The following is a 72,089-nucleotide window of genomic DNA, read 5'->3' as shown; positions in this document are numbered from 1 at the left end:
TGCAGCCACTCCAAATTCTCAAATTGGAGCTGACACTAGCAATGATCTACCCCAACATCCTACATCCTGGAAGAAAGACTCTTGCTGCATTGTCACTGATCGAAGACAATCCCATCATGGGTTTAGAGAATCTGTCCCCTCCCTGAACTGCCTTTGTCATCACTGGAGAGAGAACGGGTTGTTGTTTAATTTTCACAAAAATCCTGGGAAATAAGGATTTTTATGTCCACTGGTTATTTAATGTGCTCAAAAGCAATACAGCTGGGCTTCCTTGGTGGTCTAGTGGTTAAGAATACATACCTGCCAACGCAGGGAACACGGATTTGATCCCTGGTCCAGAGAGATCCCGCATAACAGGACAGCTAAGCCCATGTGTCATCACTGAGTCAGAGCCCTAGAGCGCATGCTCCACAACGAGAGAGGCCACTGTAACGCAAAGCCTGTGCACCACAATGAAGAGGAGCCCCTGCTCACAGCATCTTAAGAAAGCCCATGCGCAGCAACAAAGAGCCAGTGCAGCCTTAAAATAAATAAATCTTAAAAAAGGAAAAAAGCATAATACAGCTAGTAAGTGTCAGGGCTAGGGTTTGAGCCTCAGTTTTTATTGGCTTAAAGAAACTGCAATCAGCCCTTTCATCCTCCTCACCTCCCACCTCTCAAAACACTCCAGTACCCTAGGAAAACGACAATTTCCAAGACTGAGACAAAAAAGAATATGAGAGAGTGGGGCAGGGGTGGGGGGAGTAACAGTTCCACAGCTAGAGTTAGGTACTAAAAAAGCTAATAACCGATGTACAGCAAGCAAATGCAGAGAAAGGTTTTTGGCACCACAAAACAGAGATTAATTAATACTAGATTACAATGGAATTCCTATAGAAGTATACTTGATCTGGACCCCAGAATAACAAAGGAATTCAACATGATTAATGCTTTGAATAGCAAGGGATGTCAGAATGATTTACCTCTTACTACTAAAAGGGCTGCCAGATTGCTTTAAAAAGCTTTGCCTGACCCAGGATATTGGTATCTCCAGTACAATCAGCAATCTGGGTTTACTCATTTGACAGGAGCACTGATTCTTTCCCAATATAGCTTTGTTTTACATATCTTCTTTGCCCCCTTTATCCTCCTTGCCCCAATCTCTCTCCCAGTTTGCAATAATTCTTAAATCCTCAACAAGCCCAGCTAGGTAACCTGAATGTTCAGAAGAACTAGCTTCAGGCAAAGGGCACTACAGGGAAAACTAGCCCAGACATGAGTTCCAGCAAAAGCAGCTGCTGCACCAACTCTGAAGGGGCTCCTTTACTTTATCTTCTCATTTCTCGTCTTTGGAAAAATCTCTGCTTGTGAGTCATTTGTGGCTTATAGGTGTTTAAAGCATTTATATGAGGAGAAAGACAGATTGATGCCTTTAGCACAGCCTGCCTGCTCTGGTCTAAGGAGAGGTCAGGAGGATGACAAGAACACTAAAGCTTAAGACGACAGAGTTGGCGCCAACATGCATTTAAGCAGAGACTGAGAGTCCAGAATTCCTGGACATCATAAAGAATCTATTATCATTGTGGTCACTTTCAGCAAGACTGATTTCATTACCATCTGTCTTCATCCACTGCTGCTTGGTGAATAAATATTAAATATGGAACTTTTCCTGGATTCAAGTCACTGAGGCCGAGAGGGAAGCAGTTATGTAACCATGTGATCTCTACACACCTCATAGCCATAGATGAGGCAAGGGGGTCAGTGTGGGGAGCGAGGCAGGGGCGCATTGGGGGATGGAGACACTACAGAGTGAGATAAGATCATTAGCTCTACTGAGTTGAAAATAAGTGTTCAGTTCTCGGTTGAGCAATAATTCTCTTTTCAAGGTGGGCAATATTTAAGCAATCATCTCTTGAAAATTGGTCATTACCACCAGCTAATAACTGATTTGTTAGTTAATAGCCCAAGGTGAAGCCAAGGGCAGCAAATGCTCTGACATACCATTCTCTGATGGCAGAATTAACAGGTTTCAAGGGCATTACTGCTATTATGAACTATGTTCACTGATTTATAACAACAGTAATATGTTTTATTTAAAAAAAAAAAAAAGTGGATGCAATGTCCTGGAAAAAATCATCATTGACTGGTGCTTTGAAGTTGAATAACCATTATGCCACATCCAAGAAAGATCCCCTCTGGTTCAGCAATAGGCATCCCCAGTGTCTACAGGCTGGTCCTGGATGACTTGCACAGTGTGGGATTAGAGAACCCAGGGAAACATCACTCAGAAGGGCCCAGGCTGTAGCTTTAATTGCAAAGACATTGTTCACTTCTTCCTTTAAACATGTTACAGCTGTATATTATTTTAATTTGCCAGTGTAAGGTTCTTGAAGAACAAACAATGGCACTTCTTAGAACTGATATTAACCTAGGCAAAAGACAGGACTCTTTCATTTCCAGCTTCTGAAATTCTTTTCTTTTTGAATATTTAATAAAGTTTGCTCAAAAAATATCTTATAATTGCCCACTGGGAAATCCTGAGGCTCTGAGTGAGAGTTAATATACTGGTGAGACAAGTCATCCTCCAAACCACAGCACAATATCTCTGAGTCCAAGGCAGAGAAGCTACTATGGAGGGATAAGGATTGGGGAGCTGCCCAGAGAGGCTTCCAGCTGAATAATCACCACTTCCATTCTTGAAGTCAAAGCTTTCCTAGAGAGACTGGAATCATCTCCCCTTTACTACTTCTAAGAGCCCTTTTCTCTCTTCTCCCTTAAGGGCATAACTCTAATTTTATACTTCAAAGAAGACAGGGCTCCTCTCTAACTAATCTAAGCTAGCGGTGGCAACTCCAATTCTCTTCCAATGATTAGTTTAAGAATGGGCATGTGACCCAGTTCAAGCCGATAAGACTAAGGGGAGATCTGTAGAGGGATTTTGGAGAAAGGATTTTTTTTTGGCTCTTGAAATCAAATGTACAAGATGACAGAAGTCCATTCTCCCCCTTCAGCATGGCTGGTGAGAAGGTGATGTCGGGAACTATTGCAACCTTGTTGGGATCACAAAAAAGATGTCAACCCAACAAACAAATATGCCAAGGATGGCAAAGCAGAAAGATGGAAGTGACTGAGGATTTCACTTGGTTGAGCCTCCAAATGAACCAACTGTAACTTTCCTGTCTTCAAACTTTTTATTATTTGACATCATAAAAAATACCCAATTGTTTACAGCACATTTCATTGGTTTTCTTTTTCCTTGCAGCTGACAACATTCAGTCTGACACACTATTCAAGTCCATCTCAAGAAACATGGATAAGGAAAGGTTCACAGAGAAGGAAGTAAGGACAAAGTCATCACAGAAGCTTAAATGCAAGGTTTAGGAAACCCAGGGAACATTTAAGTGAGTTCCATCTGAATGAATAATTCCTTGTACCATAAAGATTAGGTAGGGTCTTTCCCATGGAAAATGCCAAAGGACTGTGTACAGTAGCCAGAAAAATAACACTTATCTATGCCAAATCCCTCAAAAAATGAAAAAAATAATCAGAGTGCAGCTAGTGAAAATCACCTCACATCCTCTATGAAAATTGAGTTAGGAATAATGTTTTATGATCAATCTTGACTCTCAGATTCACTAAATTTGGCTTTCAGGGAAATCTATTTGAGGGGGGAAGGCATTTCGTGAAGGTGGTTGCTTGGCTCTCTCAGGGTGAAGAAAAAAATAAAAGATGAGGCTTCATAACTGATTGTTTTACCAAATAAATATTTACTCACTGCCTGTCATGTTTAAGTACTGTTGTCAGGACAACAGAAAGCTGAAGATACCTCTATCTTCAAGGAGCTCACAGTCTGTAGATTCCTAATGAAAGGTGATTGTGGGTTTCTTGAAGAGGTTAATGTAAAAATAAAAGCCTCAATCATTAGGTAATTGAGAAAGATTCGTGCATGTAGTTGCCAAACTCAAAACTGCAAAACATACCACTGACTGGCTCCCAACCATTATGTGTGTGTGTGCTTAGCCACTCAGTCATTGTCCGACTCTTTGTGACCCCATGGACTGTAGCCCACTAGGCTCCTCTGTCCATGGGGATTCTCCAGGCAAGAATACTGGAGTGGGTTGCCATGTCCTCCTCCAGGGGATCTTCCCGACCCAGGGATCAAACCCAGGTCTCCCACATGGCAGGCAGATTCTTTACCATCTGAGCCACCAGAGAGGCCATGAATACTGGAGTGGGTAGCCTATCCCTTCCCCAGGGCATCTCCCCAGCCCAGGAATCAAACTAGGGTCTACTGCCTTGCAGGCAGATTCTTTACCAGCTGAGCTACCAGGGAAGCAAGCCCCTCAACCAATATACGTGCCTGAAATCAGCAACTCTATGTTAAGGGAATAGGTTGTTGCTTTTACTTTAGCTGAGACAGAGGCTTTTCACTAGCTAAAGCTTGATTTTTGAACTTCTAAAGCTGCCAAAGTTGGAGACACCAGAGGATGAGGAGAAAGATGAGGAAGAATATTTGGCTATGGCATAAAGACTATTTTGGAAAAGCTTCTTACATGGTAATTTTTTCTGATTCACCATTTTTTGATTGAGTTATTAGTCAACCAGTGCCATCAGTTAGTCTTAGGCCTGACCCAAAACAGAAATGTAAATATCTTTGAATTTCTTCAGTAAAGCATATGATCAATTTAAGAATAGAGAAAATATATACCTTACTTATCCCATCTAAAAGAAAAAGAACTCTTTCTTGCTATTAGTAATAGAAAAGTTAGTAGTTCACCTCTACACTGTAAAAAAAAAACCAAAAGATTTATGAATAGTGTTCTGAACTTTTTTTTTATGGGGACAAAGTTTGTCTGCCTACTTCCTTCCTATTCTCAATCTCCACCATCCTGTTTACAGACCCCTCAGTCCCTGCATTGTAGTCTCCTAACCATACCTTCCTTGCCCTCATAAGCACCCTTCATTCTCCCCACTCTCCCCACACTCTGCCCTCATCAAAAATTCATTTAACCAGTGTGTCATCCCTTTAATATAAGAATCTGGGAAGCAGGATGCGCTTAGTATGGATTGGTTAATCTGGTACCTCTCCTAGATAAACTAGATGCATTTTTTACATAAACCTTCCAAGATCACATTCTAGCCCTCTAGTTAAGGATTCTAATAATGAGGATTTTTAAGTACCCTGGGAAACTTGAGAAGGGAGTTGGGGTCTACTCCTAAAAGCATACCGGCAAGTCACTGGAGTTTACTCAGGACTGGTCATCTCTTGAACTGGTAAAGAATCTGCCTACCAGTCTAGGAGATGCAAGAGATGCAGATTTAATCCCTGTGTTGGGAAGATCCCCTGGAGAAGGAAATGGCAACCCCTTCCAGTATCCTTGCCTGGGAAACCCCATGGACAGAGGAGCCTGGTGGGTTACAGTTCGTGGGGCACAGAGTGGGATGCAACTGTGCGACTGAGCATATTCCCATGCACATTTCCTGAGTTCATCCGAACAGTTACCTGAGACGCTTCTGCGAAACAACTCACCTGTTAACAGTCCTGTTCCAGAAGATTCCAGTACCCGCCTGATGTTGGCTACAAGCTGAGGACTGTGACACTTCTAGAAAGCACTCTTCAGTTGAGTCTAGACATTCATTTCCGTTAAGGAAGCAAGAAGATACTCTGCTTAACAATTACAACCTTCCCCTGTATATTCAACAGGTGGACTAACCATAGTAACAAAAACATCAAAATCCCAAAGTCTTAAAATAGTAAAGTATTGTTACACATAAAATGTGAGCAGCATGCCTACAACAGACAATTCAGAAACCCAGGATCCTTCTATCTGGGGTTCTATCATCTGTAATCCATAGCTGACAAAGCTCCTTGGGCTTCACCTCTGAGCCAGGGGCACACAGAAGAAGGAACACGGAATCAAGAGATATCTTGGGACCAGGCTTGGAAATGACAACATTACTTTAACCCACATGCCATTGCCCAGAACTCAGTCACATGCCCATCAAACCGCAGAGGAGGCTGGATAATGTAGTTTAGCTGTATGCATGATAACAAAGTAACAGTATAGTGAACTCTGTCTGCCACACCCCACAACTTAAAGGACTGATAACTACACTCACTCCATACAGGCCTATTACTGACCCACAGCTGCAGATGACTGCATCTGACCAGACTCGAGTTGTCTCTAACAGCTTCTCCTATGGCTTTCTGTTTCTGAGACTTCACAAAGGTTCTTTGCTTGACCCAACTTTACTCAGGTTCCTGAACCTTCTCCAAGGCCCATGGGTGCACTTCCTTGAAAAATCTAGTTTTAGCAAGAGCACTAAGTTAGTTTAATCAGAACCCTCACCTGTGATATCTGATCACCTTCAATATTGGATCAGGTTCCTCATACTCCACAGTCCCTCAGGTGATGTCTGATCACCCTGGCCTGTCTTCAGCAAGAATCATATTAGATAAGTTTAGCCAAAACCCCTCGTATTCCTGATGTTTCCTCTTAGCATTTCCCACCCACTGACCCCTACCCTGTTCCTTTGCTATCAATTCCCATTTGCCCAATTTGTATTCAAAGTTGAGTCCAATGTCTCTTCCCAGCTATAAAATACTGTTTCAGTGGTCCCTATACTGTCAGAATGGTCCTGAATAAAATCTGTCTTACTATCTTTCAGTTCAGTTCAGTTTAGTCACTCAGTCGTGTCTGACTCTTTGCGACCCCATGAATTGCAGCACACCAGGCCTCCCTGTCCATCACCAACTCCCGGAGTTCACTCAGACTCATGTCCATCGAGTCACTGATGCCATCCAGCCATCTCATCCTTGGTCGTCCCCTTCTCCTCCTGCCCCCAATCCCTCCCAGCATCAGAGTCTTTTCCAATGAGTCAACTCTTCTCATGAGGTGGCCAAAGTACTGGAGTTTCAGCTTTAGCATCATTCCTTCCAAAGAAATCCCAGGGCTGATCTCCTTCAGAATGGACTGGTTGGATCTCCTTGCAGTCCAAGGGACTCTCAAGAGTCTTCTCCAACACCACAGTTCAAAAGCATCAATTCTTCAGCGCTCAGCCTTCTTCACAGTCCAACTCTCACAGCCATACATGACCACAGGAAAAACCATAGCCTTGACTAGACGGACCTTAGTCGGTAAAGTAATGTCTCTGCTTTTGAATATGCTATCTAGGTTGGTCACAACTTTTCTTTCAAGGAGTAAGCATCTTTTAATTTCATGGCTGCAGTCACCATCTGCAGTGATTTTGGAGCCCAAAAAAGTAAAGTCTGACACTGTTTCCACTGTTTCCCCATCTATTTCCCATGAAGTGATAGGACTGGATGCCATGATCTTCGTTTTCTGAATGTTGAGCTTTAAGCCAACTTTTTCACTCTCCTCTTTCACTTTCATCAAGAGGCTTTTTAGCTCCTCTTCACTTTCTGCCGTAAGGGTGGTGTCATCTGCATATCTGAGGTTATTGATATTTCTCCCGGCAATCTTGATTCCAGCTTGTGTTCCTTTCAGTCCAGCGTTTCTCATGATGTACTCTGCATAGAAGTTAAATAAGCAGGGTGACAATATACAGCCTTGATGCACTCCTTTTCCTATTTGGAACCAGCCTGTTGTTCCATGTCCAGTTCTAACTGTTGCTTCCTGACCTGCATACAGATTTCTCAAGAGGCAGGTCAGATGGTCTGGTATTCCCATCTAAATAGATATTTCTGCAAAGAAGACATCCAAATGGACAAAAAGCATGTGAAAAGATGTTCAACATTGTTAATTATTAGAGAAATGCAAATCAAAACTACAGCGAAGTATCACTTCACACTAGTCAGAATGGCCATCATTAAAAAATCTACAAACAATAAATGCTGGAGAGGGTGCATAGAAAGGGAACCCTCCTACACTGTTGGTGGGAATATACAATGGTACAACCACTACAGAGAACAGTATGGAGTTTCCCTAAAAAAACTAAAAATAGAACTACCATGTTATTTAACAATCCCACTCCTGGGCATATATGCAGAGAAAACCATAATTTAAAAAGTAAGACATTAATACATGCACCCCAATGTTCTTTGCAGCACTACTCACTTATATCCAAGACATGAAAGCAATCTAAATGTCCAGACAGAGGAATGCATAAAGAAGATGTGATACATGGAAAATTATTCAACCATAAAAAAAGAATGAAACAATGCCATTTACAACAACATGGATGGACCTAGAGATTATTATACTAAGTGAAGTAAGTCAGACAGAGAAAGAGAAATATCATACGATATCACTTATATGTGGACTCTAAAAAGATGATACAGATTAACCTGTTTACAGAATGGAAACAGACTCATAGACTTCAAAAACAAATATACAGCTACCAAAGGAGAAAGGTACGGGAAGGATAAATTAGGAGTTTAGGATTAACGTATACACACTACTATATATAAAGCAGATAATAAACAAGGACCAGTATATAGTACAGGGAATTCTGCTTAATACTCTGTAATAATCTATATGGGAAAATAACCTGAAAAAGGATATATGCATATGTATAACTGAATCACTTTGCTGTATGCCTGAAACTAATGAAACATTGTAAATCAATTGTAGACCAATATAAAATAAAAATTAAATTAAAACAAAATAAAGTCTGCCTTACCACCTTTAACAAGTATCAACAAATATTTTTTCCTTTAGCAGATTAGAAGTATGATCTTTATGAGATAAAGTTAGTACCCTCAATTTGATAGATTCTTCTGGAAAAATTATCTTCCATTTGAAAAAATTTATACACCTTCCAGGAAAAAAAAAAATCCCCTTAGGAGTTTTCTGCTCTGGTCCCAAAAATATATATCCATGGATACTTAAAGTCGGAGAACAACAAACAAGCAAATACATAGGCCTCTGAAAACCCCACCCCTTGAGTCTGAATAGCTTTCTCTGCTGTGGACCCACAGCATTTCTGTTTCATTGGTCACTTCACAGAAAGCCACAGTCAAGGAAGACTGATTCAAGGATTATAAAGACTCTTTGATCCAGGGATCACTTTTTCGAGGCATTTACCACTTATGGTCCAAATCCACCCACTTCATCCTCAGAAAACCTTTTAATTGCCTGGAGGGATACTCACTGCTTTCAATGAGAAACCAGAGAGGTGACATCTAGTTTGTATTCAATAAGATAATTATTAATTCAATATCAAATTATTAATTTATGCCAGAAACAAAGTATGTATGCTGTCATCTTACAGCATAAATAATAGAAGAGATAAGACCTTGGACCACACTTTGAGAATCTCTAATATAATTGATTCCCACTCCCAGCTGGCCCCATCCAGGCAGAACCACATGGCTAGTTTGCCTCCTCCATCTGAGCAACACTGATAAAAAGAGGAAATGATTATTCTATGAATGATTGACCTCATGCAAATATAACATTTTTAACACTGAAGGTAAAAGCAAATGTTGACTAATGAATATGTTACAAGCAAAAATCCTTTTTTGGCTTTAAGATGAGTTTTTAATTTCTTAAGTATATTTATCCTGCAATCTCTAGATTTATTGAGTATGTATTATTTCCCACAAACTATTCTAAAAGGCTTTACACGTATTATTCCATTTACTCCTGAAAATAATCCAGTGAGACAGACACAAGTCCTGCCTCCATTTAACAGATGGGCAAATTAATGCCTTTGTTAAGGTTGTATTAATAATATCTCATATTTGTACCAGGTACTACAGATTATTAAAAAAATATATTTTACTTGCATTATCTCATTTGATTCTTACAACATAGGAGGTAGATAGAGCATGTCATATTTTTCCCTTTTAGGAGAGAGAAAACTGATGCTAAAAGAAGTTAGGTTACTTGATCAACATCTCTCAGGATTTTGAAAGTGAAAGTGAAAGTTGCTCAGTTGTGTCTGACTCTTTGTGACCCCATGGACTACACAGTTCATGAAATCTTCCAGGCCAAAATACTGGAGTGGGTAGCCCTTCCCTTCTCCAGGGGATCTTCAAAAACCGGGGGTCAAATCCAGGTCTCCCACACTGCAGGCAGATTCTTTACCAGCTGAGCCACCAGGGAAGCCTACCAGGGCTCAAATCCAGGTTTCCTAATTCCCAATCTCATTGCTCCATGATATCACACTACTCTGCTTCACAAAGTACTCAGAGAAGGCCACTTTATTTCAAGAAAATGGACTAAATCAAAAGTTAAATTTGGAGCATATCTTCATACTTTTTAGTAGTCAACCCAAAAGTAACATGAAAAGAAAAGATAGATGATACAAAATACTGTCTGAACTGTATTTCCTTTGGTAGGGAGAATAGAATATTCCACTGGAATCAGCTCTATCATGTTCACTTTTGAGAACATATAACTTGGACTAGAAGATCCACAAATGTTGAACAAAGTGGAAACTCAGCAACAAATTTCAAGGCTCAGAGGCATAAACACTGGACAGTGTCACTTCCCTCCTCCAGCAAGTCCTTTTCAACTCCTCAACCCATAATGGTTCTTCCTTCTTGTAAAGGTATATTTCTCTCACAGTCTCTTATAATCTAGTGTCTGATGATAGCTGGGATTTACTGTCTTCTATGTATCACAAACACATGTCTAGTCATAGAGACCATGTCTTCCTTTTATTTTTGTATCCACCATAAAATGAACACCATTCAGGGTCCAGATGAGATTACTGAAACTTGAAGGATATTTCTTCGGATGTTAATAGTCATTCCACTTAAAATATTGGGTTGGCCCAAGAGTTCATATGGGTTTTTCCATAAGATCTTTTGGAAAAATCTGAACAAACTTTTTGGCCAACTCAATATCAGTATTATAGGATAAACTGATGAGCTTATCACCTTGTACTGAGATTTTATTCTACAGAGTTGTATTTTAGCATATACATTTTAAACCATGTCAAATGTTGTATAGCCAGAGCTACATAAGAAAGATGCATGTTTAAAAGACAGTTTCACTATATTTGTGTAGATAGTATCTACTACTAAATGAAATCTCAGAAAGGAGAGATAAAGATGGCTTGTTAAATATTTGGTATTTATACACAGTGCATGTTAACCAATAATAATAAATATATATTGCAGACATTTCCACCTAGCAATTTTAATGAAAATAAGCCTCAAGATATATTACTGTTTGAAGAAAAATAGAATTATTTCACAACTCTGTTACCTAATGAACTGTACATATCTTTTCCTTTATCTTGGAGGATGAGTAGAAATGGATAGAAGAGGCCATGCTTGACAATGATATTACTGATTATTGGAAGATCTTTTACTTCCAGAGACCTCCAGTGATTTACACCTCAAATATGTGAGCACCAATATATAAGAATATAAAAATAATTGACAGCATCAAAAGGTTGATGATCAGAAACAGCCAGCATGAAACTCTGCTCATTGCCATTTAACACCCCAGAAATAGAGGATAAAAACAAATAATAACTTCCTGTTCTTTGTATTCGGCAAAAATACCTCCCCATTATCTCTCTCAGTTTGAGAAGAAGGCCATGTTCCTGGATGCAAAAATCCACTTACTCTGGCAAAACATCCTGGGCAGTCAGAAGTCAGTGTGCTAAGCCTTTCGGTAGGTATCTACCTATTGTGTGCACATTTGCCAAGACCTTGAGAATGCTATTATTACATAAGAGATAAAGCTACACCTTATAACCACCGTTTCCCATCATGCTTAATAATAGCACAAGCTGGTCATGAGTGCAGTTCCTGACCTAACTAGTCTCTCTGATTCATTGGTGTCCATGAGCTTGGGTGCGTTTATGACTAAAATCTAGAAATGCAAGTGTGTGCTAAGTCACTTCAGTCATGTCCAGCTCTTTGCGACCCTATGGACCATAGCCCACCAGGCTCCTATGTCCATGGGGCTCTCCAGGCAAGAATACTGGAGTAGGTTGCTATGCTTTCCTCCAGGGTATCTTCCCAACCCAGGGATTAAATTCATGTCTCCTACATTGGCAGGTGGGTTGCTTACCATTAGTGCCACCTAGAAATGCAAGTAGAAGAATATAAAGTCTTCTTCACAAAGTGAGAACAAATCCCAGGTCTAGAGACAATGAAGTCTGCCTCGCCAAGCAGCACCCCGGAAGATGGTACACAGTGCCCAAGATCTTTATTTGCAAAACTGTCCTGAAAAACAATCCCAGATTCTGCTACCTGTTAAAGCAAATACTTACAAAGAAAAATGGTTAAAGAAGATTAGCAGCCTATTTGGATGGTGAGAGAATGTGGTTCCAACATAGTCTTACCTTAAAATGCTTGATCCACAGAGAGGAAAAGCCTAAATTTTGACTCCAGTCCTGACTCTGCACAAACTAGTTAACAACCTTAAGCAAGTGACTAAAACTCTCTTGGCCTTTGTTGCCTCACCATACAAAAGATGGTCAAACTGTAGACCCATCTACAGTAGTCATTTGCTAGCTTAAAAAATGTAACAATTAACACTCGTTGGAGATCTTAGTTTGGGCTGCTATGACAAAAATACCATAGATCCATAGACAAAGTGGCTTATAAACAACATAAATTTATTTCCCATAGTTCTGGAGGCTGAGAATTCCAAGATCAAGGTGCTAACAGATCCAAAGTCTGGTGAGAGCCCACTTCCTGACTTGTAGGTGGCTGTCTTTCCACTGTGTCCTCACATGGCAGAGAGCAAAGAATGAAAGAGGCAAACTCTCTCATGTCTCTTCACATAAGGATGTGGATTCCATTCATGTACATTCCACTGTCATGATTTAATCACCATCCAAAAGCCCCACCTCCTAATAGGGAGTTAAGATTTCAACATATGAATTTTGAGGGGACATAAACATCCAATCCATAACATTGACCAAAAGTTTAACAATTTTACCCATTGAGTCCTTCAAATTTTTAGATGGATTCTATTGAACCATGCAAGTTTTTATAGTTAGGTTACACCTGAAATCTAAGATATTCTGAAACAGTACTACCCAAAACATGTGCTATAAACCGTAATTTTGAAAGACAATCCACACAGAAAAGATTCTATGGTAAGTTTTGAGGGACTCCCCTGTCAGTCCAGTGGTTAAGACTCCAAGCTTCCAATACAAACGGCATGGGTTAGGTCCCTGGTGGGGGGGAATAAGATCCCACATCCATGAAAAAACACCTAAAAACAAGAGAAAGTTCCGTGTTAGTCTAAAAGGTATGCAGAGAGAGAATAGAAAATGGGAGACAGCATTTAAAGAGATAGAAGGTTCAGATTTCCTCAAAACCCATAAGAGTTGTAAAACTTCAGATTCAAGAAGCCCAAAAATTCTCAAGCATAATAAACAAGTAAAAAAATTAAAATTAAAAAAATAAAGTTTGAAAACACACCATACCATAAGCTGATTTTTGGATATTCAGTATCTATATTAGTATTTTAAAAACTCTAGGAAATCCTAAAGTAAAGAAACTTTTGTTATATTTAGCCTATATCTCTAGAATTCAGCTGACTTTCAATTGTCAGTATCTACATCTCTTTGTCTGGGCTGATTTCTCTCTCTCTCTCTTCTCAGCAGGCTGTTCTGCCTGCTTGCAGAGCAGGACTGAAATATCAAGAAATCTATACACACCCCAGAGAAGGCAATGGCACCCCACTCCAGTACTCTTGCCTAGAAAATCCCATGGCTGGAGGAGCCTGGCGGGCTGCAGTCCATGGGGTCGCCAAGAGTCAGACACGACTAAGAGACTTCACTTTCACTTTTCACTTTCATATATTGGAGAAGGAAATGGCAACCCACTCCAGTGTTCTTGCCTGGAGAATCCCAGGGACAGGGGATCCTTGTGGGCTGCTGTCTACAGGGTCGCACAGAGTCAGACACGACTGAAGAGACTTAGCAGCAGCAGCAGCACACACCCCCAAAAAACTGCCCTTAAACAATAACTGATGGGATTTGGGATATAACTTCCCAGTGCCCTTGCTGCCTGTTGGAATAACTATGAGGCAGGGGCTTTCCACTGATTCCCATAGCTTTCACATGGGATTAAGTTCTAGCCATCCACAGTGTTTGCTGGCTTGATAAATTACCATTTATTAGATGCCTTCCTTCACTGTCTTACTTCCTTACTATCCACTTACCAAGTAAACTATTAATGCTGCTGCTGCTAAGTCGCTTCAGTCGTGTCCAACTCTGTGCAACCCCACAGATGGCAGCCCACCAGGCTCCCCAGTCCCTGGGATTCTCTAGGCAAGAACACTGGAGTGGAATGCCATTTCCTTCTCCAATGCATGAAAGTGAAAAGTGAAAGTGAAGTGGCTCAGTCGTGTCCGACCCTCAGTGACCCCATGGACTGCAGCCTTCCAGGCTCCTCCATCCATGGGATTTTCCAGGCAAGAGTACTGGAGTGGGGTGGCATTGCCTTCTCCACTTGGACACAAATCCTATCACAGAGTCTACTTCTGAGAGAACCAAACTAATGTGCCTAAGATTTCTCATATCTATTTGATGAAAGATCAGTCTTCACATAACACTTTTTTCAAATATCCAAAGCTTTTTTGGTGGCAGGTAAGAAATGCCCAGCACAAACTGGCTAAAACAACAGCAACAATATATGACTGTATTTAAGTCTAAGGATAGGCTGGCTTCAGGCCTGGCAAGAGTCAGGATCTTGGACAGTGTCATGGCTCTCTCTCCATTTCTGGGTTCTACATTCTTTTTGTTGGCTTCATTCAAGCAGCCTCTTCCCATAAGGCAGAAGATGACCATAGCACTGAGCTCAAAGCCTCTCTTCCCAGCAACCCCAAAAAGAGGCTTCTCCTTCTCAATAGTTCTAAAAAAGATTCAGAATGAACCTCACTGGACTATCTTTGGTCACATGGTCATCTTTGCACTGATTCTCAAGACAGGTGAGATAGAATGTGCTGACTGAACAGTCATAGGCTATAGGCCCACATCTACTCAGCCACACCCAAATCACATAGGCCAACGTGGGAAGGGGTAGTTCCTCAAAAGCAAGTCAGGGTGTTGTCACCGGAAATAGCTTCAGAGCAGGCACACATCAGTTCAGTTTAGTTCAGTAGCTCAATCGTGTCCGACTCTTTGCGACCCCATGAACCGCAGCATGCCAGGCCTCCCTGTCCATCACCAACTCCCGGAGTTTACCCAGACTCATACCCACTGAGTCATTGATGGCATCCAGCCATCTCATCCTCTGTCATCCCCTTCTCCTCCTGCCCTCAATCTTTCCCAGCATCAGGGTCTTTTCAAAGTAGTCAGCCCTTCACATCAGGTGGCCAAAGTATTGGAGTTTCAGCTTCAACATCAGTTCTTCCAGTGAACACCCAGGACTGATCTCTTTTAGGATGGACTGGTTGGATCTCCTTGCAGTCCAAGGGACTCTCAAGAGTCTTCTCCAACACCACACTTCAAAAGCATCAATTCTTTGGCACTCAGCTTTCTTTATAGTCCAACTTTCACATCCATACATGACTACTGGAAAAACCATAGCCTTGACTAGATGGACCTTTGTTGGCAAAGTAATGTCTCTGCTCTTTAACATGCTGTGTAGGTTGGTCATAACTTTCCTTCCAAGGAGTAAGCATCTTTTAATATCATGGCTGCAATCACCATCTGCAGTGAGTTTGGAGCCCAGAAAAATAAAGTCAGCCACTGTTTCCACTGTTTATCCATCTATTTCCCATGAAGTGATGGGACCAGATGCCATGATCTTCATTTTCTGAATGTTGAGCTTTAAGCTAATTTTTTCACTCTCCTCTTTCACTTTCAACAAGAGGCTTTTTAGTTCCTCTTCACTTTCTGCCATAAGAGTGGTGTCATCTGCATATCTGAGGTGATTGATATTTCTCCCAGCAATCTTGATTCCAGCTTGTGCTTCTTCCAGCCCACCGTTTCTCATGATGTACTCTGCATAGAAGTTAAATAAGCAGGGTGACAATATACAGCCTTGACATACTCCTTTTCCTATTTGGAACCAGTCTGTTGTTCCATGTCCGGTTCTAACTCTTGTTTCCTGACCGGCATCTAGGTTTCTCAAGAGGCAGGTCAGGTGGTCTGGTATTCCCATCTCTTCCAGAATTTTCCACAGTTTATTGTGATCCACACAGTCAAAGGCTTGGCATAGTCAATAAAGCAGAAATAGATGTTTTTCTGGAACTCTCGATGTTTTGATGATCCAGCAGATGTTGGCAATTTGATCTCTGGTTCCTCTGCCTTTTCTAAAACCAGCTTGAACATCTGGAAGTTCATGGTTCACGTATTGCTGAAGCCTGGCTTGGAGAATTTTGAGCATTACTTTACTAGTGTGTGAGATGAGTGCAATTGTGTGGTAGTTTGAGCATTCTTTGGCATTGCCTTTCTTTGGGATTGGAATGAAAACTGACCTTTTCCAGTCCTGTGGCCCCTGCTGAGTTTTCCAAACTTGCTGACGTGCTGAGCGCACACAGCTCCACTCTTTGACATTCTGTAGCACTCACCTGGAGAGATGTTATTCTACAGCATTCACCACGACTTCCCCAAAAATTCTTGAGAAAGTCTTTCTCAGAAAAGGCTCAAAGTGCACTTTAAAAACAATCGAGTCTGTCTGACATTTTATATCATCTCCATACACCATTTATTTATCACTCTTTTACTGATGTCACCAGTTCTCTACTTGACTTCCTGGTTTGGCTATATTTAAAGGAGTACTGATTATCAGCTTTGATACTTCTTGTCAAAAGAAAAAGATACTTTATCAATTTCTTTCCATCAGCCTAGATCCTCACAATTAATTTCTTTACTACTCCTATCAAGGAAGATAATCAAATAGCCTTAAGCAAATGAGAAAACAAGTTTATAGCAATGGAAAGACTAAAGAATAAAAGAGATTAGAAATGTTGTCTATAAGCTACCCATCCACTTATGGAAACTTTGTTTTTAACTTTCATGACTTTTCCACAGGAAAAAAAAAATAAACAAAAATAAATAAATGAAGTACTTTTTCTAAAGTACAGAAGGATTTAACTGCACACTTGTGGTTTTATTGGTTTTCCTAGAATTTATTACAATGCCAGAAATTAATTTATAAGTAATGGCAAGCATGGGATTACAACCAACATCACGTGAAGAAAAGAAAAACACCTCAAGAATGTTCTAATTGGCAAGAAAATACTCATCTGTGGCTGGAATAGCCAAAAGAGAACGGCAAATTTCACATACCAGACTTGGAAAGCATTATCAGTTTTCAGAATCTAAAATAATGCAATATTGTCTTTCCACTTTTTTCTTTTTCTTTTCTCTGTTCCTAAGCTCATTCTCCTGACAGAATCTCACTGAAGCAGGAATATTCATCTTATCAGAGGACACATGATGCCACTTTCTTCCATCTTGCTTTGGTCATCCTCTACTTTTTCAAAGAAGGGTCCTGTGTGATGTCTATTTTACAGCTCTCCTGACAAATATGACTACTGATAATTATCATAAAAAAGATTGACTATATTAAAATTATATTTCCAAGTTCCTTGGTCTAGTACTAATGGTAAGCAGCTTTTCAAATATATGACAAGCACCTCTTTGACTTTCTAGGTGTGTTATCTGCTATGCTCATGCATGTGCAAGCTGAGGAGGAGCACAGATTACATGCTGTCACATATGTCTCAGGGGGTTGCACCCCTCTCATCCAAGTCCACCCCATGTGGGCACAGCTCCATTTTTATGAAACACTACTCTACCCCGGGTATCTTAGAACAATCTCAACTCTGGGCCTGTGAAGCTCAAGCAAGAAAGAATCTAGTTATTAAAATAGAAAAAGACTCAACATTAGGGGGCCAGTATATAAATGGTGAAACATCAATTCCATTCAGCTATTTAAAAACATTCTTCCAAAGAATATTAATGATGTGGGGAAATGCCAACAATAAAACTTTTTTTAAAGAATAAGAAAAAATACACTCAAACTTTAATAGAAACATTCCATCTCTAGATGATAAGATTATGAGTAGTTTTTTTTTCTTCTTTATGTTTTTTCTACTTTTCCCATGTTTTCTACAATGAATATCTATTACTTCATAATCAGAAAAAACAAAAAAGGCTAAATATTGAATAGCACAAAAAAAAAAACCTTGAGAAAAAAATCTATAAAATGCTAGAGCAGAGCTAGTGGGACCAAGTAGGTCATTATTACAAAAATCAGAGCCCCGATTTCCCTCCGCACTCATAAATGTTTGTCATCATCACCTCATTATATATATTTACATCCCCCACAACACTGAAACCTCCTAATTATCAAAGCCACATCTCAAGTTCTTTATCATCCCCAAAATGCTTAGTATAGTACTTTGTATAAAACAGGTGTTCGTGAAATGTAGTGTGAATTGCTTTATGAGAGCATGATGGTTACAGGATCAGTGTGTTTAGGCAAAGGCCATCAGATGACAGGAAGAACTGAGGACCCAGACCCTTGTAAGTATCTGAAGTAAGAAAAACTGATGAAAGAGTCAAATGTCTAGGAAGCTTACTTGGTGGGAAGGGCGGATTAAAACAGGCATCTAGGAAGTCAGCTGAGTCAACAGCCCTGAAGATAGCAAAGCATTGCTGAGACTGTTTCAGCTTTCTTCTAAGCAGGGTAGCCCTAGGATCAAGTATGCTGGTGGCTACCCAGAGCTGTCCCCTGTATACACCAGGTCCAGATGGTTTGACTGAAAAACAACTGGGCCACAGAAACTTACTTAGCTGAACAATCTACAGCAGCAATAGAGAATTCATTGAAACAACCTAGTCCCACAGTAGAATATCTTTTAAAATGTCGTTTATTGTTGTTTTCCACATTTCAAAAACAATGCATTCTCATTAGAGAAACATCTTGGATGACTAATCTAATCTAATCATGTTAATCAAATCTAACATGTTCAAAACCAAGCTCCTGATGGTGCTTCCCAAACCCCATCAGCCTGCTGGTCTCCCCATTCCAATTAATGCACTTCCATCCTCACAGTTGCCGTCGCCAAAACCCTGGATTGACTCATGATTACTTTCTTTATCTCATAGCCCATACACACATAGCATGCTCCCCAGCAGGCCTTTGCACTTGCTGTTCCTTTGGCTAGCATACATTTTCCCCAGACATCCACCTGGCTCACACTCTCATCTTCTTTAGGTTTTTACTCAAAATTTACCTCCACAGTCAGACCTTCCCTGATGGCCTTCTTTAAAACTGAGACCCCTCCCCAACACTCTCTCCCTCTTCCTTGATTCATTTTTCTCCATAGTACTTTTTTCACCATTGAACCTATTACTTGCTTTACTTAATTTATTTGACTACTCTTTCTCCCAACTGATATGTACCTTCAGGAGTGCAAGTTCTTGTCTTTTTTCTTTACTGCTTTCTCCCCAGTGGAGAGAATATGGCTGACATTTAGTAGGGCCTTAATAAAATTTGTTGAATGGATTAAAAAAATCACAGATAAGCAAAATAATTTCACCCAAGCAAACAGTATTCAAACCTTGATGTATGGTTGTTCAAATACTTTTCTATAAATTTCTGTTATTGTATAAATATAGGATCATACCATATATTATATATATATATATATATATATATATATATATATATATAATGTTTGAATGTGTGTGTTTATTTTATCACCACATAACTGTTGGATATTCTGAATATTTCAACTAAATCCTATCATCTCAATTTTCCACTTCAGTAAATATCAAAGAATAAGAATAATGGACTTGAAATGAATTTGAAGTAATAGTAAATATATGGGGAGAAATTAAAAAGTTAAATTTTAAATAAGCAAAAATATTTAAAGGAGAATAAGGAGTTCAGAGTAGCCACAATCATGGACCAAAATTATCAAAGAATAATATCTGAAGAATATTTGTTTTATGTTTTTTCATTTACCAAATAGTTATGTGTATCAACTTATGTTTTACTAAATTATTTTCAGTCTAATAACCTGGAGCTTGTGTTGGCAGAAGTTAATAGACACATAGGAAGAACCAAAGCTCTCAGGAGCATTCTGATTCTGGCAAAAGCAGGAGCAGAGGGTTTAGAACTATGAGAAGATCATCATAAATGTTCTCCTTGGAAGACTTCAGGTCCTCAGACCACAGAAATTGCCCAACACTTCAGTTTCACCATCCATCACATTAAGATAGAAATGTCCCTCACCTCTCTACTACTCAAGGATGGATAATTAAAGATGAATCAGACGTCTCTGAGATTTTCAAAGAATAGTCTTGGCAGTGCTCAGTGGGTTTTTCCAGAGTCAAAAGCCAATGGGATAGATTTTTGGAGTCCAGTGACCCTCATCTCTTTTTCCTGGTACTACATGGAGGTTCACAGGGGGCCCTAAGAGGATCATAGCTTTTGTTCCACATCCGCCACCCTTTTCGGCCACTTTGGTTCCTTGGACTCTGTATTCATCTGAGAACCATTTAGTTGGTAGAAATTTTGAGAGTTTAGACTGACTTCTCAATATCTAAATAAAGTGGATGATGCAACTTTTCTTAAAAGACAGAAACCAGACCCCCTGTTTTTTATTATCAATTCAACTATGGAACTGAGGTGTCCCCAGCAACAGTTTAGGGCCTTAAACACTTCCAAAAGGGGATTTCCAGTAGGGAACACTGAGTAGGCCCCTACAGAGGATTCAGTCTTCACATAAAGGGAGGAGAGAGATCAGTCATCCTTCAGCAGTTCAACTTGAGGCCCATCTTGAAGAGAGATGAAAAGATTAAGAAAATCACATCCTGACCCTACCATGTGACATGCCTTATGTTGGTGCTTTCACATATGTTATCTTAGTTATTCTTCATGACCACTACATTAATAATAACTACCTGTGATGTGGGTGTCATTATACCAGTTTTACACATGAAGAAAATGTGGCTCAAAGAAACTGTTTAATTTCTAAGAAGCAATGTCAAAATTTGGAATCTTCTTAAAACTTCTAATTCCTAAATTATTACTCTGATCCAGCCCTTCCATCATGCTGTATTTTTGTTCTTCAAATGTAAATGGAGGACTTCTCTGGTGGTTCAGTGGTTAAGAACCTGCCTGACAGTGCTTGGGACATAGGTTCTACACCAGGTCTGGGAAGATTCTACATACTGTGGGGCAACTAAGACCATGTGCCACAACTACTGAAGCCTGCACACCCTACAGCCCATGCTCCATAACAGGAGAAGCCACCACAATGAGAAGTCCATGCATCACAACTAGAGTAGTCCCCAGTCACCACAGCTAGAGAAAGCCTGCACATAGCAACAAAGATGCAGCGCACTCAAAAATAAAGACAGCTTTTTTTTTTTTAATGTAAATGGAATAGCGGTGTCTAGAGTTGAGGAAGATGGGAGGGATGAGATATGACTCCTAAAGAGTATGGAACTTTTGCAGGGTGATGAAAATATTCCAAAATTGACTGTGATGATGTTTACCCAACTATAGGGATATACTAAAATCCACTGAATTTTATACTTTCAGTGACTGAATTGCATATGGTTTCTGAATTATTTTATAATAAAGATGCTACCAAAAATAACATTTAATTTTTGGGTGGGGAAGACTTTTCCCACCAGTGAAGCCACAGAAACCTCTCAGTTTCCTGTAATCAACATATCCTGAGGTTCAAAGGCTGTGCTGTATATCTCTTTGTAATGTTATATAGTAGACAGTAAATAAATGGCTTTTAATAGTATTGATAGAGAAGGTCCAACTTTTCCCACTCCAGTCAATGGGGGAAATGCCCAGTTAAAAGCAGCTGAATGGAGGTCAAAACCATAATCCCAAGTAAAAATAAGACAGCAAAGTTTCTCTAGCATAGTCTTTCTCCCAGTTCAAGAACCTGTCCCTCTTCACATTTCTTTCTCTTCCATCATCCCCACCATGAGCTTGCAGTTACACAAATTCAGATTCAAAACTAGAAATTAACTGAAAAGTTTACAGTATTCTCCTCATTCTATGATGTCATGCTTTGCCATGAATCATCAATTTAATAACAACTTTTCAATAAAAGTGGAACACCACATAAAGCACATACATTGTACACTAATTCAGCACTTCAGAAATGTTCAAATGTGGGAGAAAATGTATCTTAGAATCAAAGAAATGAAGTAATTTCCATGAAGGCAATAATCTAGTTAAAGCAAGATTTTTCCACATTTGAAGAAAACCAAAATGCTTTGTTTAAAATCAGAGAGGCAATGATTTTTTAATAACAAAAATATAGGCCTGAGATGACAGAAATCAAAAGTGGTATTTATTGTTAGGATGGAGGGTGACTTCTTAGAACTTATCAGATGCTCAAGGCCATGCTCTACCAATTCATTTTGATTAGGATGAACTTTCATTCTATTTTGCAAGGGTAACACAGGAAGTGGAAAAGTGTGTGGCTTTGGGCATCCTTGCTGAAATCTACATGTTGTCAAAGGCCTGGAGAAGTATGCATGATTGCTGGGACAATTTCGCTATTACCAGCATGCTGCAGAACTTTCAACAAAGGACTGGAGATTGATTGGAGCACCCAAACCCTGAAGCCTACCTGTCCTTGCATAGTTCAGTTTTAGGGTTTCCCAGGTGGCTCAGCAGTAAAGAATCTGCCTGCAATGCAGGAGACCCAGGTTTGATTCCCGAGTCAGGAAGATCCTCAAGAGAAGAAAATGGCAACCCACTCCAGTATTCTTAACTGGAGAATCCCATGGACCGAGGAGCCTGGCAGGCTACAATCCATGGGGTTGCAAAAAGTCAGACACAACTGAGCAACTAACAAGTTCATGCTCAAAAAATAAGACAGTTTAAGAAAATGAACCAAATCCTACCTACAAATCAATGCTTTGGCTCTGTAGTGTTGGTCAGTCCATACCAAGGTGACTTAGGTTGGAAGCAGTAAGGAAATTCTAAAATCTCTGCCCCTGGCTTAATCATGGGAAGAATTTGCCTAGCCTAGCATCCCTTGATTCCTTTCTGCCAAAAGAAATAAGACCTAGGAGCCTCAATATCATCTAAGCAAAGGGATTAAACAGGGTAGAGTATGAGGCTCTGTTCTGCTACTCTTGCTAACAACTTGATTTCTTGAATTTTGGACAACTTATGCTCCCAGACTACTCCATCTCCTACTAGATTCACACCTGCCCAAACATCAGGTATTTGCTTGGTGGGAAACCCAAGACAACTCAAAAACCATCCATATATACACATAATAAATGTTTCTTCTTGACAAAGAAAACACAAAATTCCAAACAAATGGTGATAATATAAGAAGAGATTTTCAATAGTCAGTTCTGTGCAGGCAGAAACTACCATATTTGTTGGCACAGGAGTTGCAGAGATATTCTGAATATTTTGTATAGAGATTTTCCAAGTGAAAATCTTTAATCATATTATTAACATCACATAGGAGTTAAAAGTAACTCTAAATTGTAATTACAGAGGATAATATTGCTTTGTTTAATAAATATAGCATATTATATACTAGAATCCAGTAGGAAAGTACATATTCTGGGTTTGAAGCAATATGCTGTTAACTTTGAAAAATTCTAATTCAAGTGGTTAGAAAATTTACATTGGTATCACTGAATATGGGCATATAGCAGGGTTATGTTAAAGACAAAAGTTCTCATTTTCATACACTTGAGACTGGTAGTTGACCAAACAATTTTTTAAAGTCATTTAATGATAAATAACTGCAAATAATAGTATTTAGATAACAATTTTTTTAACTTTACACATATAAATGTACATTATTCATTCATTCATATATTCTCATTCATGAGAATAGGCCTATTGGTTGAAACTGGTCATTTTCTTATTTTGCATAAACTAAACTCATAACTGTGAAAACAAGAGAAGTGAAAAGCACAGGAGAAAAGGAAATATATAAGCATCTGAATGCAGAGTTCCAAAGAATAGCAAGAAGAGATAAGAAAGCCTTCCTCAGCGATCAATGCAAAGAAATAGAGGAAAACAATAGAATAGGAAAGACTAGAGATCTCTTCAAGAAAATTAGAGATACCAAGGGAACATTTCATGCAAAGATGGGCTCGATAAAGGACAGAAATGGTATGGACCTAACAGAAGCAGAAGATATTAAGAAGAGGTGGCAAGAATACACAGAAGAACTGTACAAAAAAGATCTTCACGACCCAGATAATCATGATGGTGTGATCACTCACCTAGAGCCAGACATCCTGGAATGTGAAGTCAAGTGGACCTTAGAAAGCATCACTACGAACAAAGCTAGTGGAGGTGATGGAATCCCAGCTGAGCTACTTCAAATCCTAAGAGATGATGCTGTGAAAGTGCTATACTCAATATGCCAGCAAATTTGGAAAACTCAGCAGTGGCCACAGGACTGGAAAAGGTCAGTTTTCATTCCAATCCCAAAGAAAGGCAATGCCAAAGAAAGCTCAAACTACCACACAATTGCACTCATCTCACACGTTAATAAAATAATGCTCAAAATTCTCCAAGCCAGAATTCAGCAATACGTGAACCATGAACTTCCAGATGTTCAAGCTGGTTTTAGAAAAGGCAGAGGAACCAGAGATCAAATTGCCAACATCCGCTGGATCATCAAACAAGCAAGAGAGTTCCAGAAAAACATCTATTTCTGCCTTATTGACTATGCCAAAGCCTTTGACTGTGTGGATCACAATAAACTGTGGAAAACTCTGGAAGAGATGGGAATACCAGACCACCTGACCTGCCTCTTGAGAAACCTATATGCAGGTCAGGAAACAAGAGCTAGAACTGGACATGGAACAACAGACTGGAGTTGTTCAAGGAGTACATCAAGGCTGTATATTGTCACCCTGCTTATTTAATTTATATGCAGAGTACATCATGAGAAAGGCTGGACTGGAAGAAGCACAAGCTGGAATCAAGATTGCCGGGAGAAATATCAATCACCTCAGATATGCAGATGACACCACCCTTATGGCAGAAAGTGAAGAGGAACTAAAAAGCCTCTCGATGAAAGTAAAAGAGGAGAGTGAAAAAGTTGGCTTAAAGCTCAACATTCAGAAAATTAAGGTCATGGCATCTGGTCCGATCACTTCATGGGAAATAGATGGGGAAACAGTGGAAACAGTGTCAGACTTTATTTTGGGGGGCTCCAAACTCACTGCAGATGTTGATTGTAGCCATGAAATTAAAAGATGCTTACTCCTTGGAAGGAAAGTTATGACCAACCTAGATAGCATATTCAAAAGCAGAGATATTACTTTGCCAACAAAGGTCCATCTAGTCAAGGCTATGGTTTTTCCAGTAGTCATGTATGGATGTGAGAGTTGGACTGTGAAGAAAGCTGAGTGCCGAAGAATTGATGCTTTTGAAGTGTGGTGTTGGAGAAGACTCTTGAGAGTCCCTTGGACTGCAAGGAGATTCAATCAGCTCATCCTAAAGGAGATCAGTCCTGGGTGTTCAATGGAAGGACTGATGCTAAAGCTGAAATTCCAATACTTTGGCCACCTCATGAGAAGAGTTAACTCATTGGAAAAGACTCCGATGCTGGGAGGGATTAGGGGCAGGAGGAGAAGGGGACGACAGAGGATGAGATGGCTGGATGGCATCACCAACTCCGATGGACGTGAGTTTGAGTAAACTCTGGGAGTTGGTGATGGACAGGGAGGCCTGGCGTGCTGCGATTCATGGGGTCGCAAAGAGTCAGACACGACTGAGTGACTGAACTGAACTGAACTGAACTGACCTGAAACTCATAACGTGAGGTCTCCAGTTTCCAGTAGGTTTCCTTAACAAGTGATGAGAGCTTGAAGACATTTACAAAGAATACTTCTTGGTTTTTACAACATTGCTACACCAATCTTTTGCAGTTGTTTCTTTTATTCCAAATTCGACAACAATATACATAGTTTTAAAGATCACCTTAATGAGCCTTTCAGTTCAGTTCAGTCACTCAGTCGTGTCTAACTCCTTGCGACCCCATGAACCGCAGCATGCCAGGCCTCCCTGTCCATCAACAACTCCCGGAGTTCACCTAAACCCATGTCCATTGAGTCGGTGATGCCATCCAACCTATCTCATCCTCTGTCATCCCCTTCTCCTCCTGCCCTCAATCTCTCCCAGCATCAGGATCTTTTCCCTTTATGAAGTATCTAAACCTATCCTCACATACACATTAACTTTTCACATACATCTCACTGAATTTCTCACTAGCAAACATAGATAATTTCTCCACATTTCATGAAACAATGCATGGAAAAAGAAAGGGTAGTTATATGTCAACTGAATCTCAACAAAACTAAAAAAAGAAAAAACAGACAAGAGATTACACAAGCATACAAACAGTACCTTTTCAGCCCTTCTTTAGACAAAGTAGAAAATATAGTTGAAATGAAATGTGTGGCTTCCAAAGATGCTAACAGAAAGGCAAATGTGGACTTATTTGTTAAAATATACATGAGAATGTGAAGTAAAAGAATGTATAATAAACATAGCAGGTGGAAAAAAAAAAAAGCAAGGTGCTCAGAAACGTAAGACCTCATTCAAGTGCCTGTGCCACCTCGTTCTAGTTGTGTGACCTTGAACAACTCAGTGTAGCTTTCTGGAACCTGGGTTTTCTCTCAATAGAAGAGGTGGTCTAAAATCCGTAACTTTCAAACTATAATCCTAAGAGTTTTGTGTACTTGCTCCCAGCTGACAAATGCTCTGTCCTAAGAAAGGAATGTGGAGAAGGCAATGGCAACCCACTTCAGTACTCTTGCCTGGCAAATCCCATGGACGGAGGAGCCTGGTAGGCTGCAGTCCATGGGGTCATGAAGAGTCGGACACGACTGAGCAATTTCACTTTCACTTTTCACTTTTATGCGCTGGAGAAGGAAATGGCAACCCACTCCAGTGTTCTTGCCTGGAGAATCCCAGGGACAGCAGAGCCTGGTGGGCTGCCGTCTATGGGGTCGCACAGAGTCAGACACTGAAGCGACTTAGCAGCAGCAACAGAGGAATGAATGGGAGGCACGCATTCACTTACATTAACATCCACAGCCACTCAAGGTTACCTGCTTTACATATCAGGCTTCCAGGTAAGAACCTCTTTGTTTTCTGACCTTAAAAAAAAAAAAAAAAAAGGAAACAACTGGGAATTCAGGAAGGCTCTAAATTTCTCTGATTCTTCCTTCCATACAACCATTTGTGCAAAAGGCATCCAAAAATATGAGTTCTTGATGGTGTCTATTGTGAGCATTGCAACACTGAACACTCAGCTATCAAGAGCTGCTGGAATTAAGCCCTTCTCTACATGCCAGATCCCTCACAAGTCTGCACATGTTTAAGATTTAAAACATGCAGCCTAATTAGCAGAGAGAGAGAAAAAATAATAAAACCTGGCTACTTAACATTGATGTTGCCTTCCAATTGTACTCCCATTTGCAAATTTTACCATTGGATTTTTTTCCTGATGTAGTTGACATTTTATTTCCCTGTTAAGACTAAGCTCAAGAAAAAAGAGAGAGGAGGAAAGAGAAGGAAAAAAGAAAGAACCAAACAAGCAGCCAAGTAGGAGAACAGCCTGATAAAGATCACCGGAAGACTGTTGCCTCTAAAAAGTTCAGGAGCCTTGTAATAAATAACCCTACATAAATCCAAAGAGATTTGAAATGTTTAACTAGTTATTAAATGTGAGCAAATACACATACACACCACAGCCGAATATGCTTTAGCTTCATATTCTGAACACTATAAAAATGTCCTGTTTATTGTGTTCTCAACAGTTTAACAGCTTGAATAGATTATATTCCTTAGAGGCAGCTACAACGCAAGGTTCAAGTTCCTAAAGTTCAGATCAGTTTAGGGCATTAAAAAAAAATTTCCCATAGGAAGAATTAATTTCTCTGAAGAAAAAAAAAAAACAGGAGTGAGAATTTCTTCAATTAATCCATGTTTTGGACAGAGACGATGGAAATTCTCAGTCTCAAAGGTGACTTTTGCAGAAAAGCTTAAACCAGAGTTCTCCCAGGAGGCCACACCCATGTCTGTTAGAAGTGTATAAGCATGAAAATATGTAGGATATTTACATATTCATTGCTCAAAGTTTACATAAACTGACTATGTCTGTACAGTTGATTCTCAGGCACTTTTCAAGCTGACATTTTATACCTGCTACCTTCAAGTTAGTCAATTAGAAAGTTCACTTATCTATATTTCTTCTCACTCAGCTAATACTACTGTATTGGGTCCCCAGAGAGGAGGCATATTACTTAATTCACAGAATCAGAGGCAAGATTATGAGATGGGAGAGTTGAAAGGGTTTTATTCTCTACCTCTCTGACTTAGAGAATTAGGGACAGAGAGGCAAGGTCATCTGAAATTTTCCTATGGCCCCTCAGAACTGATAAACCACAATTTGGAAAACATTAATCTAAAAGGGGGAAATATACAGAGTGAATTAGAGTGTGGGCTTTTGAGTCAAATAGTAGTGGATCTTTATCCCAGCTGCTAACAGAAATCTGGCAAGATTTCAGATACTTTATTTTCCAACCTGTAAAATGGGATCTATGCTGAAGACTATTTCATAGAGACATGCAAATTAAAGAAGGGAGGCCTAGACTTAGTTCATTATTGTTTTAGCATCATTACCTCTATCCTTTGCTGATGATTTTGACATTTAATAGTATCAAAGGAGTCCTTACAGATAGAAAATTTCTCTTAACTTGGTAAAATTCCATAATCAAACTTTTCATGTTCCACTTTAGCTCAAGAACTAAGATTATTTATGGAGAAGAATTAACATATCCTAAAAATATTTTTTGCAAACTAAGGTTATATGTTATTAATCCAGTTGCCAATCACCAGAGCCCCCTCCCCATCATCCTTCACCAGTGAACTAAGGTCACCATGCTGTTCTGTACTATTGATACCTTGTAGTCTCTTCATACTTTTCATGGTTACTACCGTTTTCCATACCCACTTAAAAAAATAAAAAAAAGAACCACATAGGTCTAAGCCATTTCAGGGACAAGGGTACAGTTAGGCATTATTTTCCCCTTCTCAGCTCTTTCGTATAGAGACAGGATAAAGATTCTAAAATTCAGCAGAGAAGAGGAAAGAAGATGTTAGACCCATCCCTTGACTGATTTTAATTTGAAGCATTTCAGTATGGTTATTTCTCAGAGTCATTGAGGCCTAATGGTGCAATATGATTTTGCCTAGATGAATTTCCCATGACAAATGATATTGGCTCATCATTTATAGTTGTGACTGAGTGCCAATATTTTTCTTCCTCCAAAGCTTGTGTAGGACAGCATGGAGCACTTATGTTCCTTAGAACATTTGTTTCCAATTTTACAAACACTGTGAATGTGGTTATTTTTGTAGCTCTGTTAGGAAAGTGCATGGCATTTGGTTTTCTTGTTGCAGTTAATTATAAATCATTAGGATTCCAATGCCCACAACAAAGGCCTTGGACCTTGAAGCTCAATCACTGGTGATTGCAATGGTCCTACCCACAGCCCTCCACCTCTTGTTTAATCTCTCCATTTTTCGTTATGGGAGCAGGAGGGAGGAGGGGGAGTTATTTTAAGATGTTTGTATTGGCTTCTAAATGTGAAGCTTTGGTTCCAAGGTCTTCTTTTTTCCCAGAGCAAGATAAACTTCTTTGGGTTGTAAATCATGGGAGTTTTGCATCACTTGACAGAGTCCATGTTTGAAAGTCATTCCTATCGCCTCTCTGATGACTTAGGAAGCAGAGAATTGCACACACATCATGAAAAGGACCCTTTCAGTAGCACTGGGCTTATGCCCAGATCTGTTGCTTTAGGAAGATAAATTATTTCTATTTTCATCCCCTCCCCACCTCAACCCCCCAGTTACAAAAAAAGCTTTGTGACCTAACTGGTAACTTTAGGACAAGCCACTGGCAAAACTGAGAGACCTAAGACAGAGGGCCCTTCCTCCACCTCTGAACTGACCCTTCTTCCTGTCCACAGCCAGACATTCACATCCTTGGGCTGCCCTCAGACCCTGCTGTAATTATTCATCCTATCCTCACTCCCCAGGGCAGCACCCATAGTCCCAGGTTTTTCTCATTAAAATATTTCTGCCCTAAATAACATTTTCCCACAGGGTTCTGTTTCTTGCTAGAGAGCAAATGAGTACTCTAATTTTAAACAAACAAACAAACAAAAACCCTGCACTCATATATCAATAGGTGCCAACTGGATAACGAAGTGAGGAATAGACTTGTTTTCTCCTTTTATAACTTCCAAACTTTTCCTCATTCATGGTCCTTTGACTGAATCAGAGTGGGCAACTGACACTCTGTCTTGTTCACCTCTATCCCCAGTGCCTAGAACAGCCCTTGGTACCCAGCACACTTCAACAACAATTTGATGAATATATACGAAGGCCCATCCTCCTTCTCCTTCTTTGCCCTGTCCCTGGCTGACCCGGAGGGAGGCCTTGGAGCAGAACTTCCCCACCATGAACCCAATGAAATATTCAGAGAGTACCAAGAAGGTTGACCCTGAAGACCACTTAGTCCCAACTCACCACTTCATATAAGGAAACTGAGGCCCAGAGAATGGAAGTTTCCTGCCCAAGGTCCCACAGCCTGTAAGGCAGTTGTCTGCAGGTGTCCCACAGCAGCCTGATATACCAGCATCAAAAGCATCTGCTGCAGAGGATAAAAAAGTGATCAAAAACCACCACTACTCCAAAACATGAGTGACTTGCTCTTGAGAAAGCTCCATGCAGAGTTGGGCATGGAGTTTTACAGGCACAAAGAAATCACATAAAATACAGTAGGACACTGCCCCCTTCTTTAAATAGTAACTTTATTCCTAGAGGGCTCTCCCCCCTGCTCATTCTTCAGGTCTCAGCTTTAAAAAAATAAAAAAATGTTTTAGAGATGCCTTTCCTGACCTACTCTTGTGCCCTATCCTTTGGTGATGCTCTTGCTTATAAACATGTATTCCATGTCCATTTTCCCTATAGACTCTTTTTGTTTTTTAATTTTTATTTTGTATTGAGGTATACTGTTCAGTCGCTACGTTATGTCCAACTCTTTGCAACCCCATGGACTATAGCATTTCGGCCTCTTCTGCCCTCCACCATCTCCTGGAATTTGCTCAAATTCATGTCCATTGAGTCTTTTATTGCATCTCTTCTGCTGCTGCCCTCTTCTCCTTTTGCCTTCAATCTTTCCCAGAATCGGGGTCTTTTCCAATGAGTCAGTTCTTCACATCAGGTGGCCAAAGTATTGGAGTTTCAGCTTCAGCATCAGTTCTTCCATGAATATTCAGGACTGATTTCCTTTAGGACTAACTGGCTTGACCTCCTTGCAGTCCAGACAACTCTTAAGAGTCTGCTCCAGCACCACAATTTGAAGCTTCAATTCTTCAGTGCTCAGCCTTCTTTATATCCAACTCTCACATCTGTACAAGACTACTAGAGAACCAATACAATATTGTAAAGTAATTAGCCTCCAATTAAAATAAATACATATAAATTTTTTTAAAAACACTACTAGAAAAATCATACCTTTGACTAGGTGGATCTTTGTTGGCAAAGTGATATCTCTGCTTTTCAACACACCGTCTAGGTTTGTCATAACTTTCCTTGAAGAAGCAAGCATCTTTTAATTTCATGTCTGCAGTCACCATCCTCAGTGATACTGGAGTCCAAGAAAAGAAAATCTGTCACTGTTTCTAATTTTTCCCCTTCCATTTGCCATAAAGTGATAGGACTTGATGCCATGATTTTAGTTTTTCGAATATTGAGTTTCAGATCAGTTTTTTCACTCTCCTCTTTCACCCTCAGCAAGAGTCGCTTTAGTTCCTCTTCATTTTCTACAATTAGAGTGGTATTATCTGCATATTTGAGGTTACTGATATTTCTCCCAGAAATCTTGATTGTAGCTTGTGATTCATCCAGCCTGGCATCTTGCATGATGTACTCTGCATATAAGTTAAATAAACAGGATGACAGTATACAGCCTTGTCATACTCCTTTCTTAATTTGGAACCAGTCGGTTGTTTCATGTCCAGCTGTAACTGTTGCTTCTTGACCTATATACAGGTTTCTCAAGAGACAGGTAAGGTGATCTGGTACTCCCATCTCTTTACGAATTTTCCACAGTGTGTTGCGAGCCACACAAAGGCTTTAGCATAGTCAATGAAGCAGTGTTTTTATTGAATTTCCTTGCTTTCTCCATGATCCAGTGAATGTTGGCAAATTTATCTCTGGTTCCTCTGCCTCTTCAAACCCCAATTTGTTGTATACAAGAAAAGGTATACAGAAAAAATCCGTTTTCATTCCAATCCCAAAGAAAGGCAATGCCAAAGAATGTTCAAACCATTGCACAATGGCACGCATCTCACACGCTAGCAAAGTAATGCTCAAAATTCTCCAAGCGAGGCTTCAACAGTACATGAACCAAGAACTTCTAGATGTTCAAGCTGGGCTTAGAGAAAGCAGAGGATCCAGAGATCAAATTACCAACATCCATCGGATCGTCAAAAAAGCAAGGGAGTTCCAGAAAAACATCTACTTCTGCTTTATTGACTACACCAAAAGCCTTTGACTGTGTGAATCACAATAAAGTGTGAAAAATTCTTAAAGAGATGGGAATACCAGACCACTGTATCTGCCTCCTGAGAAATCTGCATGCAGGTCAAGAAGCAACAGTTAGAACCAGACATGAAACAACGGACTGATTCCAAATCGGGAAAGGACTACATCAAGGCTGTATATTGTCACCCTGCTTATTTAACTTATATGCAGAGTACATCATGCTAAATGCTGGGCTGGATGAAGCACAAGCTGGAATCAAGATTTCTGAGAGAAAAATCAATAACTTCAGATATGCATATGACACCACCCTTATGGCAGAAAGTGAAGAAGAACTGAAGAGACTATTGATGAAGGAGAAAGAGGGGAGTGAAAAAGTTTGCTTAAAATTCTACATTCAAGAAACTAAGATCATGGCATATGGTCCCATCACTTCATGGCAAACAGATGGGGAAACGATGGAAACAGTGACAGGCTTTATTTTCTTGGGCTCCAAAATCACTGCAGATGGTGACTGCAGCCATGAAATTTAAAAGATGCTTGCTCCTTGGAAAAAAAGCTATGACAAACCTAGACAGTATATTTAAAAGCAGAGACATTCCTTTGCCAACAAAGGTCCATCTAGTCAAAGCTATGGTTTTTCCAGTAGTCATGTATTAATGTGAGAGCTGGACCATAAAGAAAGCTGAGCACCAAATAATCGATGCTTTTTTGAACTGTGGTGTTGGAGAAGACTCTTGAGAGCCCCTTGGACTGCAAGGAGATCAAACCATTCAATCCTAAAGGAAATCAGTCCTGAATATTCATTGCAAGGACTGTGATGCTGAAGCTGAAACTCCAATACTTTGGCCACCTGATGCAAAGGACTGATTCATTAGAAAAGACCGTGATGCTGGGAAAAATTGAAGGCAGGAGGAGAAGGGGACGACACAAGATGAGACGGTTGGATGGCATCACCAACTCAATGGACATGAGTTTGAGCAAGCTCTGGGAGTTGGTGATGAACAGGGAAGCCTGGCTGCTGCAGTCCATGGGATTGCAAAAAGCCAGACATGACTGAGAGACTGAACTGAACTGATGTATACAGTACATGGAACTACACAGTAGGTCAGACTCTTAAGCGCAGGAATATGTCTGTCTTACTCACTTCCATGCTGCAAGCCCCTAGCACAAAGCCAGAACATAGGTGTCCAGTGTGTTGTTGGATTTGTATTTAATGCTACTTGACTGTGGGTCATATTTGTTTCATACAAATGGCTTGAGTTAGGCCTCCTTGTTTGTTTTTGCCTGGTTTTACTTGATCAATCTCAGCTTCTTCTCTGGATAGTAGATGAAGCTGTTCCTCAAAGAAGCTTAAGTCAGTAAAAACACATGTGAAAGGATCTCATCCAGTTTCATTGAAGGAAATTTGCTAAAACTTTTTCCCGCTAACCTCCTTGCTGTCAGGACCCATTTATAAAGCAGAGGGCTACAGCTACAAAGGCATTAGTCAGGTTTCTTCTTTTCTTGAGAGGATAAAATTTTAGCTTCTGAATAGAGTAAGCTATATGATGTTTTCACTGCCTATTCTGGGAAGGACAAGTCTATACCACCTAATGACTAGCATTTTCTCTAGATTTTATTTTCTTGGAGCCTTTCACAGCAGCTGGCAACAGCCATAGGGAAAGGACTAGCAGGTTAGCTGCCTCCAGGCACAGTGGAGGGAGAAGGAACCACAAAAATGGAGCACAGGAGTCACTTTTAGGGGATCATTCTCCAATTTTCTGCGAAAGTGTTTTAGGTCAAGACAATTAATGGTAGCTGGTTCATAACAACTCTAGAAAAGAGTGAAGGTAGTTATTGTGAGGATAAAGAGATGCATTATGGGAAGGCAGGAGAATGTGAACAGCCAAGACTCACAAAAGCAAGAAACAAGGTACCTTTGGGGTTTGACCTCTTAGGTTTGACCACACTATCCACCTCTCTCTCTTTTTCTCTTCTTTCTCCATATTCCCCTCTCTAGAAACTAGCTTGTGCATGATTTCTGCCTGAACATACCTATCATGTTTCTCTCTTCATACATTAATAGTTTAATTCTAGCTCCTACTGCTAACTGGAAACTGATTCTTTGTTTCTCAACTCCAAATCCCCAAAAGAGGAACTGGATTTGCCCTGCTTGTTTTATCTAAGACAAACTCCAATGACAAGTCATAGGTTATTGGCAAGCCCATAACAATGCTCACTTTGACTCTTGTCCAATCAGTGTGGTAGGAGTGAGAGCAAAGAGTGAGTTCCAAGGCATAAAACATAAACATGCCAACTGAGGAGAGGGTGATAGCAAAATTTCCTAAGAAAGCAGTATAGATGGTACTATCAGCTGCTCTAATCCCCTCCCAACAGGGGAAGGCAGCTGGTGTCTAAGGATGCAGAAATTTAAGTCTTTCTAAGACAGTTTTATCAGAGTCTCTGCCTCACTGTTCCTGTGAAGGCTGACCACTCCCATCCACCAGCATCTGTGACTCTCTGCCTGGGACTTTGGTGGTCATATACATACACTCAAGGCAAGCCAGAGGTGCCTGGGAGCTGATGGCACCAGAAGCAGCATTCAATCAACGACAAGTTAGAGTCGGTAAATACCCCAGATGCTCTGGTTTTTAGGTCGCACAATCCTGAGATGTATTCTACCCTTTCCCAGAGGTCCAGAGTATGACTGAGCCACGGCAGCCCACAGAGATAAGCTGCTCAAGGACAACACTCTATACTGGCTTCCTCCCTTCCTAGTCTCACTTCTCTGCTCTACTGCCTGTTCCTAGGAGATTCACACATCCTAGACTAGGGCATGCTTCTTAAAAGCTCAACCTATGAAAAAGGCTTTCCAGATTTAAGAGTTCAAACCAACACTTTCTTTAGATAATGTGATCCCTCTGTGTCATGGTCTCCTCATCCTATTCTATGAATCACCACAAACACTTAAGAATGGCAAGGCAATATTCACAGATTTTTCATTTCCGTAGTTCAGACGGTAAAGCGTCTGTCTACAATTTGGGAGACCCAGTTTCGATCCCTGGGTCAGGAAGATCCCCTGGAGAAGGAAATGGCAATCCACTCCAGTACTATTGCCTGGAAAATCCCATGGACAGAGGAGCCTGGTAGGCTACAGTCCATGGGGTCGCAAAGAGTCGGACATGACTGAGCGACTTCACTCACTCACTCACAGTAAGATGTGTTTGCTCTGTGAATATCATTACACAACTGGTTCACTCCTAGATCTGCTTTACTTGTGGAACAGGTTGTATTCCAGAAATAAAAACAATAACTTAAGTCAATTTAAGGAATGAAAAAGGTGGTCAGTCTCAGAAATATGTCATAGTCATAGTCAGAAAAACTCACAACACAAGTTCTTCAAATGGACAGGTACACTAGGTCCATACTTTAGAACTAACATCAGCATCATAAAGATAACAATTTTGGCAAGTTAATGTAATAAATTTAATGCAATCCAAATAAAAATTATCAGCAGTATATTTTATACAGAAAAATAAACAAAACTAGCCAGAAAAAAAATCTCATTAAAAAAAATAATGAGGGCAAATTAGCCCTCCCAGATATTAAAATGTGATATAAAGGTACATTAATTAAAGCAGCATAATACTAGCCCATAAATATACATGAAATATCCCAGGAAGACCCAGAAACATACAGGAAATTAATATATGATAAAGATGCATTATTAAAGAGATGGTGTTCATAGAATGGATAGCCAGTTAGAAAAGAATTTAATCCATTCCTCTAATCTTAAAACAAAATACATTACAGATGCAGTGAACATTTAAATATAAAAACTGAAAACCACAAAATTATTAGGAAAAAAATAGAAGAAATTTTTGTACAATCTTGATATAGGAAAGCCTTCTAAGCATAATATAAAAGTCAGAGTCATGAAACAGAAGATTGATCAATTTGACTATTTTCATTTCAATTTGACTATTTTTAAAATAAAAAATTTAAAAATTTCCACAGCAAAAATTTCCGTAAGCAAAGTAAAAGGAATACATTAAAAAGTTGGGTAGAAGACTTCCCTGGTGGTGCAGTGGATAAGAATCTGCCTACCAATGCAGGGAACACAGGTTCCGTCCCTGGGCTGAGAAGATGCTACATGCCGCAGGGCAACTAAGCCCGCGCACCACAACCGCTGAGCCCACACTCTAGAGCACACAAGCTGCAACCACGAGCCTACATGCCACAACTGCTGAAGCCTGTGCACATAGAACTTGTGCTCCACAACAGGAGAAGCCACCACAATGACAAACCTGTGCATGGCAGTAAAGAGTAGCCCCTCTCACTACAGCTAAAGAAAGCCCACGCAAGGCAATGAAGATCCAGCACAGCCAAAAATTTTAAAATAGATAAAAATGTTTTTTAAAAATGGGGAAGAGATGTGCCTGGTGGTCCAGTGGTTAAGAATCTACCTGCCGATGCAGAGGAGATGGATTCTATCCCTGGTGGGAACTAAGATCCCACATGCTGCAGGGCAAGTAAGCCCGTGTGCCACAACTACAGAGCCTGCATTCTGGAGTCCGTGAGCCACAGTTATTGAAGCCCATGTGTCCTAGATGCCTCTGCTCCATAACAAGAGAACCCACTACCACTGGACACACTCACACCACAACTAGAGAAGACCCCCTGCACACCGCAACTAGAGAAAGCCTGTTGATCACAATAAACTGTGGAAAATTCTGAGAGAGATGGGAATACCAGACCACCTGACCTGCCTCTTGAGAAATCTGTATGCAGGTCAGGAAGCAACAGTTAGAACTGGACATGGAACAACAGACTGGTTCCAAATAGGAAAAGGAGTATATCAAGGCTGTAGATAGTCACCCTCCTTATTTAGCTTCTATGCAGAGTACATCATGAGAAACGCTGGACTGGAAGAAACACAAGCTGGAATCAAGATTGCCAGGAGAAATATCAATAACCTCAGATATGCAGATGACACCACCCTTATGGCAGAAAGTGAAGAGGAACTAAAAAGCCTCTTGATGAAAGTGAAAGAGGGGAGTGAAAAAGTTGGCTTAAAGCTCAACATTCAGAAAACGAAGATCGTGGCATCTGGTCTCATCTCTTCATGGGAAATAGATGGGGAAACAGTGGAAACAGTGTCAGACTTTACTTTTTTGGGCTCCAAAATCACTGCAGATGGTGACTGCAGCCATGAAATTAAAAGATGCTTACTCCTTGGAAGAAAAGTTGTGACCAACCTAGATAGCATATTCAAAAGCAGAGACATTACTTTGCCGACTAAGGTCCAGCTAGTCAAGGCTATGGTTTTTCCAGTAGTCATGTATGGATGTGAGAGTTGGACTGTGAAGAAGGCTGAGCACCAAAGAATTGATGCTTTTGAACTGTGGTGTTGGAGAAGACTCTTGAGAGTCCCTTGGACTGCAAGGAGATCCAACCAGTCCATTCTGAAGGAGATCAGCCCTGGGATTTCTTTGGAAGGAATGATGCTAAAGCTGAAACTCCAGTACTTTGGCTACCTCATGCGAAGAGTTGACTCATTGGAAAAGACTTTGATGCTGGGAGGGATTGGGGCCAGGAAGAGAAGGGGACAACAGAGGATGAGATGGCTGGATGGCATCACGGACTCAATGGACGTGAATCTGAGTGAACTCTGGGAGATGGTGATAGACAGGGAGGCCTGGCATGCTATGATTCATGGGGTTGCAAAGAGTTGGACACGACTGAGTGACTGAACTGAACTGACTGATGCACAGCAATGAAGAGCCCATGAGCAGTAAAAAATAATAATAATAATAAAATTAAGTTAAAAATTTAAAAATTCTTAAATGAGGTCAATTTTTGCAATTTGTATCATAAATGGCTTGGTTCCCTAGCATATAAAACATATTCCCTAGAAATTATTATACAAAATTAACAACCCAATATTTGCCAATAGATGTGCAAAAGACAAGTAGTAGTCCACAGAAAAGAAAGTGCAAATATTCTTAAAATATGATTAGTTACAATCATGATTAGTCTAAAAGAAAAACACACTCCTATATGACTCTCTTGTATGACTTTTACACTACTCTACTATACCCACACTTCTAACATCAAATGTGTGGGTTTTCCCAAACATTTGAGTTTGGAAAGCAATTCTTCCACCCCAGTTTAGTGTCTTACAACATGGACTCATTTCTGACACTATCTACAGTGTGTGTGTGTTTGTGCACAAGCGCTAGTCATTCAGTCATGTCCAACTCTTCGCAGCCCCATGGAATGTAGCCCACCAGGCTCCTCTGTCCATGTAATTCTCTAGGCAAGAATACTGGAGTAGGTTGCCCTTCTTTTCTCCAGGGGATCTTCCCGACCCATGGATTGAACCCAGGTCTCCTGCATTGTAGGCAGATTCTTTACCACCTGAGCCACCAGGGACATCCTGAGTTAGTGTCAAATCCCACAGGTTAAGGGCTCAGTCTCACAGGACTTCAGACACCACTTCATCATTTCAGATGCTAATGTCACTTGACCCACTGGCTATAAATCAGAGGTTTCCAAGATTCCCTCCTTCAGTTCTATTAGTTTACTACAGAAGCTCACAAAATTCAGCAAAATTATTTACTTACTAGATTACCAGTCTATTATTAAAAAAATAACTAACTCAGGAACAGCCAGATGGAAGATGCATAGGACAAGAAATGGTGAAAGGGATGTAAAGCTTCTATGCTATCCCACCCAGCATCTCCCTGTGTTCACCAATCCAGAAGCTCTCCAGACACCATTCTCTTAATTTTACTGAAGCTTCATTATGTAGACATGATTAATTGATTCAATCTCATGGCCCTCTCCTCTCCAAGGGCATGGGGGGAGGGTGGAAGAGAATGAAAGTTCCAGTTCTCTAATTCTGATTGATTCCCCTGGCAACCAGCCCCTTCCTCATGGATTTTCCAAAAGTCACTTCATTAATACAAACTCAGGTGTGACTGAAAGGGTTTTATTATGAATATCAAAAGACACTTCCTATCACTGTGGAAATTCCATCAGTTTTAAAAGTTTTGTGCCAGTAGTAAAGAGAAACTAAAGAGCCTCTTGATGAGGGGGATGGAGGAAAGTGAAAAAGCCAACTTAAAGTTCAATATTAATAAAACTAAGATCATGGCATCTGGCCCCATCATTTCATGGCAAATAGAAGGGGAAAAGATGGAAGCAGTGACAGGTTTCCTCTTCTCGGGCTCCAAAATCACTGCAGATTGCAACTGCAGCCATAAAATTAGAAGACGATTGTTTCTTGGCAGAGAAGCTATGACAAATCTAGACAGTGTGTTAAAACCAAAGACATCACTTTGCCAACAAAGGTTTGTATAGTCAAGGCTATGGTCTTTCCAGTAGTCATGTACAGATGTGAGAGCTGGACAATAAAGAAGGCAGAGCACTGAAGAATTGATGCTTTCAAACTGTGGTTCTGGAGAAGACTCTTGAGAGAGAGTCCCTTGGAAAGCAAGGAGATCAAACCAGTCAGTCTTAAAGAAAATCAGCTCTGAATACTCTTTGCAAGGACTGATGCTGAAGGTGAAGCTCCGATACTCTGGCCACCTGATACAAACATCTGACTCATTGGAAAAGTCTCTGATCCTGGGAAAGACTGAAGGCAGGAGAAGAAGGTGATAGAGGATGAGATGTTTGGATGATATTACCAATTCTACGGACATCAACTTGGGCAAACTCTGGGAGATGGTGAGGGATAGGGAAGACAGATGTGCTACAGTCTCTGGGGCTATGAAGAGTCAGACATGACTGGCAAATGAAAACAACAATGAGGGACAAAAACCAAATACTGTATATATTTTATTATATATACTCCCTTATACTAAATCTTACTACTAATAAGGTAAGTACAATGAAAACTATAGTAAAATACCATTTTCACTTATCAAATTGGCCACATGGAAAATTTTGATATTACTTTGTTGACTGGGTAACACAATCCCATACACTGCTAGTGCAAGTAAGAAGGGGAATATCTACTAAAATTTTCAGTGCACATTTCCTTTGACCCATCAAGTCCACTTTTATGGGCAATTCAGAACCCTCTCTAGAATAAGGTTGACCAATTTCTTTTTTTCCTAAAAGAGCCAAAAAGTAAATGTTTTAAGCTTTGGTGCATAAGGTCTCTGTCTCAATTACTCAACCCTTTAGTGTAGTGTGAAATCAGCCATACACATTGCATAAATGAATGAGCATGGCTTTCCAATATAACTTTACTTATACAAACAGCTATGGGTGGGATTTAGCCTGCAGGCTATAGTTTGCCAACTACTGCTTCAGAAGCAGTAGGTGCAGAAAGGCTGGGCACATCCTCATTGTGGCAGAAACCACTACTGTCCCCAAACTCCATTTCATCCCCCTAGTAAAAGTCCTGCAGCCAGGATCTGGATGTCCAGACTGCACTTTTCAACCCTATTGGGAGCTTGGTGATCATGTAACTAAGCTCTAAATGATGTGGGAGCAAAAATTCCGCTTCCACCTCTGGCTCATTTCCTTAGTCAAAATTTCTTAGGAAGAAATCTCTGTTCTTTTCCTCTTTCTCACTGGCTGTTGACAATGACCAGAATAGCATTAAAGCCATAAACTGAAAATGGCAGAGCTACCATCAACCAGAGTACCTGAAAGATGAGAGCGGGCAGAGCAGCCCATGGTCCCATCCATAAGAGAAACTGTTTCAAACCTGGTCTGAAAGGCAAAACCATTTTGCTCATAACCTCTTTCTGAGAAGTTAGCATTCCTGATAAAATGCTTAAGCAATTTTCTGTGAACTTTAATGGGATTAAGGTTTGCTCTCAGAAACCAATTACCCACATGCCCAATTACCCACACACTCAGTTGCCAGCTGTCAATCAAGAGTCTAGTGACCTTTAACCAGACTTTCTTTTCTTTCTGTGTCTAGTCTAACAATGATTATTTAACTGAACTTTCTTCCTATCAAATGTCCCTACCAATAGTAAATTTGAGAAGTGGCCTTTCTAGGGTCCATTTACCTTCTGTGCCTAACTGTAATAAAATTTTGATACATGCTCACAGCTAAATTGCCTGAAAACTTCTTTTTAACACTTGGAACACTCACCTGTTACTGTAACATGAGTGAAAAATAAATTTATGTTTCTTTAATCCATTAAATTTTGGTCTCTATTTTTGCAGCCAAATCTACCCTAATACATTCACATTTTCTAAATTTGTTTAAATTCACTAAATGCTTGCTTTGTGTCAAAGACCATATTAAGCACTTTACATGTGCTGTATGTCACTAAACTCCACTTCTTTCTCATAATAAATACCTACCACTAGGACTGGATGCCAGGCCAATGACTACCACCACTAATAACAATACTAGTTGTAGCAGCAATAACAACAATAGTAGCAGTAGTTAATACTTTTTGAATGCTTTCTATGAGCCAAGCACTGAGCAAAACTCTTTATATCTTATTCTTTAAAACGTTATGGGGATTCTTCTTAGAAAGCAAGCAACCAATCCAAGTTTTATCACGTGTTAAATTAATCTCTGCAATAAGTTAATTCACTGTATTTAGAAAATGAAAGGAAACTTAATGCCTTCCTAAGAGTAAAGCTCAAGACAATCACCTTGGTTGAGGAAGATCCAGAGTAAATGAAGCTCCTCTTAAAAGGAAGATGATTTCCCCAAAGCATATTATTAGCATCATTGAGACAGAACTGGTGGTGGGATTTTTGTTTTGTTTTGTTTTCCCCAAAGGAACATTATTTTTACAGGCTGAGAAGCACCATATACTTTTGGTCTTTAGGGCTTTTTCACTGGTCCTTCCCAAGGCAAAAATTTGAAGGTGCTCTTGAAGACTTTTCTCCTAAGTGCCCTTACCCTTCAGGAGAAAGAAATCATCTAATTTCATCCCCAAAGACTTGACTATGTTTTATACCAACCTCAGATTATAGGCATAAAACGAAGAATTCGATTTTGATTTGAAGAATGGGCTAGGCTTGGAATCAGTTCAGCTCAGTTCAGTTCAGTTGCTCAGTCATATCCGACTCTTTATGACCCCATGAACTGCAGCACACCAGGCCTCCCTGTCCTCCCAACTCCCAGAGCTTGCTCAAACTCATGTTCATTGAGTTGGTGATGGCTTGGAATAATTTTCTCTAAAGAAGATTTAATAATTGATATTGTCGTATTGCACTTCAGTAGGGTTGAACGAATTTTTTGGTTTGTTTTTGCATTTGTGGTTATGCTAATGAGCCTACGGAAAGGTTCAGTTCTGCACGTGCACACACACACTCACCCTGGTCCTGAAGGAGTGGGATGTCCTCCCTAGAGAACCCCTATGGTCCTCTCAGGTGAACCAGTCTCTTATGACTGTGCAGAACACAGGTTTTCCAGTGACACATTCAGGCAGCAAGAAAGAAAGAGTTGGAACAATGTAGGGATGACCCCCTGGTGTCAAAAGAAGTCTGGCTGCCCCATCTATCTTTTGAGAATAAGAAAAATTTCTGGAATTTGTAGACATTTTCTCAAGTTATGGAAGCCTCAAGGGAACGATATTTAGGGTCCCTTCATATGAGGAAGAGTTTCAGAAATATTAGAAAAAAATTCATCCACCTATGCATCCATCCATTTATTTTACAAGTAATTATTGAGGACTTACTATATGCCAGGAACCATTCAAAACTTAAGGGAGGGGGGAGAATCAGGAAAGTACTGGTCAAGGGTACCAAGTTTCATTTGGGCAAGATGAGTAAGTCCTAGAGATCGACTGTACACCATAGTGCCTACTGTTAGCAACAATGGGTTGCACAGAAAGGGCAGCTCTTCTAAGTGTTCCATCACAGTCACCACGCCCCAGCCAGCAGTGCCTCACTGATTCCTCTCGGGTTTGTGGGTGCTGCTCTGAGTAGCCGTCACCCTTTATACCAGAAAGCTGGCAGGCACCGTGAGGAAAAAACAAAACAAGAAGAAAGTAGAGGAGGTGCTAGAGGAAGAGGAATATGTGGTGGAAAAAGTTCTAGACTGGCAAGTGGTAAAGGGCCAAGTGGAGTATCTCCTAAAGTGGCAGAGAGTCTCAGATGAGGACAACACATGGGAGCCGGGAGATAACCTGACTGCCCTGACCTCACTGCTGAGTTTCTGCAGTCACAGAAAACAGCACCCAAGACAGATAAATCAGACGAAGGCAAGTGCAAAGCTGATTCTGATTCAGACAATATGGGGGAGGAGAGCAAACCAAAGAAGAAGAAAAGAATCAGAAAAGTCACAAGGCTTTGCCTGGGGTTTGGAAGCTGAGCAGATTATTGAAGATACAGACTCCAGTGGAGAACTCGTGTTCCTGATGAAATGGAAAATTTCTGATGAGGCTGACCTCGTCCCTGCCAAGGAAGCCAAAGTCAAGTGCCCACAGGTTGTCATATCCTCCTATGAGGAAATGCTCATGTGGCATTCCTATCCCTCAGAGGATGATGACAAAAAAGAAAACAAGAATTAACTCTCTTGAATACCAGCGACTGTCACATCTGACTGTGGGTTTCAAGTGGGGAGAGAAGGAGTTCTACTTGTCTTGACACCATAAAGGTGGCTTGAGAAGATGTGCTTTGAAGAGCCAGTATAGTTTCTGTGCCCTACAGCAGCCTAAGTGCTTTAAAGTTGTTCCATGCTGTAGAGTCTGCACGTCCATCTTGGTGGAGGGGAAGAAGAATCAGTGTTTCAATGCAACCCATTCTGAACTTCACTAAGAAAAGCAAAAGGCCTTCTATGATGGACAGAACTTGTAGAGTGTGATGTGGGAGAGCAAGCGACACTGTAGATCTTCAAAGTGCATCTCCACAACCCACAGCCTTCTTCCCAAGAGGGTTAACTCTGCATTTTTTACAGGATAGAATGTGTGTAGTTTTGGGCTATTACTGGTGTATTGTGTGGGGTGGGTGGGATGGAGTGGGAAAGAAGGGAGACTGGAGTTGAGATCATTTTTCTTAAAATTTTAAGAAACTGTGAAACAAAGGAAAAAACTACTAATGATGATTGGGTTCTGTGTCCAGAATATTGTATCCCTTCAAAAAATGTCACTGGCCACCTAAATGAGGACTGTGAGAGACTGTTTAAAAGCTGTGAATGCCTGAAATTTAGAAGCTGAGGTATTCCCTGCATGATATTAATGCTGGTCCCAACAAAGGACTAAGCCAGTTATGAAGTTAACAAAGTTGCCCTTTGGAGGATGGAAACTGGTTGAGAAGGAAAAGTCTTATTGAATGTATAAAGGAGGATGATTCTGTCTTCAGTTCAGTTCAGTTCAGTCGCTCAGTAGTGTCCGACTCATTGCGACCCCATGAACCACATCATGCCAGGCCTCCCTGTCCATCACCAACTCTCAGAGTCACCCAAACCCATGTCCATTGTGTTGGTGATACCATCCAACCATCTCATCCTCTGTCATCCCCTTCTCCTCCTTCCCTCAACCTTTCCCAGCATCAGGGTGTTTTCCAATGAGTCAGCTCTCCGCATCAGATGGCCAAAGTATTGGAATTTCAGCTTCAACATCAGTCCCTCCAATGAACACTCAGGACTGATCTCCTTTAGGATGGACTGGTTGGATCTCCTTGCAGACCAAGGGACTCTCAAGAGTCTTCTCCAACACCACACTTCAAAAGCATCAATTCTTTGGCATTCAGCTTTCTTTAGAGTCCAATTTTCACATCCATACATGATCATTGAAAAAACCATAGCCTTGACTAGATGGACCTTTGTTGGCAAAGTAATGTCTCTGGCTTTTTAATATGCTATCTAGGTTGGTCATAACTTTCCTTCCAAGGAGCAAGCATCTTTTAATTTCATGATTGCAGTCACCATCTGCAGTGATTTTGGAGCCCAGAAAATAAAGTCAGCCACTGTTTCCACTGTTTCCCCATCTATTTCCCATGAAGTGATGGGACCAGATGCCATGGTCTTCGTTTTCTGAATGTTGAGCTTTAAGCCAACTTTTTCACTCTCCTCTTTCACTTTCATCAAGAGGCTTTTTAGTTCCTCTTCACTTTCTGCCATAAGGGTGGTGTCATCTGCATATCTGAGGTTATTGATATTTCTCCCGGCAATCTTGATTCCAGCTTGTGCTTCTTCCAGTCCAGCGTTTCTCATGATGTACTCTGCATAGAAGTTAAATAAGCAGGGTGACAATATACAGCCTTGATGTACTCCTTGAACAACTCCAGTCTGTTGTTCCATGTCCAGTTCTAGCTCTTGTTTCCTGACCTGCATATAGGTTTCTCAAGAGGCAGGTCAGGCGGTCTGGTATTCCCATCTCTTTCAGAATTTTCCAGTTTATTGTGATCCACACAGTCAAAGGCTTGGCATAGTCAATAAAGCAGAAATAGATGTTTTTCTGGAACTCTCTTGCTTTTTCCATGATCCAGCAGATGTTGGCAATTTGATCTCTGGTTCCTCTGCCTTTTCTAAAACCAGCTTGAACATCTGGAAGTTCATGGTTCACGTATTGCTGAAGCCTGGCTTGGAGAATTTTGAGCATTACTTTACTAGTGTGTGAGATGAGTGCAATTGTGTGGTAGTTTGAGCTTTCTTTGGCATCGCCTTTCTTTGGAATTGGAATGAAAACTGACCTTTTCCAGTCCTGTCTTAGAGGAACTAATTCTTGGAATTGACAAGACCCTTTCTTTTCCAATTATGAAGTTGTAAATATCAGTTTCTCCACCCAAGCCACTGGCTGAAGTATTTAGGGAAGGGCAGAGAGTGGTATAGGAGGTAGGCAGATAGGTATAGGAGGTAGGGAAAGACAAGGACCAGTGCTCAAAGGGTAGAAAACTCTTGGAGACTCTGTTTTTTTGAACTTTGAAACCATTGGTGGCAGGGTTTAGTCACTGACAGTACAAGTTCAAGAGCTGAATCATTTCAAAAATTAAATCTTCTCAGGAGATTTAATTTTCATACTGGGGTAGTGGTTCACTTTAAAACAAAACAGATTTTTTAATTCTAAGAATTAACTAAAATCCAAAACACTATCTTGGATCATGAGCTCCATAAGTTCTTGACATCATCTAGACCTGCATCTAGAACTCCACTGTAAATTTTAGGCATGTGTTAGGTTTCTGTGAAAACTTTTGTTTACATGTAAATTTCATATCAACACCATCAGGTTTTTTGTCTTAATAAAACTATAGATTTATAAAAAGATAATAATAAACAAGTAAATAAAGAGGGTGGAGGAAATGCTTGAAAATGATGAAGATGTTTATGACATTGATTGTACTAATGGTTTCACACATGTATATTTATCTCCAAACTCATCAAGTTGTATACGTTAAATATGTACAGCTTTTTGTATAACAACACCTCAATAAAATGGTTTTAAAAAAACACTAGGGGTACAACAGCAAACAAGATAGTCAAGGAGATGTGACCACATTTGTAACCCATGTGATGGCTCATATAAGCATCAAATATAGATTCTCTAATGTCATGTGTTGTTTTTTTTTTAATTTACACTTCATTCTCGCTCGCTCAACCCTCTTAAAAAGTGCATCTTACCCTCCATGTACAATGTTGGTTATATGCAGCCAAACAATTGCCTCATTGGCCCTCCCCAAGTCTGAAATTCTCCTCAGTAAATCATCCTTCTGGGCTCAGACTTGTGTAAATGTCGGGAATTCCCTGGTGGTCCAGTGCTTACGCTCCATTCTTGCACTGCTGGGAGTCCAGGTTCAATCCTTGGTCGGGGAACTAAGATCTCAAAAATCAAGTGACAGGGCCAAAAATTATTAATTAAAAATACACAGACTTGTGTAAATGTCAGAGTTCTCATTTAAATGCAAATAGCCCTGCAGCCATAACACATTACATCATTGTCATTCATTAACACCTTTCAAGTGTAACAGCAACTGGGAAGTCTAAGAAATCCTGGAAAGGGAGAGAATGTAAAAGTGCTTCCAGAAAGAACAAGGCCAGCTGGCAGCCTCAGCAGGAATATGGGAAAGGGGTTGCCAAGCGATTGAAGAGAGGTGAACTGAGCACATACTTCCACTTGGAGAGACTGAAGGACTTTGTTGAAGGACAACAGAACAATCAGTAACAAACTGAATGATGTCTGGTATTAGACTATGTAATTAGCTACTCATTTATATTCTCATGTATATCTGAACCTCTTAATGGTTCACAATTATTTGGAAGCAGGTGTGGTATACTTTATGTAACAATATGGAGAAAAACCTACTTACCAGGAAAACCCACCCACCGCCAAAATTGTTTACTTGTATGAATAACTAAATTATAAGCTTTGATGAGGAAGAAGGCCTCCAAGAGGCACTTGATGATCACTCTGGGGCTAATTCCAGGGTTTGGCTTTGCTGACAAGGTTCTATAAATTGGGGACAGAAGCTGAATAGGCTGCATAATAAAAGAGTCTTCAGAGGCTGTTTGGAGTAAGAGAGGAAGAATGACAAGGTCACTGGCAGAGGACAGAAGAGGAATAAGGATCTTATTAGTTCTCTAATGTGTGATCTCTGATGCAAATCAACTTCACTATTTCCTCATGAAATCTTCAGTTAAAGTCCATTCTTGTTAGTGTGTCCTATTAAGGGGGGTTCACCACAGGCATTAGGGAATAGTGTGAGTACCAGCCATCCACAGCAGTCTACCACATCTGGCTTCTACTTATGAATATTTAAAGAACTGGAGTTGTACAAGGCCCAATGCATGGAGCTTGCTGCTTAACACTGCATTATACATTTGGAGATGGGATTTTTGTAATTTTTTATTGACATACAGTTGACTTAAAATGTGTCAATCTCTGCTGTATAGCAAAGTGACTCAGTTATACACATATAGACTTTTTTAATATTCTTTTTCATTATGGTTTACCACAGGATACTGAATACAGTTCCCTGGGCTATACAGTAGGACCTTGTTGTTTATCCACCCTATATACAATAGTTCGCATCTGCTAACCCCACACTTGCAGTTCAGCCCTCCCCCAGCCCTCTCCCCCTTGGGAACCACGAGTCTGTTCTGTATGTCTGTGAGTCTGTTTCTGTATGTCTGTGAGTCTGTTTCTGTTTTCTAAATAGGTTCGTTTGTGCCATATTTTAGATTCTACATGTAAGTGATATCATATGATAGTTGTCTTTCTCTTTCTAACTTACTTCACTCAGTATAATAATGTCTTGTTCCATCCATGTTGCTGTAAATGGCATTATTTCATTTTTATGGTTTAGTAGTATTTCAATGTATATGTACCATACCTTGTGTATCCATTTATCTGTCAGTGGATATTTAGGTTGTCTCTATGACTTGGATATTGTGAATACTGCTGCTGTGAACACAGGAGTGTACGTATCTTTTTGAACTATAGTTTTGTTCAAGTATATGCCTAGGAGTGGGATCACTGGATCATATGGTAATTCTATTCTTAGTTTTCTGAGGAAACTCCCCACTGTTTTCCATCATGGCTACACCAACTTACATTCCCACCAATAGTGTAGGAGGGTTCCCTTTTCTCTACATCTTCTCCAGCATTTATGGTTTACAGATTTGCTGATGATAGCCATTCTGACTGGTATGAAATGATATTTCATTGCAGTTTCGATTTGCATCTCTCTAATAATAATTAGTGATGCTGAACATCTTCTCATGTGCCATCTTTTCACACTAGCTATCTGTAAGTCCTCCCCATTCTCGGGAGGCATGTGACTCTGGATTGCCAAGACTAGGGAATTCCACCAAGGCCACTTTTCCCAATGAAGACAAGAATTAGAGAACCTGGCTCTCCATTGAGAGACAAACACAATCCATGAGGCCTGGGAACATAGAGCTTCATGAAATTGATCTCCTAAAAATAAATTCCGTTTTCTTCTCTATCAAAAGAGACACCATTGGGTGGCACTATTGCTTACATTTTAAAATTTCAGATAGTCAAAGTCACATTTCAAACTCAGCAGCAAAAAGAATAGCAGAGCTTTCTCCAAGAAGCTCCAGAAGACAGCATCCTACCAAGGTATATCACCAATATGGTTAAACTACAGACAGTTCAAAGTAAGTAAAATATGATTTCTTAGAAAATAACCCAACTCATTTAAAAAACTATCTACCAGATTCAATGAGCCTCAGCATCCTCATTACAGTTTCCATGAACTTGACATCCTAAAGAGCTTCTTTCTTCATTTGAGATGTATTGCCAGCAATTGCCACTCATTTCTGTTTAAGGGATAATGGGGGAAGGCATACTGTTTTGTGGCTTTTCTTTTCCACAAACATGCTTAAGCCTTGGTTAGTCGATTACCCCCATGACTCCTATATCCATTTACAGTAATTTCTATTAAGAAAAGTTCCACCTCTTGCACTAATGGGAGTTTTGATGATCAACTCAAGGTCCCTAGCTACTATGTGTAGCTGCTATCCCTGCATGGACTTCCAAGACCTTTCCCTGCACTATAGAATAATGGATCTTTGAGAAATATAATAATTCTTCCTGCTCTTCCTCTCACACCCACCTTACTAGCAGATAGAAATCAGCAGGGGTGATAGCCAGCAAAGCAACACTGGACACAATTGTCACAGTTACATTTACCAGTGTCTGGCATAACACACACACAGCAAACACGTGCCACACAATGGGATTTTATTCAACAGATCAACCCCCTATTAATTATATTTTTCACTGTTAATATTTTTTAACTAATTTAAGTAGCTCCATGCTGCTGTCCTAGAGTAAAACCAAATGTGTACACTGCTAACTGCATGACATTGAAAGATTATACTATCACAATCAATTACATGTGCCAACTTTTTTCAATGGCACGTTCTGCTTGTGACAGCCAGAGAAACAACAGGGGAAAAGAAAGAACCTAAAACATAAGCCATATATAAAATGAGAGGAAAAAGACAATAGAAAATTACCCCAAAGTTTGATGCAATGGATATGACTGATGGTAGATGCCCTCCCCATTCAACCCTGGCTTCTAGAAAACAAAATAAAAAGCCCAAGACAGAGATTTTAAACAGAGTCCTTGCCATGCTATTCTGTGGACCACAGTAGCAGGCATGGCATCGTCTGAGAGCTTGCTAGAAATGCAGATTCTCAGGCCTTCCCTAGACCTAATGAATCATATCACACAGGTGATAGGCATACATATTAAAGTCTCAGAAGCTCTGCTCTAGCTCACCAGGGTATGAGAAAACAGAAACCTCCTAATGATGGAGGGCCATTTCCTACAAGGATGAAGCTAGTGGAGTAGGTTAAGAAAGGAAGTAATGTTTTTATTTTTTTTCAAAGTTTTAATGTTTTAATTTTTTTTCAATGTTTTATAGGGCCTCTTGCCTGTAAGTTTTCAGATGGAGTCAATTAGACAATGTGATGACTTTAACAAATGATTAATTTTAATTTTTAATTTATTTATTTTTTTAAATTGAAGGATCATTGCTTTACAGAATTGTGTTGGTTTCTCCCAAATATCAACATGAATCAGCCATAGGTATACACATGTCCTCTCCCTTTTGAACCTCCCTCCCACCTCTCTCCCCATCCCATCTCTCTATGTTGTTACAGAGTCCTGGTTTAACTCCCTGAGTCATATAGCAAATTCCCATTGGCTATTTATTTTACATATGGTAATATAAGTTTCCATGTTACTCTCTCCATACATCCCATCCTCTCCTTCCTCCCCTCCCACCATGTCCATAAGTCTGTTCTCTATGTCTGTGTCTCCACTGCTGCCCTACAAATAGGTTCATCAGTACCATTTTTCTAGATTCCATATATATGCATTAGTATGTGATATCTGCTTTCTCTTTCTGATTTACTTCACTCTGTATAATAGATTCTGCATTTATCCACCTCATTAGAACTGACTCAAATGTTTTCCTTTTTATGGCTGAGTAATATTCCATTGTACATATGTAGCTTCCCTGGTCGCTCAGACGGTAAAGCGTCTGCCTGCAATGCGTGAGACCCAGGTTCGATCCCTGGGTCGGGAAGATCCCCTGGAGAAGGAAATGGCAATACTCCAGCACTCTTGCCTGGAAAATCCCATGGATGGAGGAGCCTGATAGGCTACAGTCCAGGGGGTCGCAAAGAGTCGGACACGACTGAGCAACTTCACTTTCACTTTCAATATTCCATTGTACATATGTACATATGTACCACAGCTTCTTTATCCATTCATCTCTTGATGGACATTTAGGTTGCTTCCATGTTCTAGCTATTGTAAATAGTGCTGCAGTGAACATTGGGGTATGTGTGTCTTTTCAATTTTAGTTTCCTCAGGGTATATAGCTAATAGTGGGATTTCTGGGTCATATGGTGGTTTTATTCCTAGTTTTTTAAGGAATATCCATACTGGACAAATGATTTTTAATGTCACTTTCTGCTTGTACTCTGAACATGCCATGTCTTATAGTATATTTTCAAGTTGCAACAGGACATAACGATTTGTATTTTATTAGTGACTTTGTCTTTTTACATAATATTTCAAGTTTTATTGCTTAAATGAGAAATTTAGATACATCTAATTTATTTATTCATGCTAGACCTGGAGAAGGAAATGGCAACCCACTCCAGTTTTCTTGCCTGGAGAATCCCTGGACAAAGGAGCCTGGTGGGCTAGAGTCCATGGAGTTGTAAAGAGTTGGACACAACTGATGGGACTTAGCACAGCACTTGTTCATTCAACAATAATCATTGACCATCTGCTATGTGATAAGCAGGGCTCTAAGTGCTACAGATACATCAGTAAATAAAACAGACAAAACTGCCTGCTTTCGTTGGGTTTGCATTCTTTTCAGGAGAGACAGACAATAAGAAAAAATAGCAAGTGATATCATATTTTATATGCTGATAAGTGCTATGGAAAATAACAGAACATAGAGGAGCACGGGGGGATAGGGAAGGGTTTGCAATTTTAAGTGGGGAGGTCAAGGTAAGTCTCACTTGAGCAAAGACTTGTAGCAAAGCAAGGGGTGAAACACTCAGATTTCTGGGAGGGGAGCATTTTAAGTATGACTGGCATTTTGAGGAAAAGAGGAAATTTATGGAACAGAATGATCAAGTAGAAGAGTAAAAAGAAATAAAGTCAGTTAGGTAACAGGGGTGTGAATTAAGGCCTTTTATAAATAGGAATTTTTATTTTAAAAAAACACACACAAAAAAAAAGATTAACCTTTTACTCAGAGTCAGATGAGATGTCAATGGAGTTTTTTGAGCAGAAAAGTGGCATGACCTAACTTACATGTTTTAACAGAATGATTCTGGCTGCTGTTTGAGAATAGACTATTGGGATAAGCAAGAATGGAAGCACAGAGACCAGTTAGGTTTCCACTATAATGCAGGTCAGAGATGATAGAAGCTTAGATTAAGGTGGCAGTAGCAGAAGTGTTGAGAAGTGGTTGGATTCTAGGTATCTTTTATGAGATTTGCTGATGCTTTGGATGTGGGGTATGAGATAATGAAGAAAATCAAGGATGATAAAAGTTCATGGCCTAAACAATTGGAAGGTTGGTAAAGATATGAATAGGGCAAGTTTGTGGGAGGAAGATCAAGACTTTCTTTTGGACAGGTTGGATTTGCTTTCTAAAGGCAAAAACCCTAACACAAACCCATGTTTCATGGGAGACAACTGTTTAGTTACTTTTTATTGACATAATGAGAGGGGGGAAAAATCTTCTGTAGGTACTGGGCAAGGAGATGAGTTGGAAGGGATGCAAAAAACATGAACACTTCCGAAGAGCTTTTACTTCCAGTCCTATCACTTATTGGTGTATCACTTATGGGAGGCATCGAGTTTTATACGTCTCAGTTTCCCCATCTCTGCGAAGGAGCCCTGCATTTAGCCCCTCCCTGTTCCCAAAATTAGGGAACAATACACAGACAGACAGGCACTCGCATGCACCCACACATGCACCCACACATGCACCCACACATGCGCAAACAGCAAATGAGCCCATGATACCGCATGAGCCCTTCAGAACTTGGATGCCAACTAGAGATAAGGGAGTAAAGCAGAAAATACTGACTTGACTCAGTATAGCTAGAATGAACTAATATTGTGTCTTCTGCTATCAAAAACAGTCTCAAGGGACTTCCCTAGTGGTCCAGTGGTTAAGAATTTGCCTTCCAAAGCAGGGGGTGCAGGTTCGATCCCTGGTTGGGGAGCTAAGATCCCACATGCATTGAAGCCAAAAAAAAAACCACAAAAAACATAAAACATGAGCAATATTGTAACAAATTCAAAAAAAGACTTTTAAATGGTCCATATCGAAAGCACTTTAGAAAAAGATAGTCAAAAAAATGAGACCAAGTTGAGTTATCAAAACCTAAAGTGACTTATTTTTGCACAACTAATTATTAAATCCACATTTTTACTATTACTAGCTTTTGAAATCACTTCACATTTTCTCTCTTCCATGAAGACCTTCTTGATAGGCTCACCAGGCTACCCATTTGATACTCAGTACACATAGTCTTGGAGAAGGCAATGGCACCCCACTCCAGTACTCTTGCCTGGAAAATCCCATGGACGGAGGAGCCTGGTAGGCTGCAGTCCATGGGGTCACTAAGAGTCGGATACGACTGACTGACTTCACTTTCATTTTTCACTTTCATGCATTGGAGAAGGAAATGGCAACCCACTCCAGTGTTCTTGCCTGGAGAATCCCAGGGACGGGGAAGCCTGGTGGGTTGCCATCTATGGGGTCACACAGAGTCGGACACGACTGAAGTGACTTAGCACACATAGTATTGCATTGTCATTTATCTTTTATTTATATAGCTTTAGTCACCTCCTTGAATTCATCAATATTTTCAGCTCAACAAGGCTTTTTTTACAGCACTGTATAGAATTGCTTTTAGCCACAAGTAACAAACAGTGTCAGACTTTATTTTAGGGGGGCTCCAAAATCACTGCAGATGGTTGCAGCCATGAAATTAAAAGACGCTTACTCCTTGGAAGGAAAGTTATGATCAACCTAGATAGCATATTCAAAAGCAGAGACATTACTTTGCCAACGAAGGTCCATCTAGTCAAGGCTATGGTTTTTCCAGTAGTCATTTATGGATGTGAGAGTTGGACTGTGAAGAAAGCTGAGCACCAAAGAATTGATGCTTTTGAACTGTGGTGTTGAAGACTCTTGAGAGTCCCTTGGACTGCAAGGAGGTCCAACCATTCCATCCTAAAGGAGATCAGTCCTGGGTGTTCATTGGAAGGACTGATGCTAAAGCTGAAACTCCAGTACTTTGGCCACCTCATGTGAAGAGTTGACTCATTGGAAAAGACCCTGATGCTGGGAGGGATTGTGGGCAAGAGGAGAAGGGGACGACAGAGGATGAGATGGCTGGATGGCATCACCGACTCGATGGACGTGAGTCTGAGTGAACTCTGGGAGTTGGTGATGGACAGGGAGGCCTGGCGTGCTGAAATTCATGGGGTCACACAGAGTCAGACACGACTGAGTGACTGAACTGAACTGAACAATGGATATAGCTTGCATAATTTCACAATTTAATTGTTTCTGGCTATTTCAGGGCTGATGCAGAAGTTTAGCAAATCAACCAGTACACAGACTTGCCCTACCTTTTTGCTCTGCAGTCCTTACTATGATGTCTTTCCCTGACTCCAAGCCCACTCCTCAGGTTAACCATTCTTCATAGTTTGACATCTATTCATGTGGATACTACCCCCTCATTTATTTTTATTAAAAGGCTATCATAGTATCATTCATTCATTTGACAAATATTTAAAAACACTTACTATATGCCATGGATAGTTCTGAGAGCTGGAAATACAAGTGAATGGGACAGATTCTTCAGAAGCATAGTTTGTTCACAATAAACAGTCATCTCCTCAGTCTTCTTGAAGAACTACCTCTTTCTTATTTTTTTAATTTTTATTTATTTGGATGCACTGGGTCTTAGTTGGGGCATGTGTGATCTTTTAGTTTTGGCATGCGGGATCTACTTCCTTGACCAGGAATCAAACCCAGGCCCCCTGCATTGGGAGCATGGAGTCTTAACCATTGGACCACCAGGGAAGTCTTCCTCTTTCTTATTAATAGCTTTCTGCTATCCCATTGGATGATTCCACCAGAATGTGTTTAACTACTCCCTTTTTAACAGACACTATAATTCTACCTTTCTACCATTAATTTCATACAAGATTTTGATCAACTTCCTTTAAATCTGTCCTACAAACACACATAGGAGTCTCCTTTGGCTAGCTTTCTGAAGCAGCTTGCTATGTCATAATTTTTCCCTTTTCTCAACACTTGGCATAGTGTTTTACAGCAAAGGGTGTTTCAACAGCATTTACTCAATGATCAGTCTCCACAACCATCCCTACCTGATTAACCATCCCTTGAACTTTCTGCATGACTTTTTTTTAATGTTTCAATAAGAGACTGAATTCTTGCATTAAGACAAATAAAAATGTAAAACCCTAATTCTGTTTTGTAGGATTTAAGTTATAATTCACTCCAATTTATTAAAAGGATGCTTTGGGGCTTTTTACAACAACTTGGCATTTTTAATATGTTCTCATCATAAATTTTGTAAAACATTGTGTTTTTAAGGAACAAATTTTCAAACTGGCTTTTGAAAGTGTATCCCCAGAGAACTGCTGTGGGTTGCTACTGACGTGAAGAAAACCAAACATTTACCATGTGGAATTATCATCTGCATATCCACAGGAGCCCTTCCCAGAGGCTGTCTGGGGACCAGAGCCCCCAAATTGCATTTATGCTATGTGACGAACAGCAGGGAAGATGTCTAGTTTTGTGTCTTGCTTGTCTGATGTGGGTGCCAGTAAGTGACAAAAGAGCACAAATGGTCTGTGTTAAGTGGAAATCGATGTGGGCTATCACATTAAAGTACTTATTAGATGTGCACTTTTTTGCATGAGTGTTATTTAATAATGAAGGGTAACAGAATTTCAAAGGCTTGAACCCATGTAAAACTGCATGTAGTATCAGTCAATGATGGCTATGAACAGGAATGTCATAGTTCAGTAATTTGTGAACTTGGAGAATGAGAGCAAATTCTCCATATTTGAGAATGAAGAAACTAGCAACAAATGTTTGGGTGTATAAAAATTCAAACATATGGGGTTGTATAAAAGTTCAAACGTATGATGAACATTTGTTCATCAAAACGAACCTGAGTGGCTTAGAGCATTTTTTCAAACCTTTTGACTGCAACCCAGAGTAAGAAATAGATTTTATATCACTACCTCATGTAGACACATATGTACATGCCACACACGTGACAAATGTAAGTTTCATAAAATAATACCCTTACCACATGGTATTTTCCATCTCCTTCCATTCCATTTCAGTTTTCAATGACGTTTCTGACTCACTGAACTGATTTCAGGACTGACTGATTGAAGGTTTATTATTATTGATGGTCAGCAGCTATCCACTAAAACTAGGGGAAAAAGCTAACTTCATGAATGTTGGAAAACTCAGGCATGTAACTGTCACATAGCTCAAGTTTTAGAGTCACAAAGATCTTGGTTTTAGTCCTAGCTCTATCACTAGTCTATCACTTGGGAAAGATGCTTAAGTTTCATAAGCCTCAGTTTCTCCATCTGTGAAATGGAGATAAAAATAGTATCTATGATATGATAGGCTCTCAAATGATAGCTACCATCACCAATGTCAGGCGGATGATGATGTTGATGGACTCACCCAGCTTGAAATATGTCCCAGAAATGTGAACATAATCTAGGAGAGAGCAAGCCTTACAAAATGAATGAATCTTCTATGGTTGTATCATTCTATTTACAAATTACGCAGGCACCCAAATAAAGGTTTCTTAGAAAAAGAATGATAGTGTTTTCCAAGTACTAAAAGGCACAGTTTATAACATAACCCTAAGACAAGTACATATGCAGATATGTTCATAGCAGCATTATTCACAATAGCCAAAAGGTGGAAACAGCATAAATGACCGTCAACAGATTAACGTCAAATACTCAATGGAATATCATTCAGTCACAAAAAGAAATAAAGTACTGAAACATGCTACAACATGGATGATCCTGCAAACCATGCTGAGAGAAAGACGGCAAACAGAAGTCACATACTATATGATCTCATTTATATGAAATATCCAGAATACAAAAAGCCATATAGACAAAATGCAGACTGATGGCTGCCAGAAGTTGAGAGGAGGAAAGAGAGGGAGAAAATGCTTAATTGGTAGGGGGTTTTACTTCGGAGTGATGAAAATGTTTAACTAGACAGAGGCAGTAGTTGTACAACATTATGAATGTAGTTGATGCCGCTGAATTGTTTGCTTTAAAATGGTTGATTTAATGATATGTGAATTCCACCTCAATTTTCCTAAATGAGAATGCCTAGCACATAGGGAGAAACCCAATAATTATTAGTAAATTTTATTACCCATTTTCTCTATATAAATATATTATTACATTCCTATTCTTAAAAGATGGATACAATCCAGAGGCATTAAGTCTGTCTTAGTAACATTCTAACTAAAAAGAAATTCACAGATTCTCCTCAAGAGACAGAAAGAGAAGACAGCATCTAAAGAAAGCGATGTATTTAATACACACAAAACTCCCCCCAGAGCCACACAAATAGATGGAAGATGGAGCAACCAGCCAAACCTGAATGCAAAAACACAGCACAAACCTGAAGGAAGAAAGCAATATTCATAAATATTTTTTAAAAGTGAACTTACTTATTTAATCTGGAGGTGAAGTCTGTAATGGGGAGACCCCTCTCATGAGACCAACAAGCTTGAAGAGAAAAAGAGAGTGATTGAGGGAAAAATACATTTTTAAGATTTTTTTTTCTTATTGAGATATTTTTGACATACAACATTTTGTAAGTTTAAGGTATGGAATATATTGATGTGATACATTTATTTGCAATCCACCTGCAATGTGGGAGACCTGGGTTTGATTCCTGGGGTGGGAAGATCCCTTGGAGAAGGGAAAGGCTACCCACTCCAGTATTCTGGCCTGGAGAATTCCATAGACTGTATAGTACATGGGGTCGCAAAGAGTCGGACACGACTGAGAGACTTTCACTATCATTGTAGCATGAGGTAATACCTCTACCAAGTCACATAATTATCATTTCCTCTACTACTGGGAACAATTAAGATCTAGTCTCCTGGTAAGTTTAATTTTTTTGTTCATAGTAGAGTTTTGAATCTATAATCACTGTACTGCATATTAGATCTAATCTATTAGTTGCATACAATAAAAAATTAATAGGAGTAAAGTAACACTCTATGTTTAGGTGTCCTAAAATATCTATAATTTGGCATGTTTTAAAAGGTATAAAATCAGACTTAGGAGCTAAACATTAAAACAAAAAAAAGATGTGGGGTTTCAATTAAATAACTGCTGTGTGGCTGCTTTAAAAAAAAAAAAAAAAAGCAGAGATTTCACTGATAGAAGTACAGTGCTCATATCCACAGCAGGGAAGTTAACAGTCCCACTATAATCCCTATACTGAGTACCACACTTTAAGAGAGGCACTGATCCACAATAGTACCTTCACAAGAGAATACGTTTGGTTGGCAAATGGCCTAGGAAAATATTTCAACAAAAACCAAAGGGATATCACCTATACAAAGAAGCTTGGGAGTCACATTCTAAATGAACAAATGTGAAAAAACTTTCAGTGAAAATTATCTATTGAAAAAATCTTCACAAACAACAAGGATTTACTGTATAGCACAAGGAACTTTATCTTCCCTGGTGGCTCAGACAGTAAAGAATCTGCCTCCAATTCAGGAAATGGGGTTTGATCCCTGGGTCGGGAATTCCCCTGGAGAAGGGAGTGGCAACTCACTCCAGTGTTCTTGCCTGGAAAATTCCATATCTCGTAATAGACTGTAATGGAAAAGAATTGACAAAAAATATATATAGACGTATACATATATATATATGTGTATGTATGTATAACCAAATCATTTCTCTGTTTACCTGAAATGAACACAATATTGTAAGTCAACTATACTTCAACTTTTAAAAATCCTCCAACCCAACTACAGAATACATACATATACATATAGATAGATAGATAGATAGATAGGTATTCTTTTGTTTATACACACTGAAGTTTGAAAACCCCAGAGGGACAAGCGAAGGAAAGCATTGATGCAACTGAATAGACTTCAAATCTTGAGGATAGTTTATCAACTCTTAGAAGTGGAATGGGAGGTTGTATTAGTTTCCTAGGGCTGTTGTAACAAAATACTACAGACGAGGGGGCTTAAAACAACAGAAATATATTTCCCCCACAATTCTACACAGTTGCTAGGCATCTGAAATGAAGATGTCAGCAGGACCACACCCTCTCTGAGACTTCAGATAGACTCCTTCCTTGCACTTCCGTAGTTTCTTAAAGGGGCGTCAAACCTTGATGTCCTTGGCCTTGTAAAAAATTAACAAACAGAAACCCGAGACCAGAAGGGGGAGCTCCCATTACCTCTGATAATAGCATAGTCCAGCGTGAAGTAGACCAACCTCCTCTTTTCTCCTGGCAACAACTCAACTAATGAAAAGTCATGGACTCTGTTAACTACAGCCCTCCCAAATTCCTTTCCCCCTCTATTAACTGTCCCTCCTTTGCTGTGATGAGACTTGCGTATAGCTTGCCATGGTTGCAGACCCCGCACTGCAATTCTTTCCTGATTCTGAATAAACTCATTTTTGCTGGAAAAGTAACTGGCAGTCTATTTATTTCAGGTCAACAGCCTGCAGCAGCATCACTCAAATCTCTGCCTCTGCTGCCATGTGACATTTTCCCAGTGTGTCTCTGTTTTCACACGGCACTTTCCTTTTCTTCTAAGGACACCAGTTGTATCAGATTAAGGCCCATCCTAATAATTTCATCTTAACTTGATTGTATCTGCAAAGGTCTGTTTCTAAATAAGGTCACATTCATAAGTACCTGGACTTAAGACTTATCTTTTGGGTGCACACAATTCAATCCATGACAGAGGAATAAACACAATAGATTTTAAAGTAAATTTGCACACAGCACAATATTAGGTTTTATAGCAAGCCCCTACTACATCAATAAATGTTATAGATATGTTTGTTGATGTGATAATTAATGTTTGCTAGACTTCCATCTAAATTTTCCTTGTTCCAACCTACATCCATACTATATGAAATTCTGAAAACTTTGGAAAGTTTTAGGAAGGAACTTGGCCAGCTGCTTTCCATCTCTCTAAATGACATTCTTCTGTGTTGACCGGACTAATCATCTTTACTTTCCTGCCCTCAGGCATCTTTCTAGTGGGGTCAGGTTCTGAAGCCATCAGGTAAGTACATTCAGGAGAGATGGGACTGTCTTGGCCTCACTAGTTAATAGCCACAGGCCTCAGTCACCTCATATATAAAATGGAAAAAAATAATATACCCCCCATATAAGGTCATTATGCATAAGTGAGGTATTAAAAATACCCGTGAAAAGTACACTAAGAACTAATGCTGGCCTCTTGTAAATGCCCAACAAATGGCAGCTATGTTCATTGTTATTATCTAAACAAGCTCTATTGTGTGAAAAGAGAGTTAGTGAATTCTACAGTGATTTTAAGTGAATTCTTACAATAGTAAGTAAGCAATTACAGGGCTTCATAAGTGGCCTGGCTTGCTTTGCACAACAGAGTTCCCCATTCATAGATATGTGTAAACAGAGGCTGTGCCCATCTTGTCAGAGATGTCACAGGATGTTTGTTCTCATCTGAACATAGAGGGATAACACCTCCCTCCCAGAGTTATTGTAAAGATTAAGGAAATCATAAAGGAAAAAGGTGTGACCCAGTGGTTGAAATATAGCAAGGTGTTCAAGGGGTGGTATTACTATTGTAATCATATCTGTTACCAGGTCATTGTTAGAGAAGAACAGAAAAATCGATCAGAAGTCTCCCTTCTAACTCTAAGCTGACACAGTTTTACAGGAAGACCTATTGATGAGCACATTTTCTAGTTTATTTAATATCTGCCTTGTGAATAAAGAAATAAAGTCTAGGGGTCTAAGTGCTAAGATTTTGAGGACTCTTAAAAGTGCTTATTCTGAGATATTCATGACAGCAGTATTTATAAAAAATTAAGACTAATAAATAACTAAAACACAAAAATTAGAGAACTGGATTAAAAAAAAAAAAAAAAAGGAGCAGTACATGATTAAGAACATAGGCTCTGGAGTCAGCCAGCCAGGTTTGCAGCTCCACTCAACCTAGGACAAGTTAAACTCTCTCACCACAGTTTCCTGTTATTCAGAGGATTAACAATGTTGTGATATATATTTTTTAAACCAAGTCATAAAGTACCATGAATAAAATGATTGTTTTGTAAAATGTGTGTGTTTATACATGTAACTGTATCATACATATGTGTGCAAATCTGTATACATGTGGGTGATTATGATGTGCGCACATTTGTATACACACATGAATGTGGGCAAGTATGTATGTAGCAAAGGACTTTTACCAAAGAGTCCAGAGTGTCTCTTTCTCAGCAAGGCCATGTAGGATTTGATCCTGAGAAACTTAACACCCTCTTCTCAACTTTCCCTTCTGTAAAATGTGCATGAGAGTAGGAACTACCTTTTCAGGTTATGAGTGAAGTTTAAGCATGCCAGTATGTGTAAAATGCTTAGAATAATACCTTGCACTGTTTTTACTATTATTTGTAGGAAGTAATATCAAGGATAATTTTTCCTGTCCCGTTTACTCCTTCCTTATTGTCTGAAATTTTTTTTATAGTAACTTCCTAGTTTATTTTTTTTAAAAAGGAAAATTTTTTTTTTATTTTAGCAAAATAAGTGAAGGAAGAAAGGGGGAAATACAGAGAGAAAAGAAAGGGAGAAGGAAAGGTGGGAGAAAAGGAGGGAAGGAGGGAGGGAAGACTTGCCCTCTAGTGCTAATTCCAGTTTCCCTAAAGCTGAACTCTTCATTGGATCATTTTAATTGCTATTATTTGAATAAGACTTGAGGGGATTTTTTTCCCCTGGAAAATTAAAAATTATTTTGTAATGCAAATGGTCTTTTTCTCGTATATTTGTCCTATAATTGGGGAATTGGATATTTCTTAAAGGCAACGCAAGCGTGAGTGCCCATTCAGATAAAGGTCATCATTTCTCTTTTCCTAATTTGAATTTTGATCATTTTTAAACATACAAAAGTTGAAAGAAGAGTACAATAAACACCTGTATAGCCACCACTTGATTTCAACAAAGATTAACATTTTGTCGCATTTGTTTTCCCTCTCTCTCAACACAGACATACATACACAGATTGATATAAAGATAGATTTTTTTTTCTGACCCAATTAATTTGTGGACATCATCCCACTTTGCCTCCAAACACCTCAGCATGACTCACTTAAGAATAAGAACATTCTCTTCAATAACCACAATAGTGTTGCTGCTGCCGCTGCCAAGTCACTCCAGTCAGGTAAGAGAAATTACATTCTTACATCAGTAAACATTGCCTATACAACTATTTATTCATCCCATGAATATTTATTAGGACTTACTATCAACCAGTCAAAGACCTATAGTGATGAACAAAATAAATATGACCCTTGCTCATGGAGTGAGAGACATTTAAATATTGTCATCCAGACCACTATATAATTACTAATGAGATGTAAGTGTCACACCATATATACTTCAAATTTACTTCAGATTACCTACAAAAATAATAACTATGACTAACACTGGTTGCAGTATTAATTAGGAGATTTCCATTTATGTCAGAAATCCAACTGAAACTAGCTTAGGAGAAAAAAGGAATTCATCAGTTCACCCTAGGCACACCCAGAAGCAGAAGCTTAAATGATTACTCCCTTTGAATTTCCAGAACCCACCCTCTTCCTCGGTGTCAATTTAATTCTCAGCCAGCCTCTCTCAAGGAGCCAAAGGGATGATAGTTACTGGCAATCCAGGTATTCAAGAATCTATAGAACTCAATCTCCAGGGAGAGGTCTGAGTATCAGACTGTTACAGAAGACTTGATTTGCCCAATTGAGATCATATGCTCTTTCCTAACCGATCCTTCAGGCCAAAAGAATGAGTGTTCGCATTGATCAGGCTGGGTCCTATACCCATCCATTGTGCCTTGGGGACTGGTAGGATTGATGCCATCCAAACTCTAAAAAGGGCTTCCCAGGTGATGCTAGTGGTAAAGAGCACACCTGCCAATGCAAGAGATGTAAGAGACTCGGGTTCGATCCTTAGAACAGGAAGATCCCCTGGAGGAGGGCACAGGCAACCCACTCCATATCCTTGCCTGGAGAATTCCATGGACAGAGGAGCCTGGCAGGGTACAGTCCATAGGGTTGTACAGAGCTGGACATGACTGGAGCAACTTAGCATGCAGTGCACATGCAAACTCTTAAAGAATGGTTCTCATACCAGTATAAGAGGTATTGGATGATCAAAAGCCATCTGGCCACTCCATGGTGGTGTCTGAAATTATGCCTCTTCACAAAGCCTCCATAATAGAGTGCACTGCTACTGCTGCTAAGTCACTTCAGTCATGTCCAACTCTGTGCAACCCCACAGATGGCAGCCCACCAGGCTCCCCCGTCCCTGGGATTCTCCAGGCAAGAACACTGGAGTGGGTTGCCATTTCCTTCTCCAATGCATGAAAGTGAAAAGCGAAAGTGAAGTCACTCAGTCTGCAGCCCACCAGGCTCCTCCGTCCATGGGATTCTCCAGGCAAGAGTACTGGAGTGGGGTGCCATTGCCTTCTCCGAATAGAGTGCACACTCCAAACCAAATCAGGCAGGCAGAGATAGAAGGCAAAGTCTTCCAGCTTCTAGCTTGGTCTATGCCTTAACAGGCCAAGTCCACCAGAGGTCAGGGCAGAGCACGAAGTAGGAATGGTCCAGGAACGGGCTCTTCAACCCTGCTCATATCAGCGAATCACAACCAGGTCCCTGGAAACACAGAGACTGTAACCACCAGAAACGAAATAGAGGCTGCAGCAAAGGGCCAAATTTCCTTCAGAACTGGCTTGCTAAGGGACAGATGTTGACTGGAGCAGAGGCAGACAGGAAGAGAAAAGTGATTTCTAAAACATTCTCTTCTGCAGCGGCACATGTTATGCTGAAGAAACACAGCTACCAGGGCCTCAGAATCATGCCAAATGAAACACAAAATGTATCAGGACAGAATCGACCAAAAAAGCTGAATTCTGGGTCTCTACTCCTGCCTGCCTGTCTCCACTCGCCTTCCATCACACTTCTGCCCACTCGCTATGTGTGTCACACTGATTGACTTTTTGCAGTTCAATCATACCAAGCATGTTTCCACTTCAGAGCCTTTGCCCTTGTGGTACCCTCTGCTCGGAGAGTCCTTTTCCTAGATCTTTACTTGTCAGGCTCCCTTCCTGTCAAGGAAATCTCATGTGAAACATTAGTACTCATCTAAAGTAATGTCCCACCCAGTAGCACTAACACATCACTATTTATTTCTTTCAAATCATTTCTCACCCTCTCAACATATCTGTTAACTTGTTGCTTACCCACCTCACAATAAAGCACAGCAAACTCAAGGATTTTGTTCTGCAGTTTATCCAGCACCAGGAACAGTGCCTCCTCAGAGAACAAAAGCCTCAGAGAACATTTGATGAGTGAACAAACTAATGAATGAGCCATAGTGAACCACATATAAAATGACACGGCTAGATTATACGATATTAGCAATGGCTACCATACATATATAGTTGACCTTTTTTTTCCAGCCCTAACAAGATTTCAAATATTCTCAGGACCTCAAATATCCAAAATGATGTTTCTCTTGCCAAAATTCCTCACTAGGCCATTTATTTATATGGCTTAGTTCAGAACCTTTCAAAATAACTTTTTGCTGCATAAATATTTATTCAAATAAAAGTTCACCTAAAAGCCCTGTATGAAAAACAATAGAAAAAAAATGTGTATTAGCCCAATTTAAAAAAAAAAAACCTCCAACAACCTTCAGAAACAGGAATCATAAAGACCATCATCAATGACCACAAGGTAACTGAGTTGAATGGAAGACATTTCTCTTGCAGAAGTATTCTAGCTAATAAATGAAAGTGTGATAAATTTGTTATTTTGCTACTTGTCATGATTTAATGGATCTCAACAATGAGCATGAAAGCCTACTAATTAACATCACAAAATGAGAGGCCATCAGCTTCCTGGAAAAGGAACACATCACCACCCATCTCACCAAAAAGATTACTTCTAAATCTGATCAACCTTAAGATTTTAACTATCAATTTACAGAAAGTACAGAGGAAAATGTGTTAATGTATACAACAGTAATATAATCAGGAAAATCCAAAAAGTAGTAAATTAACAACACGAATTGCTCAAAAATAAATAACAAGATGGGTCCAGGGAGGAAGGAGATGGAGTTAAGATTGAAAGCTTAAATTCATATCAACCAATCAAAATATATGAATAATTTTTGGATTCTGATCCAGGCATATAATCTGAAAAACAAAAATGTTCAAAATGCATAAGACAATTTTAGTACTGCATAGATGATGATTCTGAGGAATCATTTTTAGAATAACATTTAAGTTATATTTCTTATAAAGAATATTTTTATTTTGTATCTCTAAAATAAAAACTGAAAATGAGTAAAATGAAAAAAAGAAGTTAATAAAGAGACAAATTAAAAATCCTCACATATTTGGACATTTGAAAATATACTGGGCCCAGCCACTATGGAAGACAGTATGGAGATTCCTTAAAAAAACTAGGAATAAAACCACCATATGATCCAGCAATCCCACTCTTAGGCATATATCCTGAGGAAGCCAAAATTGAAAAAGACACATATATCCCATTGCTCATTGCAGCACTATTTACAATAGCTAGAACATGGAAGCAACCTAGATGTCCACTGACAGATGAATGGATAAAGAAGTTGCGGTACATATACACAATAGAATATCACTCAGTCATAAAAAGGAATGCATTTGCATTAGTTCTAATGAGGTGGATGAACCTGGAGCCTGTTATTCAGAGTGAAGTAAGTCAGAAAGAGAAAGGCAAATATCATATACTAAAACATATATGGAATCTAGAAAAATGGTACTGAAGAATTTATTTGCAGGGCAGCAATGGAGAAACTGGGAAATCTGTATGCAGGCCAAGAAGCAACCATTAGAACTGGACATGGAACAACAGACAGGTTCCAAATCAGGAAAGGAGTACGTCAAGGCTGTATATTACCCTGCTTATTAAACTTATACACAGAGTATATCATGCAAAATGCCAGGCTATATGAAACACAAGCTGGAATTAAGATTGCCAGGAGAAATATCAATAACTTCAGATATGCAGATTATGGCAGAAAGCGAAGAAGACCTAAAGAGCCTCTTGATGAAAGTGAAAGAGGAGAGTGAAAAAGTTGGCTTAAAATTCAACATTCAAAAAACTAAGATCATGGCATCTGGTTCCATCACTTCATGGCAAATAGATGGGGAAACAATGGAAACAGTAAGAGACTTTATTTTGGGGGTCTCCAAAATCACTGCAGATGGTGACTGCAGCCATGAAATTAAAAGACACTTGCTCCTTGGAAGAAAAGTTACAACCAACCTGCTGCTGCTGCTGCTAAGTCGCTGTCTGACTCTGTGCAACCCCATAGATGGCAGCCCATCAGGCTCCACCATCCCTGGGATTTTCCAGGCAAGAACACTGGAGCGAGTTGCCATTTCCTTCTCCAATGCATGAAAGTGAAAAGTGAAAGTGAAGTCGCTCAGCATATTAAAAAGCAGAGACATTACTTTGTAAACAAAGGTCTATCTAGTCAAAGGTATGGTTTTTCCAGTAGTCATGTATGGATGTGAGAGTTGGACTATAAAGAAAGCTGAGTGCCAAAGAATTGATGCTTTTGAACTGTGGTGTTGGAGAAAACTCGAGAGTCCCTTGGACTGCAAGGAGATCCAACCAGTCAATCCTAGGGAAAATCAGTCCTGAATTTTCATTGGAAGGACTGATGCTGAAGTGGAAACTCCAATACTTTGGCCACCTGGTGCGAAGAACTGACTCATTTGAAAAAACCCTGATGCTGGGCAAGATTGCGGGCAGGCTGAGAAGGGGACAGCAGAGGATGAGATGGTTGGATGGCATCATCAACTCTATGGACATGAGTTTGAGTAAGCTCTGGGAGTTGGTGATGGACAGGGAAGCCTGGCATGCTGCAGTCCATGGGGCCGCAAAGAGTCTGACACGACTGAATGACTGAACTGAACTGAGTGGAGAAACAGACATATGGAGAATAGACTTATGGACAGGGGAGAGAGGAGGAGAGGGTGAGATATATGGAGAGAGTAACATGGAAACTTACATTACCATATGTAAAATAGATAGCCAATGGGAATTTGCTGTATGTCTCAGGAAACTCAAACAGGGGCTCTGTATCAACCTAGAGGAGTGGGATGGGGAGGAAGATGGGAGGGAGATTCAAAAGAGAGGGGATATATGTATACCAATGGCTGATTCATGTTGAGATTTGACAGAAAAATTCTGTAAAGCAATTATCCTTCAATTTAAAAATAAATAAATTTAATTTAGAAAAAAAAAAAAACACTGGGCCAAAAATTTTTATAACTTTTCAAACTAGGAATAAAAAAGCCACTGAAGAATCATACAGGTTTTAATTTCTAATAAGGTAAATAGCTATAATCCACATAAACGAAAAGCTGTTCTGGGTTCTCAATAACTTTTTTAAGTTTAAAATGGCTCTTCAGACATAATAAAAGAGAGAGAGAGAAAGAGAACCATGTGAATTATCACTAACCATGAAAGGTCCCTTTCTTGCTATGACCTTATAAGAAGCCATTGTTATGGAATTCTAAGAACCAATGTAAGTTCCTGGTTGGCCTACGTTTGTGGTCCTTCTAGCTCAGGAAGCTGGTTTCCAATGACCTGAGGAACATTTGACCAAAGTCAGCTTGTTTTCTCCTTGACATTGTGGGCTTTCTGTAGCTTTCTATAGATTTTTTTTTCTTCTTTTTTATTTTTTAATTTTTCTCATTCTTTTCTTCTTCTCTGTTTTTATTCTTTACTTTATGTTTTTCTATTCTCTTTTTTCTTTCCCTCATTTTTTTTACTTATTCTTTTTTCTCATTTTTTTTTACTTAGTTTTTTACTTTATTTTAGTCTGCCACTGTATCTTGATTTCACTATAAAGATTAGTTCATCAGGTGATCTTGGGAAGCAATTTTCTATCCAGGTGTCCTGGACCAATCTCATCAGCTTTTCCCAGGTTTAGACTGAATTTGGGTCATAAAGATAAAGGAAACCTTGCCTTCAAGTCCTGTAACAAATCCAAAATGATGCAGGGTTTCCTCTCATCTCTGCTGAGGAGAAGACCCCTGTTGGCAATAACCAGCTCCTCAACACCATCAGCAAGGGTACCTTGCCAAAGTGAAGCTGGCCTGACACATCCTGATTGGGAAGGAGGTGGCTATAAAGATCACTGATAAGACTCAACAGAATTCCTCCAAACTCCAGGGACTATACTACAAAGTAAAATTCATGAAGTCTTCAAATCACCCCAATACTGTGAGGTTATTTGAATTGATGGAGGCTGAGGATAAGCCTTCTTGTCATGGAATAGTCTAGTGGTACCCAGTGGCTCCTGGAAGTTGGCAAGAAAAAGAGATCCAAGCCAAATTCTGCGAGATGCTGTCACAACCAACAAGGTGGCAGACCTTGGCTTCTGCATCAAAATTCACCTTTAGCAATAAGCTGGATACCCTCTGTGAAATTCCCCATTATGTTGCCCTAGAACTCTCCCAGGGCCAAAAGTATAATATAATGGACTTCCTTGGTTGTGTGGAGTTTGGGAGTCATCCTTTATACTGGTCAGTAGATCCCTGCCTTTGAAGAGCAGAACTTCAAGGAAGTATGGCAGGGAGTGCTGGGAAAAAAATATATCATGTTCTCTTAGATTAGTGCATGGAATATGAAAACCTGCTCAAGAAATCTTTCACTTTCAATCACAGCAAGAGAAGCACTTTACTGTAACTCATGGAGGATCCATGGATGACTGTGGGTCATAAAGATGAGGAACTAAAGCTTTATGCAGAGCTACTTTTTGGAGAAACCATAAAGCTTCTGCAAAGCTTTATCAAGAGTAATTACAGGACCCTGAAGACTGAGCTGATACATCCATAGGTTACATAGAGAAAGGTAACCAGGACTCACTGAGGTCAACTGCAAAATGCAGCCCAGCACAACCTCCCATGTATCCCTAGGGCCTCCTCCTCCACCCACAGCATTAGCAGTGATGCTGAAACCCCAGATAAAGCAAATTTCCTCTACGGTTCATTCAAAGGAAATCCCCTACATACTGGGCAGCATATTTGGGCTCAGCAGATTTTTGCCACAATATGACCCCAGCCTCTCCTTCTGGCAATCACCACTGCTAACACAGGGCTACTGGGGGCTTTTTCAGTAAGTTTTCCCTCAAGTTTATATTAAGATATGTTGGCTGCAATGGCTCAGGAACAGCCGAGAGAAACTACCCCACGTCCGAGGTCAGGGGCGGCAGCCAGGAGGAGCAACCCCATGTCCAAGGAGTGGTGGCTGCGCAGGTGAAGGAGGGCTTAGAGGAGCTACTCCATGTTCAAGGTCAGGAGGGGCAACTCATACAAGGTAAGGAGCAGCGGCTATGCTTTGCTGGAGCAGCCGTGAAGAGATACCCCACATCCTCGGTAAGAGAAACCCAAGGAAGATGGTAGGTGTTGCGAGAGGGCATCAGAGGGCAGACACACTGAAACCATAACCCCAGAAAACTAGCCAATCTGATCACATGGATCACACCCTTGTCTAACTCAACGAAACTAAGCCATGCCCTGTGGGGCCACCCAAGATGGACAGGTCATGGTGGAGAAGTCTGACAGAATGTGGTCCACTGGAGAAGGGAATGGCAAACCAATTCACTATTCTTGCCTTGAGAACCCCATGAACAGTATGAAAAGGCAAAATGATAGGATACTGAAAGAGGAACTCCCCAGGTCAGTAAGTGCCCAATATGATACTGGAGATCAGAGGAGAAATAACTCCAGAAAGAATTAAGGGATGGAGACAAAGCAAAAACAATACCCAGCTGTGGATGTGACTGGTGATAGAAGCAAGGTCCAATGCAGTAAAGAGCAAAATTGCATAGGAACCTGGAATGTTAGATCCATGTATCAAGGCAAATTGGAAGTGGTCAAACAGGAGATGGCAAGAGTGAACATTGACATTCTAGGAATCAGCGAACTAAAATGGACTGGAATGGGTGATTTTAACTCAGATGACCATTATATCTACTACTGTGGGCAGAAATCCCTTAGAAGAAATGGAGTAGCCTTCATGGTCAACAAAAGAGTCCAAAATTCAGTACCTGGATGCAATCTCAAAAATGACGGAATGATCTCTGTTCATTTCCAAGGCAAACCATTCAATATCACGGTGATCCAAGCCTATGCTCCAACCAGTAACACTAAAGAAGCTGAAGTTGAACGGTTCTATGAAGACCTTCAAGACCTTTTAGAACTAACACCCAAAAGGGATGTCCTTTTCATTATAGGGGACTGGAATGCAAAAGTAGGAAGTCAAGAAATACATGGAGTGAAAGGAAGATTTGGCCTTGGGATATGGAATGAAGCAGGGTAAAGTTTAATAGAGTTCTGTCAAAAGAACGCACTGGTCATAGCAAACACCCTCTTCCAACAACACAAGAGAAGACTCTACACATGGACATCACCAGATGGTCAACACCAAAATCAGACTGATTATATTTTTTGCAGCCAAAGATGGAGAAGCTCTCTACAGTCAGCAAAAACAAGACCAGAAGCTGACTGTGGCTCAGATCATGAACTCCTTATTGCCAACTTCAGACTTAAATTGAAGAAAGTAGGGAAAACCACTAGACCATTAAGGTATGACCTAAATCAAATCCTCTATGATTATACAGTGGAAGTGAGAAATAGATTTAAGGGGCTAGATCTGATAGAGTGCCTGATGAACTATGAACGGAGGTTCATGACATTGTACAGGAGACAGGGAGCAAGACCATCCCCATGGAAAAGAAATGCAAAAAAGCAGATTGCTGTCTGAGGGGGCCTTACAAATACCTGTGAAAAGAAGAGAAGTGAAAAGCAAAGGAGAAAAGGAAAGATATAAGCATCTGAATTCAGAGTTCCAAAGAATAGCAAGGAGAGATAAGAAAGCCTTCCTCAGTGATCAATGCAAAGAAATGGAGGAAAACAACAGAATGGGAAAGACTAGATAGAGATCTCTTCAAGAATATTAGAGATACCAAGGGAACATTTCATGCAAAGATGGGCTCGATAAAGGACAGAAATTGTATGGACCTAACAGAAGCAGAAGATATTAAGAAGAGGTGGCAAGAATACACAGAAGAACTGTACAAAAAAGATCTTCACAACCCAGATAATCACGATGGTATGATCACTCACCTAGAGCTAGACATCCTGGAATGTGAAGTCAAATGGGCCTTAGAAAGCATCACTACGAACAAAGCTAGTGGAGGTGATGGAATTCCAGTTGAGCTATCTCAAATCCTGAAAGGTGATGCTGTGAAAGTGCTGCATTCAATATGACAGCAAATTTGGAAAAC

At 39.9% G+C, this 72,089-nt stretch overlaps 1 pseudogene; it reads left to right on the top strand.

The window, feature by feature from the left end:
• The first annotated feature begins 43,208 nt into the window (after nucleotides 1-43,208).
• LOC138086341 (chromobox protein homolog 1 pseudogene) lies at nucleotides 43,209-43,956 on the top strand (annotated as a pseudogene).
• Nucleotides 43,957-72,089: the final 28,133 nt, after the last annotated feature.

Source organism: Capricornis sumatraensis, chromosome 9, assembly GCF_032405125.1.
Source record: "Capricornis sumatraensis isolate serow.1 chromosome 9, serow.2, whole genome shotgun sequence".
NCBI classification, from domain to species: Eukaryota; Metazoa; Chordata; class Mammalia; order Artiodactyla; family Bovidae; genus Capricornis; species Capricornis sumatraensis.
This window is presented reverse-complemented; position numbering and strand designations above follow the sequence as displayed.